This window comes from Leuresthes tenuis, unplaced genomic scaffold (genome assembly GCF_036924035.1).
Source record: "Leuresthes tenuis unplaced genomic scaffold, fLeuTen1.0.hap1 SCAF_4, whole genome shotgun sequence".
Lineage (NCBI taxonomy): Eukaryota > Metazoa > Chordata > Actinopteri > Atheriniformes > Atherinopsidae > Leuresthes > Leuresthes tenuis.
The window spans coordinates 19,622,436-19,693,576 of record NW_027325358.1 but is presented as its reverse complement, the minus strand read 5'-3'; the positions used below and the strand labels follow the sequence as shown (position 1 = coordinate 19,693,576).

Here is a 71,141-nt window from a genome sequence, read left to right as displayed (position 1 = left end):
GCGGAGCAAACAAACAGAAGCAAGACATAACTTCATTGACAGAAGTAACAATATTTGCGTCCCCATATTTTCACACAAACATGTTTGGGTCTTTGTTATCATTCCTAATAATATGATGGCAGTGTTTGAAATAAGGAAAAGGAATACAATCCTTAGTCTACGTAGAAATGTAATTATAGCTTTGTATGCTTTGGCTTTATTTACCTGATTTGTTGAGCCCATATACTCAGTCCGCCTCTTTGATCTTGTGATCAAGGCCTGTTATGTGTTCCCTGTTCCGAATTTACATCCTCGAGTGGCGAGGCTTTGAGGTTTTTGTTCCTCGACAGTGAAATAGCTTTCCTCATACAATCAGATCTACTGAATCTGTAGTCTGTTTCAAACAACTATTAACTACCTACCTTTAACAATCTCTGTCTTTATGAATATTGTCTGTCGGTTTTTATTTTCAATAAAAGTAATATGATTTACACTGACTTTTTAGTAGAAGTATGTATGTAAACTTGTATGTATAACATCATTCAAGGTGGTTTGAAAACACTCACAAATTCATTCATTCTTTTCCCTCTTCTGTATATGTACAGATCTCTGTTTCCAAAAAATGTGAAGTTTTCTTAAGTGCTACAACATCTTAAATGTATAATTAATCAGATTATGTTCACGAGCGTCCATAAGCCTTTTAGTTTGAGCACCATCAATTAGTTACGAAAAATACATCAACAAAATTGAAAAAGATGTAGCTCTTGCGACATCTGAATTGCATGATATTGTGAAACTTTCCAGGGTGTCTGGTGAAATCTTAGCGCACACAGGCCAAAGCTGGATACGACTGATATCCGTGACCTTCGAGTCTTTGGGAGGCACTGCATGAGTTATCAGTGTAGCCACGTGGCCTCAGGAGCACATTGAAAAACCAATGAAAAACCACTGCCCACCGCTGCATCCAGAAATGTAACGAGAAACTGGAAGGAGGAGGCCAAATGTTAACTCTGTGCAGACACGCAGCTGAGATCTTTGGGCACAAACTCATCTCAGATGGACAGAAGGACAATGGACACGTGTTTTGTGGTCAGATGTGTCCATGTTTCAGTTTGCTTTTGGGAAAAATGGACGCCAGGTTTTACTTGTCAAAGATGAGACAGACCATCCAGGCTGTTATCAGCTAAAGGGGCAGCAAAGGCCAGAGTTTGAAATGTTATGGAAATTCATCAGTGTCAAAGGCATGGATCACTTGCATGTGTGTAAAAGTGATATATGCTGAAATTTTTAAAAGATATATGCTTCTGTCAAGGCAACATCTTTTGCTGGAAAGTCCATGTTTATTTCTGCAGGAAAATATAAGATCTTGTTCAGCATAATTTACAACAACATGGCTTCTGTGAAAGAGTGCTTGACTGGCTTGCATACAGTCTGGAGCTGTCGCTTTTTGAAAATGTAGTGCACATCCTGAAGAGGAGAAGTATATGATGACCCCAACAGACTGTCGAGCAGCAGAAATCTTGCATTTAACAGGAATGAAAATTAATACTTCTGGCAAAATGGCAATAATTCATATACTCACCTTTTCTCACTGAAAAAAATCAATCTAACTTATTTTTTCTGAGGGGTTTCATAGAAATTAGTAACCTTTCTGGAAATTCTGGAAAAATTAATTTTATTCCAAGCTGTTTATTTTACCCTATTTGTGAAGCACTTTGAGTTTACATTGTAATTATTCACTGAAAGCAGTAACAAGAGACCACAGTACCAAAGTGTGATTTGTCCGCAGGCAAATTCAAACAAAGCCTTGATACCTTCCAAGTTGGAGTGCCAACTGACAACGAAACACTTGCAGCAGACAAGTCCATTCAAAGACTTTTTTGATATTGGAGTAAGCTCGGTAAGCAAATGGTTAACCTCAGAACAGTTTCCAAAAAAGCACAGAAGGCCCTTTTTTTGGTGGCTCAGCACATTGTACAAGGCAAGATGCCAGTTTTCAGTGGACAAAACACGTTGTGGTTAAGACATACTTAGTGTAAATGTGAGGAGGAGGACCCTTGAAAAAATCTTTCCCTTCCAGAGGTTATTGGTCTGAGAAAATTTCAGAACAACTGTTTCAGAGAGCATTTCCTTTCTGAGCTTCAGCAGCGTGGCAGTGGCACAGAGAACATTTTAAGGTATCTCTGAATTACAGCAACTAATTACTGTTTTAATGTATTCATAGGACCATGAGCACATTTGTGGGTATTGAAAAACTGTCATCTTAGCCAATAAATTCAGTAAACATTAAAACACATGCACTGAGTATCATGTACAGTGGATAGCTGAAGGACAACAAAAAGCAAAAAAATAGAAAAGGGAAAAAAGATACCAAAGCAAAGGAAATTAAACAACACTCTGCCTTCCCAGATCTAGTTACAGAAAAACCCTTAATAACCTGAGAGGTGTAACTTGTAGTTCCCTTAGTGAGAAGGTCAAAAACACAAGATGTTTTTTAATTCTTATTGCAGTTTTGAGCCATCGAAACAAAAGCAATTGGATGACTTTCTCAGACATCAGTGATTCATTGTTCCAACTGTGTCCATCCTCCATAATGAACCAGTCCTCCAGCTCGTTAGTGACACCACTTCAATCAAAAGTGTGGCATTGTTTTTTCAAAACTGCACATTCCAGGAAGATCAACTGAAGACTGCAGCAAGCGGTGGGCACAGCTTTGTTTGAAGGAAGACTTGTTGCTTGGCAGATGATTGTTCTATCCTCTCATTCCCCTGGAAGATGGATTGGGCCATTTCCGAAGGCTGAGGGTCAGGAACATGAATGCACCCACTTATTGTCTTTTAACTGACTCAGATTATTTAATCGATAACAGTGACCCCTCTCTGGCAGAATGCTGACCACATGAAAGCATGAAGCATTCTGGCACTCAAAGACCCAGAAGGCCATTACTGCCTCTAAATCAAACTATGCCCTCTTTGCCTTGGGCTGTGGGAAGTGGTGACACAAAGAAGTGCACTATTGCTGCTGCCGTTATTGAAAGCTCTAGAAGATGTGCCTCTTATAAGGACAACATTTCATGAGCCAATAGTGTTACAAAGATGTGCATCAAAAGACATTAAAGTACAGATACTACTCAAAACAATGTTTTTGTTCATAATTTCTCAATTCTAGTGTCACTGTGATATGACAAGGGATGTCAAAGGATCGAATATAGCTGTCCGTATGCAGGTTGGCATATTAAAAGCCTGTGTTTTCAACCTTTGGACAAGCATGAACCATGAATAACAAGCTCCAGGTAGACATTCAGCAGAGCTGGCAGCCTGTGGCCAACTCTCCAAACTGAGATTTATGATGTGCTTGACCGCTATAGGCTATAAATACCATGTTCTCATGATAAACTGTGATTTTCCAAATATTCCATTGAATCAATATGGTTAACCAGAAAATTAGATAATACCATCTGTGGGATTTTAATAGCATGCTTGGACCTAGGCGGTGCATGGACAGCACAGATAAATGTGAGCTTAATTATTGCAGCTGAGATCTCCAAGATGAGTGTTGATTAGATTTGACAGTAATAGTGTTTTAATTGAAGCCAGTCTCAGCCACATGCATGTGAGCCTGGTGGTATACATACTATGTCTGGCTCAAGCGTGCTTTCAGCAGTTTACCCTAAAGTGCTGCTTTAAAATGTCTGCGGTAATTACAGTCGCATACAGCTTTTGGCCTGTAAGTCCCAGACCTGTCTGTGAATGTCCAGTAACAGTGTTCTCTGGTTTTGTGTGTTTCATCATGTTAAACAACTTTTCAGCACAAAAGTTACACAATGTCTTATGGGTGTGGAAAATATACGCCGACGCATTTTAGCAACAGGAACAAAAAGAAATGTTAACGTCAAACCGATCAGTGAGTAAACATTTGAGGTTTAAAAACTGACATGCGATGTTTTTTCTGCCACATGAGAGGATTAGAACATACTGTATGTACATATCTAAAAACAAGAAAAAGGTTGTAACTTTGGTTTGGATTCTTACTCAGACTCACCTATTAATTGCTGAAGTATCAGAATTCACTTTAAATTCATCTTTTGTCTCAAGGACCAATATACTTATGCTCCACCCGTTTACTGAGCTCACATCACGGGAAAATATCCCTATACTTCTGTACGTTTCCGCACACAACCTCCACCAGAGCATCTTTCTGTATACGAGGTTAGTCACACATTAAATTAAAAAAGACCACAGATGTCATACAGGTGGGAGCTTCACCTAATTTATTAATCTTATTCACTCCACAGTGTCAGACATGAAAGCCACTCCCAACTGCAAAGCACATCAATAAGTTATGGTGCTGTCAATATCCAATTCTAATAAAACAATCTCAGCCTTAAAAAAATTCAATGCTGAAGTCGACATCAGGTCCACCTGGTATCAAAGTGTAAAGTGTCTTTATCCAAAACATCCCCCTTTGTGCGAGTTTCTTCAAAAGATCACCTCCTCCAGCTGGTGTTGTAACTCTCAATTCTACAAAATCTTCATGAGGAGGGCCAGCTACGGTTTGCTTCAGCATGTTTCTTTCAATTGCACGACACATATTGCCTATACAGACTGATGTTTTGTGCTCTTACATTTGTTGTTTTGATCATTTGGTTTGTCCAACATATGCTTAACCACAGGAACATGGAAACCAGTAGATTACATGGATTTGACCTACAGTTAATAAAGTTTCAAATAGTAATTTTCCTTCCAGTATGAGGATGATTAAATGATTTGGTATTGATTGTATTATTTCAAAACCAATACCATTATCACATCTGCACATACCTTATGCTGTTAGCCATGGGGCTTTTTGGAACATAATCATGTTTTTGATTGTGAGTGCTTTCTTGAACAAAAACATCAGTTGAAGCTTATATGATTAATTCAGAGATTGCTCTACTTGAAGTATTTGCCAGTTTCTCTTATTATTCATTTCATTTGTGATTATGTTCTGCAGAAAATCAAGCACGGCCTGATGTTTTTGTTCTGATTTGATAGGAGTTTTTAATGAAAGGAAGTCTCTGCCCAGGTATGACCTCCTGGATAAAATTTGAGGAATAATCTCTTTCTTTCCAGCTTTCCTGTAACTAGAAGTGTGGATCTATTCAGATGTACCCTTGTATTGTTGGTCACAGTCAAGTAATTTATTAGGTCATTGTAATCTTTTAGAAGAAAATGGGGGGAAAAAATTGAGATTTCACAAAATGTCATCATTATAAAATTTTGACCTATCTTTATCTTTGACTGACACATATTACTTTCAGGATCCTGTGATACTTCCCATTTTCCCACAACCAAACCAGCTACAGAAGGTGCCACTGCCGTCCACACTGCTGCTCCCACCTGTTGAAGGTACCAGCTGGAATCATATTGCACATAATTGCAACTCAGAACAAGATGTAACAGTTCCAACAAGATGTGTAAAGACATGCATATTTTCCACTTAAAATTGTATCTTTTCTCTTCTCATGGGATCATCACAATGATTCATTTTCTGCCACACACCACCCAACTACTAGAAACCTTCAAATCCACCGTACTCACTCATCTGCTCACCGTCCAATCATCAAGATTGATGCCCAGCCTCTCTCTTATTTTCATATTTGACTGTGTCACTGTAAGCATTATGCATATGTTTTTATACTAAAATCACTAAGTTGTTCGTCATTGGCAACTGCATTTGGATGCTTTAGATTGTCTTGCATCTTAGAGTCCATTGTTTTGGTTCTCCAGGGTTCAACTTTGTCCTTTTGTCTGCTAAAGGTCAGCTTCTTCATGCAGGTACAAACCTAAGTAGCGTTTCAGGCTGGAGGACTTATCGAGGTGGCATTGCTAGAACACTGTGGCCTACTGTTGCTCCTTAGAGTTTCAGTTCTAGTTCTTAGATGTTGAATTCTACACAATCCGTTTGTCAAAGTTGCTCGAAATGAACATTTAGACCAAAGAAGTCTTTGGTAGGGTATTAGTTTTTGATCAGCAGATTTGATGCTGACAGCTGAAAATTATTTTGAACCCTGACCCAGCTCATGTCAACTTCTTTGTTGTCTTTCTTTTTTTTGAGAAATTTCCCCTAAATGTCCTGTAATCAAAGTGTGTGTTGTTTGCTGCTTTTCAAACTCAAAGTTCCCTTCTGGCTTTAATTGACTTCACGTCTGCCCTTCCTAAAAGGTACTTCTTTGTTGTTTCTGCAAGCAGCTGTGGTGACATCATTTTTCTATGATCACTTGCTATCAGTGTTACTGTGTAGTACTGGATTGAATGACTGCAACACAATGCTCCATTGTCCCCGAACCTGTGATGATGGCACACAGGAAAGTCACCTCTTAGTACAGTGCAAGCATGGTTCTTTTTTCTGCTTTTTCACTCAGTCTCTCTGTCCATGTCTGCTTTGTTTCTGATGCTGTATTCAATTCAATAAATGTATATGAATGTCTTTTAAAGAAGTTCATATTAATCAGTGTGTTTCTTGCGAGTTTTTCTCTGAAGTGGTTCCCTGCTGGGCTGATTTGACAGCCCTGCTTGCTGACAGTCTGCAAGTTTCAGTTCCAGAGGTACATTACAAAGTATACTTCATGTTTTGGCTGACCATTTTCAAATTCATGTAAGTTTAAAGTTCTTTTATGTTTTTTCCAGCTGTTCAAACAATGACTTTACTTTCATTTGCACTTAGTAATCCATCACAGTGTTTATTATGATTTATAAAGCAACACCAAGATTGGAAGGAACACCCTTACACGGTTACAATACACAGAGACAAACTTTATTTAGGTCACACTGATAGTGTTATGCCAGTACATGTGATACTGGAATACAGTGTGCATTTACAGTGGAGCAATACAACCTGTTAACCCGTTTTACAGAAAAATGGTCAGCCATAATGTAAGGTTTCCCTGATTTATAGTACATGAATGAAAACACACAGAACCACAGATATGGCTCTGTAATAAGAGGAAGCTCCTGCAGGTTATGTCACAGTCTGTCCATGAAGTGTTGGTAGTATGAAAGAAGCACAAATCAATTCCAGAGAACCCTGGAGGTGTCAGAATGAAAAAGTAAAAACTCTTTTTCGATTCAGTATTCCTTATACCACAGTCACTGTAATACCACAAACATCTGTGACTTCTTCTGCTAATGTCAGATACTTTCTGGTTCAGTCATAGGTCATTCAGATGTGTTGGTTTAGTGTTGGAATATTTCTGGTTTGGAAGAGTGTGAATTTAATCAGTCAGAGCCCAAACACTCTGACCTTTGCACCACAAAGAGATTGCTCATGTAAGGCATCCAGGATTGTTGGTCGGAGATGGACAGACTGCCAGCCCTCAGTTGACACCAACTAACCACTCTTTCAAAGGGAAAAATATTTTAACACACATTCTTCTGGCTGCAACATCCTGCTCATTGACGCGCACAGATGTTTCGGATGCATAAGCCTTAAATCACTGAAATGTGAATCTCTGTTGGACCTCAAATTATGATATTCCCAAGCGCAAATTCAATGGGAAGAACATGTTTATGGATAATCTTGGCTGATTAAAACACTTTACAGCATTATTTTAGAAATGATATAAATCTGACAAAAAGAAGAGATTGTAATAAATATGATTTACTCTTCCAGATCACAAGTGCCAGAAAAGTAAAATCTCCTCAAAATGGCAAAAATTAAAGTCAAGACAGAAATGCAAAGAATTTTCCTTCTTGATATAAAAAAAAACACATCTTTGCTGCCTGGTGTGACACTGGGTTTCCATGTTTGCTGAGTGTTGCTGTACAAGTACAGGGGCGTGACAATGAATTGACTCTTACCTCTCCGGACACCCATTTCTCTTAATAAAACAATCCTGCTGGAGTTTTTCTTCAGCTGCGGGCCCCTCAAATTGTCAGAACCTTTCATCCTTCAAGCATCGGCAATATCCTTGAGGCTTAAGGATTAACCCTATGTTCAACCTCTGGACGCCTTCTAAGCTGTAGTGGGGTGTCCAACATCTATAAATCACTGAGCAACTAGGGGGCAAAAGTGTTTTTTATTACTGTTCTCCCAAGTCCTTGGTGTTTTTACTGGTTTGATATGATTGGACCAGATGTATGTAGGTGCTCATTTTGAACTGATGAAATTCATTCAGCCTTTATCCCATATTTTTTTAATGTAAAAAAAAAAAATTAAAGTCAGATAAAAGAGAAAGTACCTTCAAATGCTTTGTTTTCAGCTTCTCCACAGCAAAGTTTAACTAAGGAAACAAAAATGTGCTAACAGTAATTAACCTTGGCAACTTTTGAAAGAAAAGCTTCCTTTCAGTTCTCCTCCGCAAATTACTGCACACTGTAAATGCTACAAGACATTTCTGAGACAACAACAAGAGGATATCGCAGTCACTGAGCCAACCGCTGAATTATCTGAAGGCTTATCATGGCTGTGGATTAGTTCATCAGTCAGAAATGACACTTTGTCACGATGAGGCAGGGGGCATCCTCCTCCACTTACCATATGCAATCACTGGCTCCTTTGTTCTGGATTGACCAATGTACAACACATCCTGCCCACTTCTTTTACTCATCCCCTAACAACTAAGTATCAACTAAGTAACAGTGAAAGCTGTATTCATGTGAACAACTTGCAATATTTTCTTATTTCTGTAGCATTGACCACAAGCCTTAGATCAACAATACACTCAGCTGGTATGAATAAAAATGATAGACTTTCTTCCATAAAGGAAGCTGCTGATATGTGATTCTGTCACTGTTTGTCTGTTGTTGAGAGTTTACACATTATTGTCTTCTTTTTTGGTTTACCATAGGGAAATGTGCTATAGAGGACTAACCACAGCTGTTTCTATAAAATGTTCAAACTTACTTTTGTATATTTTTCGTCAGCTTTTAAGAGCAGTGAGGAGCACCACCAGTTTCTTCAGTAACACTGATTCACACGCTGTCTTGCTGTTCACTGCTGACTGTATGCAGCCATTTTTGGCTGATTAGGTTCCCCTTTATTGCTTTAAAAAATTAACATAAACTACAGCTAATAACTATGGATTATCTGTAAAAGGTTGACAATGGTCTAGAGATTAAGCTGTCGGAGTGCCTTATATTGGCAGTCTGACTACGGTCCAACAGGAAGAAAAAAGACTTGGTTACTAAAATCACTAACTCTCTTGCGTGATTTGCTATCTCAGCAAATGTTTTATAGAAATTTTAGGATCTCATAAGCTAGTTTCAAGCATTCTTCAATATCATATGAGGTGTATTATGTCAAATATAGTCCCATTTACTGTCAAACAAACAATAACACCAGGTGCACTTAAAGATAAGAATATTTCAACTCACATAACTTTTATGTAACAAAACTTCTTGGAGATAGTGAGATAGTGTAACAAACACTATCTCACACATCAATTTCCATGTATTCAGACAGTTGTTCTGAATGTCTGTAGTTGCCCTGATGATGTACTTTGTTTGACAGTACGGAACCGGATATTTAGTGTTTTCGTCACGACAGAGCTGGGAAGCACATACCATAGCGAGCTTGATCCATTGCCAGACTGGGCACAATAATGAGAAAGCTTGGTTTGGGAAATACAAAAATATTCTTTTTAAATTTTTAATGGACTGTGTAAAAAATGCACAAAGAGGTTTCTGTTTTCACTTGTGAAAGTCAAAGCCAAAGCTTGCGTTGCTTCCAGCAAGCCACTGGTTCCAAACAATGTGTCAATAACAAAAAGGACGTCCCGAAAAGCTAAATCCAAGTTAAAGATGAAAAAGCTATTGGTGCCGCCTTATTTAATAAGAAGCACGTGCAAGTGGGCAACCTGTAACAACAATGACTGTACAGGCTCTGTGATTCAGTGTGTTTATCTCAATGTCTGTGTATGAATCCAGCGTGCACTGTTATAGATGCCAGGTGTTGCCCACTCTCTTGCAAAAGAGCAAATAAATGCAGAAGACCTGACAGTTGACCAAGACAACAGAGACAAACTTGGACTAGTGAGGTTACACTGATGCAGGTTTGGTTAAAGATATATTGGTGAACTTCAGTAACTGCATGAAACAACACCACAACTTGTTGAGTGATGTGAGGTGGAGCCATGTTGAGCAAATATATTTGCATAACAGATGTTTGACTTCATGGAGGTCTGCTACTTGAAAAGACCATTGATTTACACTCTAAAAGCCCCAAGTCAAACCATATTAAGTGGCAATAGCTGGGTTGGCAGTGACGAGACAGCCCAGCCAAAGAGAATCAGTCCAAATATTCATTTTCAGAGAGAATGTCATGAACGCACCATAGTCTTATGCGATATTTGGTCAGCTTTCATTTGGCCTCCATTGTGGTGCAGGGCGACATTTGTCATGGTGGTTTTGACAACACTCAAATGCTTAAGAGGTCTTGAGGATTTCTGAAAGGCATGTTGACCAAGTTCTTCCCTGGAGAGAAATTGATGGCAGATGTGATGAATATTGGGCATGTTTTGTTCCTCATTCACTGTGCACATGCTGTGGACATTGATTGGAATTTGGCTTTGAGAAAGTGAACAAAGTGTCTGTGGTCAAGCACAAAGAGAAGAGCTATTCCTTGGGCAACAACGAGGGATAAAGTGTCCCCCTTTTCTTGCATGAGAATGACACTCAAATCCTTTCCCAGAATTTATGTTGTAGCAGAATGGCTCTGGGCCATGTGAAACAAGCACCGTTGAATTATTGCATTAAAATCTCTGACAAAAGTGCACAAACCATGACCACAATAAGCCACAGGCTAAAAGTACATTTGCAGCAGATATCAGAAAAAAAATTAACAACCACTCATAATCATCACTAACAGATGGATTGAAGCTTTAGAAATGTCCATTTGAAACAACGTTACGCAAATGCAGTTTTGTATTATTGAGAGAGTTGAGAGAGTAATTAAACAAAGCTTGTCAGTAAAAGCACACTAAGGGCTTAATATTAAAACTAGTTTAAAAAGAAAAGGAGAGCATGTGTTCGTGTTAAACTGAGGATGTTGCAGATAATTCTGTCTGACAAGATAAGATGTTTAGCTCAGAGGAATCAAACCCACACCACCACCAGCATGGCTTATGTTTTCAGACGGGCCAGCAAGTGACTAAGCTGTCATATCTAAATATTAAATTGCTATAATAGAAATACTAACAAACTTTAAATGCTGTTCAAGAATGATTGTCCAAGGTCTCAAGAGTACAGCACTCAGTAATTTTAATTTAATTAGCTTTATTCATTGACAGAACCACCGGTACAAAAATTTTAAAATGTTGAAAAAAAACTATCAGACCCATAACATATTGTATACTATGTGGACTTATGCGTACAGTAGTGTTATAACATTAGAGCAAAATTAAAAAATTAAAAAATAAAATCATTAGTTCAAAGGTTAGTTCACACTGAAAAAAACATTCATGTTCATCATTCAGCATTTCAGGTTCTTATATAATATGAACTAGTTTCATCTGACCACTGAATTATTCTCCTAATAAGGTAAATGGAGTGTTATGGAGCTTTTGAACAGATGTTTGCATATCTGTGCATTTATCTATTTTGATACTAAACATCAAGATACTCAAAATCGAACTATAAAACATATCTCTATCTATACATATATAGATAGAGATAACTTTTTCTCAGGTTCTGTCTTGCGGGTTTGGGAATGCTGTTACATGGTCCTACATGTCATTAGCAAAAGTCCCAATGCAGTGCCTTAAACAGTGACATTTAAAAATAAATAAACAGATTAAAAAAATTTTTTAAAGTGGTTTGGGTGTCCAAAGTGACTGCCAGCTTAAAAACTCAGATTAAACCTGTCCCTGTTAGGGGCCTCCCAAGTTCTTAACATTAACTGCTAAAAGCAAAAGAGGAATGGAGTGGCAGTGAAGCCCATGGAGCAGATATGTGATGGATGAATTAGGATATGTTTTTTTAGATTAAGTATCGAACTGTTATTCACCCTTTTTTTTTTTTTTCATCTCTGGCAGTGTGTCAAGAATGTATGAGTTCAACATGGCTAGTGACAATATTGTCCCTAAAAGAGGGATCTGTTCCAGCTGCCAGCCTCAGGTTAGATACTGTGAGCGCCCTTTAACAGTGGAAATGCTACAGGAGGGTTTGAAAATGCATTGTAACTCAAAGATGTAGGACCGATCTCAGTTCACGGTGATCGTTTTAGAAATAAAGATGTTTAAAAATTCAATTGGAAAAAAAGTAATATCTATGATTTTACATAAAAGTGCCCATGTACAATGTAGATGAGATATACAGCTCAAATCCTTTACTGTGTCACCATTTTGTACCACTAGATAGGACATGAGTGTCTCCTCTAGAACCATCGAAAGAAGAGGAGCAGTAGCATTCAAGCAAACTTACACAAACACAGAACTGAAATGGACAAAGAATTAGTGAAATGCACAGTAATTACTATAATAGCAGAGGCTTATGGAAAGTGAACATTACCTTTGCCAGCACTTCTACATAGAAACTGCATTCATCAGCAAAGACATTAAATCCATCCATCCATTTTCTATACCGACAGTCCGTTAATCGGGTAGCGGGTGGGCTGGAGCCTATCCCCAAAGACATTAAATTATTTACAAAATTGAAGATGAAAGAGTCAGAACAAGAGTAAATATCTTTTGTTTTTCTTAGCTGGAGACAGCTTTAGGGCAGTAAAGCAATGAAAATTGATGCAGAACTTGTAATGTTTCTTCTTAACTGGTAAGTGAACGCTTTTAATGTTACCATTGTGAATGCAGCTTTTGTTGTAGCTAAAACTTCTCTCAACTTATTCCAACAAACCGCTTTGATGCGTGTAAGCAGACATTGATGTGGTGCTTAGATGCCGCTATTTGACACATGCGAATTACCCAGATGTCTATTCTGCATCAACAAGGTTTGACCCATATATGAAAAAGGCTATAATGTTGCTATGTTTGCAATCATGTTTGTACTTGAAACCAAGCTAACAGTAAAATATAAACTGTGCACATCTAAAGGTAGCTCTGTTATTGTGACCGGATGCACATTGTCAGCAATAAGATCACAGCTTGTTGTTCTTTTTTCCAGACTTTCCAGTCAGTTATGGATGTTTTTTTAAGTTCAAATTAAGGAGCCAACTGTGAAGTGACAGAGCTGATGAAGAAAAAGTTCTCTCAATGTCATTGAGTAAGCTGAATAAAAAATAGCAACAATAAAGTGAATAGGAATGGAAACATACACTTCATCTGGTAAAACCCTGGCCCTTGTGCTGCAATTTGCCTTTAATGCCCATTTCCAGTTCTTTCTCTTAACCCTGCTACTTGGCCCTAACCCCCAAACTTTGCAGAAGTGCAGTGCCCCTTTTCTTTTGAGACCAATGACTAGTGGTCATCTTGTCCTTCAACTGGAAGATTGATTGCCATTTGCAAGGGGTCAGATAGTAAGGCCAAGGGAAGAAATTGGACTTGATAAACCTAAATAACACCCCCGCTGAAGAGAGGCAGGCTGTGGAGTTGAGTTCCTTACTCCATGGCCAAAAAACGAGCAGAAATGAAAATGAAGAATTATAATGCCTCTCAGTGGTATTTTGAACAAAGCGTGTCACAGATGTTTTCAATAAGATCTTAGAAAAGAGCATAATGTATGTCTATTCTGGCATTTTGCCAGAATTACTTTACATTTGGTGGAGTTAGCTTCAAAGAGTTTAGCCATGACAGGACAGCAAACTGTAAAAATAGATTACTGGACAGTTACAATGAATTTGCGTTGTATAGAATACTGACAGCTTCACCATATTGTCAACCTGGGTGGAGGTGTGGTGTGTGGCGTGATGGAAGTTAGGATCCAGATGCAAATATTTCAAAACTAAAACTTGATTTCAAAGAACAAAAAGCACAGCTGAGCCAGAGTACCAAATAAATCTAAACTATGGAAAAACCTGACAAATCCAAACCTGACTTGATATGAGTAGGGCTCTTCATCTGTGACAGTGAGGATCTAGCAGTGAACATGAGAAAAACAGGAGACTAAATACTGAGGGGAGGTGATTGGTAAGTAAGGGCAGCTGAGACAAAACACAGGTGAAGTATCTGCACAGTATCTTTTTAATTTATCTAAACTGTTGCTTGTTTTTAATAATTTTAATCTTATTTTGATTTTAATGCTTTTTCCACTCCCCGCTGCAGTGCTTTTATTTTATGCAAAGCACTTTGAATTATTTTGTACATGAAATGTGCTATACAAATAAATTTGACTTGACTAAACAGAAATCTAAAAGATGATAAACTTATAGACAAAACGTTTCATTTACAGCATATTATTTAGAAAAAGATTTGCGATTATCAAATGCTTAGTGATCAAAGTATTCTTAGATCACAGTAGTGATCCACAAATGCATACAATACAAAATAATCTAATATGTAGAACAGTTTGCTGCCCAACAAAAACACTGAACCACTGTGTTCCACTGTGTTTTCACTGATCACAAGTGATCAGTGAAAAAGCCCTTCTTTGTGTCTATTGGAGATATTGCTTTTGTTTGTTATTTAACATTGTAAATCCTCATGTTTTTGTGTCATTGAGGAGATTTATAAATTTAGGCAGGAAATATTTTCTGGGCGTGCACAGAAATGTCTTACTCACAAAGGATAATGTGAAAAACATATCCATGTCCAAAAATAAGTCCATTTGTCCTTATTTATGAAGAATTGACACTGTGGGCAATTTAAATCATCTCGTCAGTTGTATTTGATTACTGTGCTCACTGAATGTCTTCACTTAGAAGCAATAATTCATAAAGGATGTCAACAATTCCTTGTGGTGCCTGTAACTATCATACACAAAGATTTAAAGATTTACACGCTCATTTCAATATGTGCTTTGAATTGCAAGAGGCGGTTGTCAGATAACAGCTTAGTAAATTTGCTGTAGCATTAGAATCATATAAACACCGTAGACATGCATTTTTTCTATTTACATGTGTTTGATCCATTTTACTTTGATTTGAGCCACAGAGTTGATCTACACATTTTGTGTTTAGAAGAGTTTCACTTCACAGGAAATATGTACCATTTTCTGTGGATTTTCCTCTGAATATAATTTCAATAAAGACGCTAGCATAGTTTGCGAGAGTGGGCTTAATTTTCTTTTCATTTCATAAACAAGACGATATTTACCAAAAATGACCCATTAAAACCTATTAAGATCACGACTGCTGCACATTTTACAGGAGTAGTTTAATATTCCGTTTTAATTAGATGCTACAGCTAGCAGCTGTTTAGCTTTGCTTCGTATAAGGACTGGAAACAGAGCAAAAAACGTTAGCCTCTGCACAAAGGTTGGAATGACTGTCTGCCACCTCCTTAAAAGCTCCCTAACTTGACACACAAAAAAAGCAGAAAAAAAGGTTCTGTTGATACTTGCTGTATGATTTTAATGCACATGTATATTTATGTGACAACATGTATACATCAGCACACAACGTGAACATCAACAGTAAGGTCCTCATCCTCAGACTAATGTAAGCGGCCCATGGAGTCGTTCTTGGGAGGACAGTCTCAACAAGTTACTTCTTTGTGGAATTCAGTTGTGCCCTTGATTCTCAGTCACATCCACCACACACATGTCATGTCCAGTTAAAAAGAGCCAAGAAAACAACAGCCAACATGTTTAACTCACAGCATCCTGGGGCTTGGTGGGTTAACAGTCATACATGGTGTTTCACAGCTTCTTCTCCAGATTTAATTTCAAATCTGGCGATATAAACTGAATTCTCTCCCTCATTACTTGCAACAGACAAATACTGACCTGTGTGCTCAATATTAAATTCTGATCCTGGAAATATCATGACTATTTATGTGGATCACCAGTGTTTGGTTGCAGGAGACACAGTGCATCATGAGGTGTATTATCACATGCTGGCATCTGAACATAACACTGCATAAAGCTATGAATTCCCTCAGGACACACACGTGATACCCTTGGTGCATGCATATTTCCCTCTCAGTGCTTTGAAGATGTTTTCAAATAAGATATATTGTCAACAGAATCCAAGTGTTGCACAATTCACTGCAAGATTCGTAAAGGCTGATTCGTACAGAAAATCACATTCATTTTGATCTCAGTCAAAATGAGCTCTTTTGGAGGACCTGCCAAAGATTTATTCTGTCAACAGTTGTTTTATTTTTTGAAGCACTGCTTTTGGCCAATGTTTAGGGTTCCATGAACCTTTATTGGACTGTTGAAGTTTATTAGATCCTCCAACAGTCCAAAAAGCACTTTTCACTCTAGAAGCCAAGTTGAACATTTCAACTCAGGCTGATCCCTTTGGAATTTGGCTTTTAAATTCCTACAACGAACATTCCCTAGATTACCATTCCCAACTTTTGGCTCATATTTTTTACATTAGATCAGCAAATGCCCCAGTTTGTGGCTTTGTAGTAATTTTGTGAGAATATATGGGAAACAATTATGAGTTCACAGCATGCAGCAGCCAATGTCTTTCTCTGTGTATAGTTTTTTTATCAAGTTGTCATCACCTGTTAAAACATCCAATGAAGTTTCTCACTTTTCTTCCAGAACTGCTCTCATTAAAACTACAAAATATCGCCTCATACTCAAACTTCAACCTCTACCCAATTCCTCTCTCTTTTTTTAAACTTTTTTACTGTAAACTTTTATAATGTTTTACTTATTGTTGCATTTATTTTTCTTCATTTGTGCCAGTTATGGTCTACATAAACTTTGCATCATTAATCTTTAGTACAGCTGCAGATCTTTTTAGTCTGGGCTACAATACAAAACCAAATACCATCACAATACCCTCCTTAAGACCAAATATCAAAATCATACATCAATTTTATTTCAATTTTCAGGTTGAATTATGTTTTTAGTGGCACATGCTAGGAAGCTGCGGAAAACCACAGGAAGGATTAGATCTCACATCATTAAAAGTTTTATGATCAGAAATAGAGAATTTTTGGAATTTCTGTCACCATATTTTTGGATAACCACACTGAGATTCCACCGCGGCCAGATGTTTACTTCCCACAGACGGAGGTTCAATAGCTCCTAGGAAGATACAGTGTAGTTTGACAGGAATCATAATTACAAAACCATGTCACAGTATGCACGCAATGCTTTGGATACAAACATGTTTGTTTTCTGTTGAGAGGAAGCTACAAGAAGCATTTTTACATGGCCTTGTGATAAGTGGGGGGTTAATTGTATGGACCCTCTGCGATTCAGGGACCAAAATTGAGTCTTGCAGCCTGTTTTTGACTGTGATTGCTGCTGGTTTTCAGAGTCCATGATAAACAATTACTTGTAGTCACGTATCAGAAGTGACTCATTGATTTATGTGTGAGCAGGAATGTGAGGATACAAACCAAAGGAAGGTGTAGGAGGAGACAGAAAGCAATCTGGTTCTGTTTTAGAGTACCCTGATTCGTTAGCACATCCGGATTTCAGCAATCCACAGCTGAGTGGCTGCATACTAATAGCCGTGCAGTAAAAATATAAAATAAAGACAGCATTAACTGAGCCAGTTCATCCTCTCACTGGTGTTCCCAAAAAAAGATGTAGGCCTTTGTGTCTGTGTTTGCGTTTGCCGTGACTTCTCCTGTTCCACACATTGTTTCCAGAGGGGAAGGATAAGGCTCAAAGTAATTACTGCAATTTATGATCAAAGCTAGTATAATGTCCAAGACAAATAGAACTGTGGCATCGGATAGCAATACATCTAAAGATATGTGGGAACTTGAGATTGCCTGAATGAGCTGCGCCAAGGAGACGCTGAAACAGCATCACTGTATCTGATTTTTTTTTTTCATAGATTTTTTTTAATGCAAATCATTTGTAACTCATGGTATATTTGCATTGAATGATCCAGAAATAATTTTTCAGAGCATTTTGAGGGAATTTGATGTCTATTGTACAGAGCTGGCAATAGAGAAAAGGCGAGAGAGAAAGATTGGGACAACATGCAATAAAAGCAACGTTAACCCTTCTCGTCACTAAACTGTTATCCAAAAACACAGTTTTACAACTGAGAAGATGATCCTTGTAATGTTTTTTTGGCATAATTTTTTTTATATAACCCTCAATAAAAAAAAAGTTGAGATGATACAGAAAATATTCATTTAAAACAAATTGCAAAGAAAAGTGCAGTCGTTCCTCCATTTACTTCCACACCATATAAACCCAAGATATTTATGGTTTTACTTCTTTTCAACACGATTTAATTTGTTAATATGTATCTAGTTTTGCATTTCAAACCTGTAAAAAAAAATCCCCCCAAAAAAGTGAGGACGGGGGTAATTTAGAGCTTGTAATGCTATTGTGTTGTTTCAGGTTGGTGACATCAACAGGTGATTGTTATCAGGGTTTTTCTACAAAAGCCAGCTACACTAATGGTTGGGCCTTTGAACAACAAGATGGGGGAAATATCCCTAGTTTGCCAACAAAAAAAAAATCATGAAAATGTTTCAAAACAATGCTTCTCGATGAAAGATTGGAAGGAATTTGTTATTCCCTCCTCCATAGTGCATTCCTTCAACTATTTAAGAAATCTGAGGGAACATCAGTGCATAAAGGAGCACCAACCGTAACTGAACACATGAATTCTGATCCCTCAGACAACACTTCATCAACAGTCATTCATCTATCACTGATATAGCAACATGGGCAAGTGACAACTGTGGGAAACCTTTGTCAATCAGTACAATATGGAGTTACATAAACAAGTGCCATTTCGAAATCTACAGTGTAAAAAAAAAGTCTTATGTCTTAACAAACAAGAAAAAACATTTAGTTCAGTTGAGATGCTGATTAGTACTTTAGAAGTGCTACCATTGAAACGCGAGTAAATGATAAATAGATAATGATTTAATCAATAATACATCTAATTCTTTTTTTTTTTTACATGCTTATCGCCTCTCATCATATCCAAGCTGATTTACCGTATCTTGAAGTGGCAAAGTTGGATTTGGTATTTTATTGTGGTAATAAATCAAAAAACATGTAGATAATCAGCTGGTCATTTGTGCTTTTAGCACTATTTTTGTAAATATTCTCATAAGAAAAAAAAAAAGTACGGTTAAGACAGCCTGTTAGTTTTTGTGTCATGTTCTAATCCTGATTTAAAACTAATGATCTGATCTATGAGTGAGACAACAATGGTAATCTACTCATGGGTGTTTCCCTATGTGACAGTATGGCATCTAAATATTGGATATGTAACATTACAAGCAACACAGAGTGATGTTTTATGTTTAAAGTTGAATTGAGTTTGTGCAGCTGAGAAACACAGAATCCTGGGTTGACCTCTCCTGCATCAGCAGCATGAAACAACGTGGACACACTGAACCTGCTGTCGTGTCAACAGCGTTCGCTGCCAGGAGTGTGGTGGACAGGTTGTCAGCTTACATAACACAGTGTGAAACTGTCCACATTTCAACACTGGCAACTACAAAATATGAGGGAACCACAACATTAATGAGCCAAGTTTTGTGATTTTATGTCCCTCATCTTTGACCTAGAATCAATCAGTTTTCTTTATCTTTCCTCTTTAACAGCAAAGAAACTCGTTTCCATACAGTTAGCACAGTGCATTGAATTAATCCTTTACAACTTCAGTATTGGCTGAAGAAGTCTCTGTGAGCCTCAGTGGGTAGCGCAGCCCTCCCTTCAGTCTTTGAAGAAATCATCCACTCACTTTGAAGTCCAGATGGGGCAAACATCCCCTTAATAGCACTGTGATTTATATGCTAAGCTACTTTTTTCTGTTAGCAGTATAATACACTCAGAATGCATTAGTGCTGTCCAAAAATCCTCCACATGAATTAAATTAAGTAATTACCTCAGCACTGTAATTTAACTCTATTTAGAGTGTGGAGTCTCTGCTGTGTGCAAAGAGTGTTTTGTCCGTAGAGCTCAGCACAAGAATAGTGAGCAAAACATTTCCAACAATGTGACAGCAAATACTGTGCACAGAATGACAAACCACAACCAAATACATTGCTACTCAAAACTCAGTATATGTATATGGTATATACATAATGAATATACGGTTTAAGATGAGCTCAGTTCATTTCTCATACAGATGATCTGCTTTTTCCCTTCACAAGAATGAAATGTGTTCAACCTCTGGCTTTGCTCTGCTGTCTTAAGGCCCAGTGATCAGACTTGAGCTCTTTTTACACATCACGTTCAAGCCAGGACTGATGCGTCTTTGCTGAGCATCGGTGTCATGTGCGAAAGTAGGAGGTGGTGAAAGAGGCAAAACAGTCTACGTGTGTAAAGAAGAACTGGTATTGTACGACACGCAGGTCTAAGCAATGACGTTATCATCCCTCAGCTCGTTCCACAACAGTGTGCAGAGCTGAGCTTCCTCTGCTTGGTAAGTATGAATAACCAAAGACAACATGGGTGTGAAGGCTGTTACAGAGGTTCAGGCACTTTAAATTTCCAGTTCACAATCCCGTCTTACTCAGTGTTTATTGGAATTTAAACATCAACACCCAAAGACAGAAAACAGAGTGATTTTAATGCAATGCCAGTCTGTAACACAGTCAAGAGGCAAAACCTTCAGGTGTGTCATTAAACACGTAAATGTCAGGATTCAGAAATGTGACTGGAGTGCTTGCTCGTCATTTTGCTTAATATCTGTCATGGAACATGTATGATTCTGTGCTAATGTGTACCCCAGCATCTACAGTTCAGGTTCAACACATAAATCCCCCTGGAGATTGTTCTGATAGTATAATAACCAATACTTAAAGTATAATTCATCACCACAGTTGTATTTTTTGGCAGTCTTTACATAGTGTGATTCACAGTGATTTGTGTCTGAGCGCTGTGACAGTTGAGAACAATGAACCTCTTGTACATATGTATCAACAAATGTTAACAAGAATACACTGAAAACGTTTTCAGTTGCAAAATGTGTAGAAATAGAAATACAGTGTAGGAGCTACATCGTATTTCTATACGAAGAGATGGGCTGCTTTTCTGTCCCTGGAGCTTCTAAGGACAGATCTTAAGGCTGCGGTTGATCACTCTGCTCCAGTCTGAGCTGGTGTAAGTAATCAGCATAAAGCACTTTAGAAATGGACAGACCGTACGGCATTCCACTTCACTATTTGACGTGGGACCAAATTTTTCTAAAGATAACTAAATTTGTTAAAGATATCTTAAAAATCCTCCCTCAAGTCTTCCCTTGCCTTCTGCAATTTATATGTGAGATGTAGTGATAAGAGCTGTGTTTAAATGAGTATTAATGTTAGGGCAATACTGGACTTTTGATAGCTGAATAGAGCTGTTCCTCTTTAACTTTTAAGAATAACTTTGGCACGACATGGGATCAAAAATGTAAATACAAAAAACTCAGCTTGTAAATTCATTTGGGGTAAAAAGTTCAAAGTATCTTGTGGTTTTCATAGACTATTAAAGTGTTCATTGTGCAAAGGTTGTGCCCCACAGAATCAGCAGTTCATTGTAAGTAAACCTGTGACTATAACTGTACACTAATTTATTCTCTTTGTTGTGACAAGAAAAGAGATACTGTTTCCACTTTCTCTGTTACATTTTTTTGGGTGAGACGGGTTGTGAGGATGCGCCAGGCCTGCAGACATACTCCATGCTACACAGTTTATCTTCTGTGCCGTGCCAGGAATTCTTCTTTTTCCTCTAAGGTTGTGAAACAGATGCTTTCCTTTGATGTGTTCACGACTCATCATTTGATGCATGATCTCCCTCCATCTGTGTGATCTCTTCATTCTGGGCCTTTGGCTCCTGAGGTAATGTTCCAAAGCCTGTCCAGCCTCATCCTGACATGATGCCTTGACGGAATCGTAATGCAAAATGATTTATAAGACCCTGGTAATGTTGGAGTAATGAGCGTTGCCTGGAACCTTCTGTATTTCTGCATGTGGGAGGTAGTAGAACAAAAGCTGTGTGTAGAGGTAGGTAAGTTTTTGACATTTTGCCATGTTTTTAACTCATCTTCAAACTGATTCATTGATTGTTTTTCTTTCGTTTTTTCTTTAACATCAGATTACACACAGTTCTCCGCAATGACACAGCTGCAACTGTTTTTTGGAGTACTTTCCTCACTTATTAAAAATGAGACCCTGCTACGGTTCTTCCAGCTGAGCTCAAGCGCGCCCTACTTCCATCAGTGAGTAATTGTAACTGTAGTATTTATACAACAAAATACAACACCTGTCAAGTCAAATCAAGTTGAAAATAATTGGATAAAATAGATAATCCTGTCAATATGAGGTCTTACACTCGATGGTACTAAGTTTCATCCGTGAGACGAGCCTGAAACATACAATATGGAAAACTTTTTGGTAACATTGCTAATGATTTATGGTTACTTTCTGGCTGCCATCTTGCTCTGTACATAAACATCACCAACACTTATTTTGACATACATTTATTCCTCTGAGCCTCTGAAAACTGCAGTTATATGTCCGGTAGACAGTATTTTATGTCAGCTGCAAACACTAAAGCCTTGAGCTCAAAATAAATAAATCACCTTTTGGTTTTGCCGAAAAGGGCTCAAATAAATTATGTGGAAGCTGTCTCATAATAACAGCTTAGTCCCATGTTTTTTTTTAATCAAATTACATTTGACTCAGAGAAATGAAAAGTTGTAAAGCACGTAAAACGCCACCAGTGCACCATCATAGGTGCATGCGTCACATACGCAGTGACATCATCGCTGTCACGTCCCATACCAACCGAGAGGTTCTGTTTTCACATGGACTATAGCTGCATTTATCTCCAATTTCCTTCCATCTGGTTTGAGTTCCAGTCAAAGCCAGTGGTGATAAAAACAGGCTTTACTTTGAAATGTGAAATGACAGAGGGCATGGCGACTATTCAAGGAGAGTCGTGCGTCTCGGTGATGTCTTTGAGCCTTTGTGTGCAGAGTCTGTGCTCATTAACAGCAAAGTTGTTGGCGAAACCATTTTTGACTGTGCTGATGACACCAGGAAGAGCTGCCTCGCAGCTGCTTTTAGGAAGTTCTGGCATATGGTCCATATATTATTGTTATGGTCCCAAGGGCCATCTTATTTCTGGATATTCTTGTCATGCTGCTCGTAAATGCTAGGTTAGATTAGATCGTATTTTATATACTTTAGTTTGAATACATTTGGATGACTGGTTGTTTCAAAACAGGGAAATTTCATTAAATAGTCTTCAAGCTTTATTAAACCCAGCTCACAGACACGTTCTTTATTTTCAAAATCCAATTTATGGTCAGTAGTTGCTGGACACCTGAAATATGGTAATTATTTTACACACCACCCATGGTATGGTAGCTTTTTATACTTTTAATTTGGCAGTTGTTGAATTAGAGCTTGAGGCCTAATGACTGAAAACAGGCGCAGAGATTGAAATCTGTAAATATTGTGGGGGAGTGAGAAATTTTAAATCAGGTTCAAATGAAACGCTTTGCATGAAGACTGTAGCACTCAAAGGGTCATTTATCACATAAAAAATCTCATATGAATACCACTTATTTTACAATATTAAGATTGTCTTTAGAATGTTCTATTCGCTGTTTATTTACAAGGTGTTCAAAAAGCATATTTTGGAACATTAAAAAAAAAAAAAACATACCAAAGTCATTATCGCACTTTAAACGACGACCCTGTGTTTCACTGAGCTGTGAACTGTGGAAAAAGCACGACCCAGTTAAATGTGCACATATTTCACAGCTCGTCGTTGATAAACTGTTGTCAAGCAAACGTGTGTATTTTGGACTGTGTACAGAAGACATGTTTGGTGGTAAATTAGCCAAAATAAAATAAAAAAAAAATTAATATGAATACTTTAACAAATGCTTTCCAAAAAAGGCGCTTTGGTGACAGCACCACTAGCAAGAATAAAATGAAATACATCAGTCTAAAGGACTACTATGAGGGCTGTTTAAGGCTGCCTAAATTCTCTACAACCGATCACTATGAGCCGAGGCAGTGCCAAATTCTCCAAGCACCTTCAAGCTTTCTTTCTTCTTGGCTGGTTGCCACATAGTAACACGCCCTCAGAGGGAGGGAAATTTTCAAAGAAAGATCTGATTATGGGGCAAACAAGCTGAAAATTGACCCAGAACTAAAACAGACATGTGCATGCTCCAACTGAGATACCATCAGGAGGTTATGGATACGCGCTGTAACAGACACCTGCATTACCCAGAGAGCACTGATCTCATCCAGACAGTTAAAAGGGCAACAGAATTCATAACGCACACCTCTCCAAAATCATTTGATCACTCGCTGCTCGTTTGAAGTTGAACTGAGGTCCCAGCGAGATTAACATTTGAGATTGTACAAGATCCAGCTAAAGGCATAGAAAGGGGGAGGGAGGCGGGCTGCTGGCTGGTCTCTTCTTAGCAATTTGTGAATTGGATTAGATGGAAGTATCCAGGGTATTTCTGACTTCTCTGCCTAGATTTTCCACTTCTGCGACATATGGGAGCCAGCTGCAGCACTTTGTATTCACCGTGCAAGTGTTTAAGTTTGATTGGGGTTACTAGAAGGTCTGTCTCATTCAATGTATAGCTGATCGACCGGTTGGGAAGTCACCACAGTTCCAACGGGATGGGCTTACAAAACTGGAGAAAAGACATCTTGAAAATTGTAAATGCTCATCTCCAGATGAAGCGGATTGGTCACAAAGACAAAAAGCTTTAAAGAAAAACGTAACCAGTGGAACGTTAACTGTTACTAAAACATCCCAGAGGGCAGACATCCTAAAAGTATGCCATGAATTTAAGCGGCTTTGGTGCGTTTAAAAGAAAAATAATTGCAACTTGTGCAAAGATTAGATAAAGGAAAAGTAGAGAATTTGTTCTTTGTTAAAAATGATTTATTAGACAAGGAAGATTACAAATCTGATCTCTTTGTAACCCTCAACCATCTGATTATATGGGCCCAACTTCTAAAAACAAATGACCACATGGAAAATATTAGCAACTCATAGGAGGGAAAAAAAAAACAAGTGACGAAAATGTAACAAAATACCAAAATGTCTGAAGCAACACATACATGCACAACACTGTTAAAATGACACGGTCACATTAGGACAGAATAAATAGTCTAAACAAGAAAGCAAGTTTTCTAGAAGTTAAGGAAAGTTAAGGATCACATCTCACAACTACCGAACCATTTCAGTGTAATGATACAACAAGTGGAACAAAGATCTTGTTAGTGTCCTAATTCATACAGGACATCGTGTGAACTGACCGTCAAGACCAAGGCACTCAACTTTTACTACAAACACTGGTGCACAGCAGATTTTGGGGAACAGCCACAGCCACTCGCACACATACAGTACAGAGTACATGGTTCAGGGTGCAGGGGTGCAACAAGTGGACTCCAGCCGGTGCAGTAACTTTAAATTTGGACATCACAAACGCTCAACTCTCACTCCTGACCATTCAAGTACTGCTCAACAGTATTTCTCCACACAGGTCATTACGAGCCTTCTTGGTCTTCAGATTAGTAAAAACTTTCTTTCTTTTTTTTTTTTTTTAAACCAGTTAACAGAATATACATTTGTAAAGTGGGTGAGAAACGCAAACATCTACTTTGATAAAAATGTTCATTCTCTTGAAATGTCAAGGCTCCAGAGTGCGACTTCGACTGTACTTCAGAGCAACTTTAAGTGAATGATGTGAATGCTGCTAAAATGTAACGACACAAAAAAAGCAACTGAAACCAGTTCCATGACCTACAGTTAAGCATAAATCTAACACTGATTTTTAAGTGAAGTGAGGGGTCCCCGCGTTTATCCTTTCAGACAACAGCAGGGCCCTCTGTGTTCCCGTGTTTTTGTTTAACCGCTGACTCCACCTTTTAGGCCTTCTCCAGTGACTTATAGTACTCTTTCAACACAGCCCAGGCCTTCAGTGCCATGAAGCCATCGGGTGGGTTCTCTCCCTCTCGAGCCATCTTCCGCATGCGAGTGCCTGAGATGAAATCATAATCTTGATGGCTGCAGTTAAAAGAAAAACAGGATTGAGAGACTTATTTCAAATTGATGAAAAGATAACAATGAACAGCGCAGCCAGGAGGAGGCGAAGGGGGCCAGATGTTGTTTAAGAATTAGCTGGATCAAGAAGCAGGCCGGTTAACATTTAAGAGATAAAACCAAAAAAAAGCAAAACACACCAGGGGAGGCTTCAACATATCCAGTGCATCTTTAGCTGATGTGTTATCAAAGTTAGTTCCAAATATTTAAGTCAGTAACAAGCTTTACACTAATCAGTCTCTGTTTCAGGCTACGTAAACAGAGTCGGACAGCGATTCTCACGCTGTCAACTCACAGATGTCTTTTTCTTTGACTTTTTCCATCTTCTAACAGAATCAGATGGTCAGGAGGCAGTGATTTTACATGTGCTGATCTCTTATCTCGACACCTAACCTGCTACAGACCAGATTAGGTTTCCAGCATAGGTTGCCATGGTGATACGCCCCTGTATGAGGTGAACAGGCTTTGTGATACTGAAAATTCAGAGCTGAACCTGAAGTTACCTTCCTAAGCCACTAATCCTGTTTCTTAGGACAGGCCTACGGGTGCCTTTTCTATTTAAGAGATGAGAGAAAAATAAGAGGCAAATCTTCAGGAGCTCTTTTGGCTACAAATGACCCTGAATCTACCATAGAGGCAGAAACAGTTGCCTCGTCACATCAGTTTGTTTGCTACATCACTACTGATACTATTTATTGACACTCTAATTTCTAATTTGATGTCGCTGCCTTTGGGGCAAATAAGAAGTGTTTCTATGCAAATTCTCCCGGCGTCAAAAAGGAAACGGCTGGCTCTAATATGTTCCATTAAGCTTTAAAGAAAGACTGAGGGGTGTTGTGATTAAACTGGTCATCCGTTTTCCCCTGAAAATTTGGCAAGGCCAGCAAGAGAAAATGGGATCCCATAAATCTAACCGACTGACGGCTGCACACAGAAAATCCAGTAGTCTTTGCTTCCTGTTAGAATTTCCTCCCTTGAAGTGACTTATAACATGGAATTACCAAAGAAAAGAGGGCGCATTTTGCATCCATTGTGAAATGGGAGAGATATTTTCACTGAGGCCAGTGAGATTTTTCTTGTTCTACCATATGCTTCCACATTTTCTTTTCTTTCCACAGGTCTAAATGAGTGCGTTTCACTTGATTTCACGGCAACACTGCCTGAGTATCAAGAAGTTAAAACTGTGACTCGACTAAATTTTAGGACTGACGGTTACCAATCTTTTTGTAATTTCCTTTATGTATTAACAACTATTGATATTGTTCCACAATAACACCTTATCTGAATTATTTGCTCTCCCTTCATGAACATGATAAATAAACCAGTAGGCATTTAACACTTTTTCTCACGTGATTTCAATGCCGAGAAAAGCTGAAAACAAAAACTGAAATCATTCAAGTAACACCATCACTTCTTCTCACAGAGGAGCTAAATCTCACGGATCAACAGTTCGCGATGGACTTTATATCCCAAATATGCATCATGGAAAGCAAAGCCAATCTTTTGATTAGTCTGAACACTTCTGGCTGAACACAGCTAGAGTTGCATAATCTGATGGAGGCCGCTCCATCAGACCTGGAGGAAAAGCAAAGCAATTGCATGATTTTTGTTAGTCATCGTGTGCAGTGTCCATATACAGACTTTAATCAATGGCAGGTCTCTGTAATTTTTAGCAACATCAAAGGTCATGCTAATCCCCAAAAACCTTCTAACTGTACAAGGAAGGAAAAACAATTGCTGTTATTCTTGGCTCGGCATTTCACTGCAGATAGCGAAGAGGAAAGAAAGAAAATGGATGACAGGGTTCATTTTGTAAACAAAACAAGCTTAATGAGAAATTAATTTACAGAATAAAATGTCTGTTTAGGCTGCATGGGCTAATTGGCCTAAATGTGAGGTATTACTCTGGGACTAGAACTATAAATAAGCTCTTAAATACAGTGTGACTGAACCCTGCCTGTAAACCTTTGCTGTATCACATGACCATAAGAAATAAACATAGGGACCACAGGACACAAAATGTTACTTGCTTTGATTAAGGAATACGTACTTTTTCGGGTCATAAAAGTCCATTGCTCCTTTGGCCTTGTTGTAAGCAGCAACCTTAAAGGGTACAATCTCAAGAGTGATGAGGCCTGGAGCCATGGTGAGGACCTTGGCTCCATGAGAGGGCTCATAAAGGTCCTTTCCTGTTTCAGGGTGGGGCATGCCTGCAGGGTCTCGACCTACAATATAGAAATTGGCACCAGCCACCATGCGTGCTCTGCAGTGCCACTGAACCTGTGGACAAGGAGCAAATAGAAAACTAAGTATGGAAATTAGGAGGTTTTTTTCCCCCAATATGTCTTGTATTTCTACGCTGTGGTAAGTGTAAATATAACAACTTGCATCAAATTGCATCACATTCTTTCCCTCCTTCTCATTATCAATAATTGCTAAATCTACACATTAAATTCTGCCATCATGTCTGTGCACAATTTGTTTTTTATATTTTCGGGTCAATGGTTTTTTTAAATCAAACTTACAGGGAAAGTGGTTTCAGCTTGACGTTTTTAGTGTGTTGCCTAAAGAGCAATCATGTGAACACTTAAGAGGAAGTTCTGTTATTTGAATGGCATCGAGGCCAAGGGTAAGCGGTTTTAAATGGGAAAACAAGGGCAGAGATTTAATACTGAGGCTGGGACTGTGTCGGGCTCTAAAAACATCCAATTCGCAATTTAAAAAGGACTAAATTCACAGCCTACCATCCACCAGCCCACAGTCTGTTCTCAATAATTTGCACCATAGCTGTTTCATTATCATAAGTGAATGATTAAAAGATTCCCAGCTACACAACTACGCTCAGTCACATGGAGGTTTGTGTATGGCATGGAAACACTCAACACAGCGCCTCAAGATGATTGTAAATCCCCTTTCCTGTCATTTGTCACTTTCAGAAATTTTTGCAAGAAAATATGCGACAGTCGTCCTCTGGGCCGTCATGATTCACGGCTGCAGCCGCATTTTTGTTCTGTCACTTGAAGAAAACACGATGCATGTGTTTGAAGAAACCTCAAACATGCAAACAAAAAAAATTCAACATCTCACATTTTCATTACCTCAGTTGGCCCGGCATACATCATGGGTGAGGGGAAAATGGCAACAATGGTGGAGTCTGGGTTCAGCACCCCCTCTTCCAGCACAGCAGCGTGCTGTTTCATCCTCCATGGCAGCGGCACGTCGTCGTCTTTGGTCCAGCCGCCCAGTGGGTGAAGCAGCAGAACGGGCCGGCGGTAGCCGCGCTCAATGAGGCGCTTGTGAGTGTCTTGCATCAGAAGAGCGTGGCCGTTGTGGACCGGGTTACGCAGCTGGAAAGCGAACACGGCATCTAAACGTAGAGAAAGGAGAAGAGCGGGCTGCTAAATTACAACCAAACACATCTGTAGACCTCTAAACAAGACAAACAACAGACCACAATGTATCACAATGTAGAATAATCATATTGCTAGGAGCCTAACCTCTGCAACCGCTGATAAATAACCTGCATCATACCACAGGCTTTTCTCCTGGGACACAAGTTTCTTTTCCCAAGACAAAGTGTTAAACGGAGCAAAATGACAAATGTTATTCTCTGTTTCTGAAGAAAAAAAAAGCAGGCAGTTTATAAACATTGTGGCAGTATAGTTTCTCTCCTCGTCTCTAGATTTAATTTGTTATAATTCAGTTAGACAGATAATGAAATACCCAAACCTGTCCCCATACCTGCATTCATTTCTTTAAACTTTTGCTTAAGCTCAGTGGGCGTCAGTCGGTAGTGGTCAAGCCCGTCATTCCAATAAACCCTGTCCAGAACCTGCAGGTCTCCACCAACCAGCCAGTCTCCACTCTCCATCACCATCTGAAATAAGAGCCACGATGATCAGGACAATGAATGCAGCTGAAACCAAATCCAGACTTAAGTCAGTGTGATTCCTCCACATATTCTCTGCTCTAAAATCAGGCGATTAGATGACATAGCACCATAGGTTTGTCACAACGTGTCGTTAAACAGCAAACAAAACTGATGTGCGTATGCTTCTGTATTTGGTCACAATGGCTAAACTTGGCCAATTATTATATATAAAGAAACCTTCTGAACATAAAGCATTTTCTGGAAAACTTTTTTTTTTAAATTTTAGCTTCTGAAAAAAGGTTATACCTTTAACTTTTAATGTAAAATACTGACTTTGCCTTTAGGTATTTTTTAAATTTTTGTTCTCATTCCTTTTTACATTCCAATGACAATAACTACAATGCTGTTGTATGAAGAAAATTAAAAAAGACAAAAAAAAGAAAGAGGAAGAGAAAACAATGCCCGTACAGATAGGAGTGAAAAAGTTTTTTGGCAAACCCACTGTTGTTATGAAAGTTAATACGTTCTACTGAGTAATTGGGGTTTTTGCGTCACACTTCAGGATAAAAAAAAAAAAAAATGGTAAAGTTCTAAACGAGTTCATTTAATCGACAAAGCAAAATAAATCAAACATTACACCACATTAAAAAGCTGCTTAACGTCCTCAAAGGAGAGAAGAATTTCCCTTCGTGAGATTCATCAAACAATGTCACAGAAGCGCTCAGGATCCAGGAACAGACTGCTATTGTTTCAAGCAACCTTTTGCCTGCCTCCTGTGGTGCTTATGAGACCACAGCTAGAGTTACTGAAAACCCTCGGCTGTGCGATTTTAATGTGATCCAAAGTGACAAATTCGTACGTGGAAAGATCCATCTTTGCATCTTGTTTCGCTGACGCATCATTCGTCATGTGAACGCTCTTTGATATTCATACTTTAAAAACACACTGCTACCTCTTTGATCTCGCAAACTGTACGCAACTCAGATTGTTGTCTGCAGCGGAGGTGTCCAAGTGATGTGATCAGAAACAACTCGCCCGCATTTGTTGAAAGAAATCTTTAAGATCCCGCTGCGATATGTTTTCCACAGTCTAATTGGCCCAATTTGTCCAGCGCCGGCCTGATACGACTCATGAAAGATATAATGCGTTTGCACATGCACATGGGCTCTGTTTAACCGTTGTAAATGCCTCAGATATTCACACGTGAAAAGGGACCTAACCAAATAAACAGCCTCTGCACCATAGCTTCCGGTGAAAGGGGGCTCTGTCTGACAGACGGGTAAACAGGAAAAAGTGGATTAACAACATGTTATGTGGAGCAGCTATAGTGGTGGAGCGGTGCTGACAGACTGGCTCCGGTGCAGGGAGTTAAACATACACTTATGTATACATACATGGACTTTAGGGAGTGAGACCCTAATCAAGACAGGCTGAACACACATGTTAGGTTAGAGTGGATTAAAAAAAAAAAAAAAAAAAAAAATCTTAGTTGTGGAAGCGGAGCATGCCGCATGTGTGTAATGGCTGCACTGTGGCATCAGGTGTTGACAGTGGCGAGCCCAGATTTCATTATGAACAAGGCGAGGACTACCACTAACTGCCACTTGTGCTGAAATATTGAGACAGCTGCTGTTAGGTGCCTCAACTTTGAAGCCAGCCTTTTTAGCCACAAAGGACATTAAAATAAGCAAGCAGTAGGCCACTTACAGTAAGTACGACCCCAGGGAGTGAAATCACCAAATGCCACGAGGGTTAGTATTATTTCTGTTTTGAACCTTCGTCCGTTCCAAGTGGAAAAACAAATGCACTAATCTCCAAAACAATGAGAATATAAAATTAGCCAGACTGGCAACTTATAAAAAGAACACTGTATTATTACCTCACAATGACGGGTCTATACAAAGGTTAACTATTTTTAGTAACAGTTCCATGTGTCTACAGCAACACTGTCCGCAGGGGAAGTGGGAGGATTTCAGGGCATCGCCGGCCCACGGTGTCAACCTGAGCCCCACACCGACTGCTACCTGAGCAGTCAATATGAGACAGACAGGGAAACGAAAGCCTGGATATATTCGGAGAGCTAAAAGGTGGAAGCTGCAATCTCAAATGGACTTTTTCAGCGCAGGCCGGGGCAAGAGACTCAGCATCCAAATATAACGCCTGCAAAATGAGGGTGGACCGAAAAGATCAAGTGATTAGACAGGGCGTCGTGACAGGCTACGGGAAAAGTTCCATCCCTCCACATACTCAGTCTTTCCATTGGCAATATGAAAAGTCCAGCTGGGATCTGTGTTCTATCTGTGCAGAATCCAGAGAGGCCGTCTGCTTCCACATTCTCTCAGGCAGACAGTCTGGAGCTTTACAGATTTATTTCGGTAACAGTAGATCGATCTTTACATTTGTGCAACACGTGTTTACAGTCTTTCTTCCTTTAAAGCTTCACGATGTGAGGCAGGCGCGTTCAAAAAGTGATCAACGTCCAATCAGGTGAAGCACCTTGTACTTGCAGGCCTTAAATAATTCCAAGTAGTGTAGTTCTTCTGCTCTAGAAAACAGCAGGTTGCTAATATTGATGAAGCGAGTCGTGGGCATTTCAAACTAGTTTAGTGTAAAATACAAAAAAAAAAAAAAAAAAAAAAAGCACTTTAAAACCGTCCAAAACAATAACAAAAATAATTTTTTTTTAAAAGTCACTTATTCTGTTGACATCTAATTTAGCATGTGAAATGCATGTTTTTGCTGTCCGGAACTTTTGCTAACAGGCTGATTACAGTTTGTTCTGGCCGGCTTCATGTAAAACTTTGTCAGCAGCAGAGGTGTCTGCGTGATGTGATCAGTGACCTCTTGGCTCCCCCGTAAAAGGTTTTCAAGATTGTGTTGTGATTTGTTTTCCACACTCTAATTAATCCAACCTGCCGGACTTTCCGTACATACTTTGAGTCTATGGGAATCACGCTCTGTCAGTGGATAAATCAACCGAAAAGAGCACATGCGTGCTTAAGCGTTATTTGAAAAAAGCACCGTGACTTTACACGTGTGAAGGAGCCTTGCTGTTGGTGGGGGACTCCAACGAGCTCTGGAAAGGAGAATGTGACATATCAAGCGCTGACCTTGATGTATGGGTGGTCTTTGCAGGTGGTGCCCCATTGCCGAGCACAGCGCTCTTCTTTTCTGTGCACATAAAACTCTGGGTTACGAAGGATGGCCACTCGTCTGCCCTCGTAGACCAAAGCCACGGCGGTTACACCATCCAAACGCTCTTTATCTCCAGCTGATACTGGCAGCACCACAGGCACTGAGAGATTTATCACACCACCTGGGGGAGTAGAGGGTCCATCAATTAAACAAAAACAATTTTTTTCCCCTAAATAATCAGTATTAATCTACAACAAAAAGAATTTAAAGAATATGCCTTTTTATAAAAAAAAAAAAGCTTTGCCCGTTTCCTGTGGTGAGTCGCACCATCTGGGGGTAAACGGACGTCTAATTTAATCTGAATCAAACGCACGAGAAACTCGCATGAGAGATAACTTCCCTCCTCAAAAAAAGTCATTCAAAAAGTCTACTTCATTTCCTGGAGCTAACTTAACATGTGGCCAAAGGAAAAAAGGTTACAACCAACCTTGCAATCTTCTGACAAACCGCTGCCTAAAACTAGATAAATACCAAAGTAGAATGAATGAATCGGTTTCTGCGGAAATCATTAAACATTTTAGTCAAACAGTTCTAAAAACTCCCAAATTAACACTGGCATATTACAACCTATGTGTTCTTCACACTTTTGAGAGCTTGAAAACAAACAACAGCCTAAAGACAAGTGCAAGTAACTATAAAACTTTCTCTTCATCCCAGATGGCAAAGAAATAGGAATTTTTCTTTCCTCCTTGTATATCCTCCAACCTCCTAAACCTGGCTCAGTTTACCCCACAGCATTTGGCTCACATAGCTGTTAGCTATATATATTACATACCTCACATATACTCCATAGCTATTTAGCCATTTAGGTATTTTGGATAAAAACCTACATAGCTTATAAATCCAGGACAAATTAAGCTCAATTACTGCACTTTTTTCTTATTATTATTTTAAAAGTTGACAAATTCCCAGCACGCAACACAAATACCTTTGGATAAATTGGAATCGATGTAGCAGCCATCACTTCTCATGTGTCAAAGTTTGACTTTGACGAGCCAAAAACCTTAGATCGGTGCACGGTCACACAACAATAATAAAAAAAAAAAGTGCATGGTTGCAAAGACATAGAGGGCGGGCCAACTTACCCCACGCTCTCCTACTCAGCTAATAAAGACAAAGTGAAAATTGACTTTATGAACAGGTTCAAGAGGAAAATCGAAAACTTTAATCACTCATCAATACAGACCCCATGCTGTGTAGAACTTCAAAATATGGTGCCTCCTGTTTTTTTCAGACCGAGTGCACTCCTACAGCTAAATGGATGCTTCTGATCAGATCAGAGACTCCTGCCTGTCCAACCTACTACAAACTATAGAATGACCTTCATTCGTCTAATGTTTAGTCATTTATAGCAGTCACTTTGTCTCTTAAGCATAAAAAAAAAATGGATGATTTGGTATACGCAACAAAATAGTCCAACCACTGTTGCAAAGAGCCATGTTGTATGCCTGCAGGCTCAATGTGGAATATGCATTTGAAGCTCAAGCTACAGAGAGTTCTTAAAGCTGATATTTAAGGTGCTCAAGAGAAATGTTCTTATCCAACACTGGAGCTTTGCCCTCTTTCGTGCCAGGATTTGATCTCTGTGCTGACAGCACCCTTTTGGCTTATTATCCCCCTCCATCCAGGTTAATATAAATGTCAAGACCCACACGCTTTTCACATCATATCAGATCCAAAATAATGGAGACAAGAGGAGAGGCTGGTTGTTGGTGCCCCTGCCTCCTGCTGGACCACCCTCTGGTCCTCTCTGTCACAGTGAAGAGCTCGCAGCTGGTTGCAATAAAATGTACACACACGACTTCCAAATGTCCGAATGGGAGAGATACAAGCTTGACTTTGGATTTCTGTTTATCTTTGCTGACTTCTTGTTTAGCGAAACCCACAGTTTATGCCTCTCAACCGGTTATAATATTATACTGTGTGTAATCAATCCATTCACTGTCAAATCCATGGAAGGAAGTGAAAATGAACAAATGGCGGTGTGCGGTGTCAATCAATAGAAAGCTTCTTCCTCCGTGTCCTTCACCCTTAGGACTAACAGGAAAGTGAATCATGACCTCACATCTAAATATATACTTATAACCCTGTCTAAGACTTCCAGATGTGAGAGTGTTATGGTTTCATTCTTAACTTGTTAAAAACCTGTCAAAATGCGGAGCCTAAAAGCCAGTTTTGGGCAATTTCACTTCATTTTATTGTTTGCATATCTCATTTTAGAGTGCGCGTTGCCACCAGAATGTTTAACATTGCAACACAGAACAACAGTTCGTGTAGAAGCCTGTGTGGTAACAGTAAAGTGCTTTTCATTTCCTCTCCTTTGAAATAATAACATGGAGATTTGACGTTGTCAGATGGACAAAACAGACACTTAGAGCTCTGGGATTATTTTCTATATTCTTATAAATCATATTCCTTTGGGGGTGTTTAAAGACATCTTTTGTACCTCCTGTCACAATTCAGAGGTTTCTGAAGCTCACTATAGCCACTGACGAGCACCAAAATAGTTTGAAAAAGCACAAACAAGCAACCGAGCTACATCTACTACTTTCACTATGTCATCTCGTATCTATGTACGTTGCTGTGTCTGTAGCACCAGAAACTAATGTACAAATGCAAAAACTGCACCAAAGTATCAGAGCTCATAGAGCAAATTCCAAACAGAAAGCTATAGTCTGTTTTGGCTAACCCAATCTGTAAAGACGAGTTCATTTCCTCTCACAGGACACAATATGACTTTTTTTCCTATTAAAACGGCAGGGTTCTCTGTTTTTTTTAAACAACAACTTACCATCCAGGAGACAATCAAAATGAAGACACTGTAAATATTCCCTCTCTCTCATGAAGCCATTCAGAGGAGTGGCCCAGCCTTCAGCCAGCACCTGCACCCACTGCATGTCCACCTGAGGATTACAGTCACATACAGAGGGTTAACTTATCATACGTGCAGTTCACATTATGGCTTAACGTGTCAGTAAAACGGACAAATCTAAAAAAAAGATTAAGTACAGCAAATATAAACATTTTCAGTAGTTATTTAGCTTTATTAAGAATAACGTTAATAAAAAAAACATCATAATAACCTTTCCGATCTGCACAGCAGGCAGCGTCTCTGCGTCAGCCTTAGCCAAGTCCAACTTATTCTCCTGAACATACAGCTCTTTGACTTCATAGGAAGCATCAACAGGAACAATATCCTGCGGAAAAAAAAAACATCAAAAACCCTAATTAATTTCTGTCAATAAACTGTGATTAAACTGCAAACATAATAAAGGCTTTGATCGAGTTTTACAATTCGCTAAAGGACTATTGAGTCATATGATAAAAATGTAGATGCATTAGCATCAAAATCAATGCAAAAAATGATGCTCCCCTGCTCCCTGGTGGCCAACAAATGAAGTTGCAACACAGTTTTATTCATCAGGGCAGAACTTTAAGGCGGCCACTTTGTCTGTAAAGGCAGAGTTAAAGAGAAGACAACTCAAGAAAATATGACTGCTCCTCACCCGCTCCTGAAGCAGGTCAATGAGCTGCTGAATGCACTCATTCACATTGCAGGAGTCGGTCTTCAACACCAGCTCTGGAGCCTCTGGCTTCTCATACTCCGAGTCAATGCCGGTGAAACCTGATAAAACACATGTATAGTTTTTGATCTCCGATTTATTCGACATATCCAACTAATCAATATTTTGAGAAAGTTCACTTCCATTATTGTATAGATCCTGAATAAACAGTCTGAAACATTTGGTGTTACGGTGCTTGTAAACAAACTCACTTTGTGCCCTTTAATTCTAAATTGCTTATGTTGCCGTTATTTATCACAACATCATCTGCTCTACACAAAAACGCAAGAACCATGTGAGTTACAGGCAGAAATTCGCCACCGATTACGAGACTTCCATTACTTATAATAATACAAAATTCAGGACATACAGCAGAACATCAGAGCACAAATCACCACTCAATTCCATCTCATTAACAATCAAGATCATCTGCAGTTAGTTCCAGATTGTGTCTGGGACGTGAGGTAGGAAGTTTAACCCCTCGTGGCTCGGCAGGCAGAAAACCACTGAATCAGAGTATGGCAAGAATTCAGTCAGTGGCTCACGACAATATAACCGTACACGTATCAGAGTGTACAGTAAAGAAGCTGCACGAGGCTTCGTGCTATGACTTCTATAGCAAATAGCAAAGGATGAAAATAGTAAACATTTGCTTTCACTGTAATCTCTTTCTAGCTTTGATGTCACGCTTTCAAAAATGTCAATATTCAATATAATTACCACTTTTTATGGTAAAAGATATTTCCAAGCGGCATTTTTCTGTCTGAAGCTATGCAAGGCTCCACACTTGCCATCTTTCTAACAACTAAACAATAATGTTATCCAGACACGTCAGTGAGACAAATGACCTGAAGGTAGCAGTGTGATCGGGAGTGAGCGGAGGCGGGGATATGTTGGTACTGAGGTGTTTGTCTACCCACTGTAGGAGGGGAAAACAGCAAAAATGCACAGCAGAGGAGATTTGTATTGAACTGTGGCAGCGGAGTTGGAATGTTTTTAAAAGTCGAGGCAATGCGTGAGTTTGAGAGCAATGATGTTCGTCAATGTCTGCAAAAAAGGACAAATTCACAGAAATGAGGGTACATATAAATAGAATAGCCAGTAAAGGACATATTCATTTTTTGACTTGCCCTTCTACAGCAACCGTTCGGTAACCACTACAGTTATTGTTAATACTTTGTAATGGGGCATTATGATAACAGTCCCATCATAAGTTGTTAGGCTGGATAGCCTTAAAAAAGGTAGTATTGCAGTACTCGAAACTGCTGTCAGTCTTGAGACCACTTTTCAGTTCTGGGACCAATTGTGCTTATGATAAACTAAATGTTGCAAATGTTTTTAAAAAAAAAAAACAGTTAACATCAAGATTAGGTAGCGTCAAGTCTAACTGCTCTCACGCTGGTGTTGACATGTCCTCGACATTCCAACTCACAAGACTTTCTGGTCTTGGTCTTGACTACAACACTGATTTAGGGGATCGAGGCTGTAGGCTTTCCCTTAAATGTGTAGCATAACTGTACAGGTGACATACAACTGAGCGCAAGTAGAAGTCGAGCTATCAACATGTTTTGTATGTCTGCTGAGCTACAGAGTAGGAAAAACAAACAGTGGTATCAAACTTGTCTAACTGGACCATTTCACTGCTTTGTCTTAGCAACAGCGTGTCACGGGGAAGTACATTTCTGACTCAACCTCTTTAAAGGCGAAATGTGTTGAGGAACGTACAACAGATGCCATTTTCATTCATCTAATGTGAAGAGTTTAAATCAAACAGTGCGTATAGAATCCCGGCCTTTCGTTAGGTCGAGAAAATTCCCTTAAATAGAACAAAGTTATACCCCACCTCTTATCTCCCCTGCTCTGGCTCTCTTGTACAGGCCCTTCACGTCCCTCTGCTCACATACATCCAGTGGGGCGTCCACAAACACCTCGAAGAACGGCAGCCCTGCTGCCTCGTGGATCTTCCTGGCGTTGAGACGATCCTGTCGAAGAAAAAAAAAAAGAGAAACAAATTAGATATATTTAACAGAGCTAAACTTACGATGTGCTTCGCTCATTCTATTACTGATGCTGTCTTTACTCACCCTGCTGTAAGGAGAAATGAAACTGGCAATGCAGACCAGTCCTGCATCGGCAAAAAGCCGAGCCACCTCAGCAATGCGCCTAATGTTCTCCTCACGGTCCTGTGGGCTGAAACCCAGGTTTTTGTTCAGACCCTGACGAATATTGTCCCCATCCAGTGTGTAGCAGGGGATACCATGGCACACAAGGTACTCCTCCAGAGCCATGCTCACTGTGGTTTTCCCTGCACCGGACAAACCTTTGGAAGGAAAGCACAGGATTATTTATTATAAGTAATTAAGGACACCCTTGGAATTTGCTTCAGTAAAATCTTGCATCCCACCAGTCAGCCAAACGGTGCATCCCCTGAATCCTCCTCTTGTGCCCACAACCTGCCCGCGCTTGTTTCGGCTCACGTGATGAGCTTGATAGGTAACATTGGTTGCACGTTGCATTCCCTGGAAAGATAAAAGATTTTGTGCCATTTCATCCCACTTGAAGCCCAGTGGCCGCAGTTTATGAAAACAAATCATATCAGTTTGATTACGCATGAGAGCATCTTCAAAGCTGCCTTAAAATAGAATTCCTCTGAAATCAGAAAGCTGTTCTATATTGTGAGAAGACCTCACATGTATGCAGGTCTGCAAGTTATGAAATAGAATCCTTCTAACACTGATTCTAATACGATTCAACCAACGTTACAAAATACATCTAAATGATTTTGCATTCAAAATTATGAGGACTGATTATCAAATTTGAACATTTAAGCAAACAAGACCATTTAAACTCTGAATTAAACTAGAATAAAGCATGCAATAGTTAGTTAAACAACAGTTTTGTTGACTCTGTAGCTGGAGTAAGCAAAGGTAATGTGGTTACAGATGCTTTTGCGTTAAACAAGTAGTTAAAAATGGAGTTTTTGCAATAAATGCATTAACTGCTGGAACTTCATTCGCCAATTTTTAGTGAAAGCGCTGTTGGCAACTAATGTTTTATAGGCAGAGATAGCTTTAGTGTATAGCAGTGTAGCTAATGGTAACTACGCTACGTGACTAGCTAACTGGCCGGCTAGCGTCTTCGCTCTTTTATCGTTGATTCGCGGAGGTGGGGGGACGTAATGGAATGTGTTGCATTGCCACAACTTAAAAAGAAAACTCACCCAGCTCTCGGCGGCGTTGCCTAGCTTCTGCTTTTTGTGCGAGTTGCCATGCGTCTCCATGGCCGACAGCGGTGAGCGGCTAATGTGACGGACTACGTCTAAAAACACACGCACGAGGACAAAACAGCGGACTCTGATTACTTTGCGCAGGTATGTGCTGCTGTTGGGCACAGGTATGTCCTGTGGATGGAGGAGCCCGGAGCCGGGGAACCTGGCACGACAACCGGGACGACTTCGCCAACGGCCACGTCACCGACAAAGAAGTGACGCATTTCCTCCGTCCACGGTTGGCTCGGAAAAAAAAACGATCCGAAGTCAGTTTAGCTTTATCGTCACCCCCCCACACCCCGACCCAGTGGCTGTTTGAGGAAACTCAGCTGATTTGCAACCGTAAAGGGTCACAGTTGAAAGGAAAATTCCAGTTGAATAAGTAACGTTATTCAGAATATTTTAAAAAGGCGTTATCACTGACATTAGTGTATGTAAAACATTTAAACCGGCAAACATGAAAAAAAAGCAAAAACATCAACATTTAACGTTTTTTTCTGACTCTAAAATAGCAACGAAAAAAAAAAGATGATAAATAAATAAATTTAAAAAAATAATAATAATAATAATTCTCCTATCTATGATAACTGCGTAGCAGCTCACGGAATGCCGCACAGCTGGAAATGTTCAGTAAGAACAACTATATTAATTAAGCGCAGTTACCGGGGGATCCATGCGGTGATTACAGGGCAGTTTGACTCTTAGATTAAAGGGGACGTGAAGCGGGAGGCTGGTTCTGCACCGAGTCAGGGGTCTGGGCTGGGTCTGAGAAAATGTGGGGCTGCAGGGAGGAGCGCCTCATCAAACGCGAGCGGCAGTGTCGTGCTATGTAAGAGCCCAGTCTGTGAGGTGCAGACAGCAGACCGGGTACAGCAGCATCGGGGATTCAAGGAGCTGCAACTCCAGGAAGAGCAGCGAGGAGGCCCGAGCAAGGCAGGTAGGATGCTACATTCTGTGCAACATGTGATCTAAATGCTTCTATCTTGTCATCTCGAGGCCTATAAGTCGTATTACAAATGGTGAAAACTACAGCTGTGGCAGTGACGTCAGATGCTTAATAGAATCGTGAAAACGACCTGACTGTTTTTGAACTTTTTCATCAGTCATGCTGACAAACACAGAAATACGCTATAGATGGGGAATTGTGGTAAACATCTGTGAATGCTACTGTGCGGTGTGGAGTTGATGTGTGAAGTTTCATGCTCTTGTTCCTTATGGTTGAGTTGTTTGTTTATGATGGGATGGGGACAACGATGGGGCTGTTGCAATGCAAAAGCTGAGCTTTATTTCTTAATGAAATATACTAAGAAAGGAGACCATGCATGCTGGTGGAACACAAGAATCTTGCTTTAATGCAATTAAGACGACAGTTGGCAGTTAATAGCTGTGATGGAAATTAAAGGGCTTTAATGATAGGACATGTAATGACCTGTTGCCCCACCCTGTTGCCTCAAATATGGAACCTACTGTTTAACACAGTGTGGGGCCATCGTGCTACACCCCAAAAGTAAACTTCAAAACTGGCTGTGGTGCACGCATCACATGTGTCAGACTGCCGCCCTATAATATAAAGAGGCATCCAGCCCTGAGTCTGAGTTAACTTGCCAGTTTCCACCCCACATGTGGTTAAGGAACCCAGAAAAGTAGGGCTGGGTCCAGGCACAGCGAGACTATTTTTACTTGTGCTGTTTGAAATTGATGTCTTTGACGATTAGAGCACACACACAAAACTTTGACCTTACAGTAAAAGATTTGTTGTTATGAAAAGCTTCAGATGTTAAACTAACGTTTTGTCTTGAATTTAGCAGGGAACATGAACTCAGCAAAGTTTCTTTAGCAACCTGCACACAGGCAACGATTCCCCACTGGGCTTTCTCTTTGTAGCTGTGTCATTTATTGCTGTCCTGGTGATGGACCCATGATCATTAATAATAACCAATGTGTGAAAAGCGCTTTAGTTTTTTCAAAGTTACTGTGTTCCTTTGTGACCTTGCAGACTTAAACACACCTTGCGGTAACAGTGTTCTTTAATTTCCTTCGTTTGTACTCAGACTGTCTGAATGTGGATTGATGGAGTCCATACTTTCCCTCCAATGTGTTGTGAACCTCAAATTTGAACAGATCCCATTTTTGCATACAAAGCAGGGTGCCTATTTTCACACTATTGTCGTCTGCTTGACCGAGAATCCCCAACTGTAATTTCCCCTTTAAATGAACTACTAATCTCAGAGATTCACATGCTTTTGTAACTCACAGATGTGAAATATTGGTCCAATATCTTTATCTTCTTTTAGGAACTTTAAGTCATATGTATGCAGAAATATAGAAAGTTCTCAAGAGTTCTCAAAAAAACCTCTTGATTTCCACTGCAACTAACTTACTCGTGTTTTGGTTGGTTTGTCTTTCTTTATGTTTAGTCAAAATGATCCTTAATTACACCATATTTAGACACGTAAAGGTATTTATTTTCACTCAGGAAATAAAAATTACCTCAGACCCAATGAGTCCTAGGAGCTTATTGTATTTTTTTCATATCAAACAAACATCAAAAAGTTTGTTTCACAGGAACCAGGTACAACAAAGCACTGCCCACGCATGAATTTATTATTATAATGAACTATTCATCCGTATAAGATACACACTGTATAACAATAAACAGCAGTTGTTTTTTTTTTACTGACGCTTAAAGATATACTCTTGAAGTACCTATATACTTATGTTTTTTCCGAGCCCAGTCTTGACGCTTTTACTTCAGTACAGCATTGAATCCTCATCTACCGGCCCCAGTGCAACTACTATATTATCCATCCATCCATCCATCCTCTATACCCGCTTAATCCGTCGGTCGGGTCACAGGGGGGCTGGAGCCTATCCCAGCGGTCATCGGGCGAGAGGCAGGGTACACCCAGGACAGGTCGCCAGTCCTACTATATTATTGTAGTACAATTATTATCATTAGTAGTAGTAGCCGTAGTAGAAGTACTAACACATTATATTCACGTCTGCGTTATTAAAAGCCATAGAATGTTGTGTACAAGTATGCAAAGTATGCAATATGCAATTATATATACAAGTATACAGTGTGTGTATACAATGAATACAAGTATATAATTATTATCATTAGTAGTATTAGTAGTAGGTAGTAGAATAAATATTGTTATGAACACCTTCTATATACATTATTTTTATTAAAAGCCTTCAGATGTTGTTTACAAGTATACAAACTCATGTTAACTTCCTCTTTGGTGAAGTTTGCAATTTTATCATAAATAAAAAATTTAGAGTCATAAGAAAAAAACCCACAAACGCACAAAACCAACACCACAAAAGAAGATGAAATTCCAGAAAAGAGTATAGTGTCATCTTTGGCTGTTATAGTTAGAGGCCAGGGCCACTTCGAATGGGACTTATTTTTAAACCCTCCCTTTGATGAAGACATGATGCAAAGATGAAAATGAAGGGCCAATAAGGGCAGCATGTTATTATGAAAGCCCCAAAGTGGAGTGAAAACCCTCGCTCTTCGAGAGTAAAATACAGCCCTGAAAGTAGCTGGTGGACTGTCTCTCGAAATAGCCTGGATGAGTGGAGGTAGCCAAGTTATCCATTACAACAGTCTGTCACCATGTTGAATAGGGCTTTTCTGCCAGTTTTCCATCACCACCCATCCCTTCAGAAGGCTCGGTGCTCCGTTAGGTGGGAAAATCCTGCGTACTGTACACTAGGGAGGAGGGTACTAAAAAGCTAGTCTGATGGAGGCACTCTGCTAACCTCCCACAGAATTGTATATATGGTATATATGTATATATATATCGCAATGAACATTCTCATCTTCTTCCTTCTGAATCCTTCACTAATCTATCACAGTGTGGACCATTAATAGGGAATATCGAACACGAATAAGAGTGGAACTTGTTCTAAAACTTAAAATCAGAGCATTAAAAAATGAAAGAGACAGTAATCAGAGAGCAGACTGCCGTACTCATAACTAACATTCTAAATACTATGTTTCCATTTTCTAACCAGTGTCCTCATGTAGCTGGTTTAATAAAAGATGGTGAGCATATACTGTAGTATAAGCACTTGATCTTGACACCAGAAATGGCTGTATTTCACACGCACAAAGCAAACTCCATTGTAGAGCAGCAACAGTGACTATCCTTTTGAGTATGCTTGACATTTACAACTTGCAGTGTAACTCACCACAGAGATGCAACAGAGACCCACTGAGACATGGCATTGTAATTGGCTTATACGGTTTACGTGCTCTTGCTGATCTAATTAGCCATCATGGTCAGTATTAACATACATTATGATCTCTTTCTGTCACTGTCAGACTTTGTGTTCTGCACCCATCTATCAGTTGCATAACAGAAACTGAATCAGCTGAGAGTTAGTCAGAGTGCATTCTACTTGGATTATATCTACGCTGTTATATTTTCCCCAAAGAAAATCCATTCAGCAGCTTTCTTGCATCCAGACATGCCCCATTTTTATGTTTTATCTTGCCGCTAGGTTGCTCTGCGAGTAAACAGCATTCTGTGCGAGTCCCAGAGGACATTTATTGTGATGCATTTCAGTGTTGATATCAGTATCCATCATTCCATTAATGGAGCTGTTAAAGGTACTAAAGTACTTTGTGATGTGAAACAATAGAAATTTTCATTGCTATTGTGCACTCTAGTGTCATTAACTGACAATAGTTCAACAACAAACATTTCACATGCTCATGTTCGACTCTTCTTTATGCCATTAGGACCCTCAGCTTCCAACAATAGTTTCATAGATTGGTTTACAGATATCGTTTGGCCATGGAAACAGCATAAGTGCCTATCTGCAGCTGCTGTCCAAAAATAATGTCCTATAAAAGGATAAAAGTAAATTTCACAGCATTCATTTATACAACCCCATCCAAAACAGCTGGGTGCTGTAAACACAGAAATAACTTTTTAGTTCTGAGTGGGCACCTTGGCCATTATTGCATCAACAAAAACTCAAAATCTTGAGTTGCTTTTCCCTAAAATAGAGTGGAAGCAAAGTAAAAATAAACCATAGTTAATCTTCTCCTTGTTTCTCATTATGGCAATTTGACATCTTCAATGCAACCAAGTCACGTGCATGTCTTTTCCACACTCTAAGAGTGTCTGTTTCAACCTCTTTTTTTTCTCTCTCTTGACAGCTAAAATTTTTCACTGCTGTGGGTGGACAGTGCAGGCACCCATGGCTTCACAGGAGCTTGTGAACGCCAGAGAATCTGCCGCTGATAATCAGAACCCTGGGATGGAGGGCAGCGCTGTGCCCAGTGCCAGTAAATCCTGTCCGGTCCACACTCCAGGCGGTGAGGATACGAAAAGGGGTTTTCGGAAAGGCATAAGCAGGCATAATGACTATGTGAAGATCCCTGTGCCAGAGTCCAAAGTCAACCGTCTGCCCACGGAGTGGTGGAAGACAGTGATTGCTTTATTTTATGCTGCCTTCAACTTGGTCCTTACAACGGTCGTCATCACAATTGTGCATGAGAGGGTCCCTCCCAAAGAGAACAGCCCGCCTCTTCCTGATAAGTTTTTTGACTATATTGACAGGGTCCAGTGGGCGTTTACAGTAACGGAGATCAATGGCATGGTGCTGCTGGTCATTTGGATGATCCAGTTGTTCTTCTTTAGATACAAGTAAGAGCAATCTGTACTGTCTGGTGCATGCTGGTTTTCTGTCAGCTTTCAAGATAGGTCTAGCGGTATTCTGTGATTTTTGTGGTAGGAATAGCCTGGTTTTCATGGCTGTATTTGAGTCACATTTGTAAGTTTACAGTAGGAAACGATTGATGTTATGGTCAAAACAAAAAATGCCTCCACTCAATGTGCAAAAGTTTTTCATGTTTGGTTGAGGTGGCTTTTGCCTGTTTGGAAGAAGACCTGATGCACATTAGTGGGAATGGACATAACTTTGGAAATTTGTGTTTGATCTGCTGAAGATGAAGCTGACGTGACTCACCAGCTATTTCCGGTCTGAACTGGCAAACGATAAAATCCCCTGACTGACCAGCGTGACTGTCTGACATCTTCCCAGATATAAAACTCCAAAGATATTCCCAGAGATTTAAGTAATTCATGAATAATAGCTCTTTCTGTTTTGCCCTTGTGGACGTCCGCCGCAGTTTTTTTGTCTCCAGTTTGGTCAACTTTTGAATTACAACCACTAGCAACATAGAATATACTTTCACCTTGTGGCAACACTCTACAGTCTTGTTTATTCGCTTCAAACCAGTCAAAGTAAACGGGACTGATTCACATTTATATTTTGTGGCTTTTGTAGAGATATCTCTCCAGGTTCACTTTGCTGGTGAATGGAACGCTGGCTAGTTAATAACTTATTATTGTATGCATGATGTATGTGTCATAGACCTGTCAATGCTCTGCTTGTCCTTTCAGATAAGTTGAATATATTCAATGCATTCATTCAACTAGTTATTTAGCAGTCAGTGATGAAATTGTTCTCTCTTCTCTACACAGAGTCTTGCAGAGAGGTCTTAACAGAAAAGTCTGCACAGGCAACTTCTCTGTATGACTATTCAACAAAAAACTTCTAGAGAGTAGATTGTACTCTTTAGACCCAATGATAAAATCAGACACACACCATTTTAATATAGCTGGAAAATGATTTTTCTTTTCAACTGTTGTCATAAAGTCTTCCACATCTGGTCATTCTCAAGTCGAGTGTGATTTTGTTACAGCATGCTACAAGGGATTTGTCATTCTCAACGTGTGATTTGATAAATAAAACCTAATTTGGTGAACTGGCTGAAATTTGGCAACACGTTGAGCAAGTGCATCTCTTTGTAGATTCGAGATGATGTTTGCCCTTTGTGTAGATGGAGTATACCTTATAAACCACAATGGAAATCTGCCATATTAGGGCGATGTGATGTAAAGATTATAGAATTACTCAAGAGGCTGCATTAACAGCACATTTGTTACTCCATAGTGACCGTGTCCTTCCAATCTGCAGGTCTATAGCATGCAGACGTTTCCTCTTCCTCATCGGAACCCTGTACTTGTACCGATGTGTCACTATGTACATCACCACTTTGCCTGTGCCTGGAATGCACATGACGTGCGCTCCTAAGGTGAGTGGCAACAAAACATCAGAGGAGCACTATCTTTCAGTTTCCAGGAATTGTTGGGCACAGCCACGCAAAAGAAGTATCTGTTTAGGAAAAAAAAAAGAAGCCATGTCAGCTTTCAGTGCCTGGGGTGCAGCAGTGATATTGATGTACAACAGGGTCTGATGAAAACATGTGTTCCTGGCAGCTGTTTGCTGGGCTGAGTCCAGATCAAAAGGATGAGGGTTTCAGATGGTTCAATAACAAGATTTTATCGCTGCTTTTTTTTTTACAATTTTATAGTATACATTTGAAGATGCTGTTGAAGCCTTTGTTGTCCACTAATTTCCTGCTGTCATGTCAGCACTATGAGTAACCAGTGGAGTAGGGAATGTCAAGCATCTGCTTCACTAGGCAATTGTTTTGATAATCAAATACCCAACTCCTCTCATCCATCAGCTTTATGGAGACTCCCAGGCAAAAATCCAGCGAATTCTGCGGCTGATTTCAGGCGGAGGCCTTTCCATGACAAACTCCCATCTGCTGTGCGGAGACTTCCTCTACAGTGGACATACAGTGATGCTCACCCTCACCTACCTATTCATCAAGGAGTGTGAGTACTCAAAAGAGCACTTGTTTGTTTGATTGTGTGGAATAATTCATGAAATTCTCCCATGAACAATTCATGAAGTACGCTGTGTGCTCCCAATGCCATTCGATATGACCCTCATTATGAAGCCACAAACAATAAAATGTTATGCTTATTTTCACTTTTCTTTTCAAATGGAAGATGTGGAAGAACAAACCACAAAAAAAGATGTTATAAAAACTGACAGCTCTCTTGTCTTTCCATCCCTCCTCCTCAAGACTCGCCGCGGTCGTTTTGGTGGTACCATCTCATGTGTTGGCTGCTGAGTGCTGTGGGTGTGGTCTGCATCTTGGTGGCACATGAGCACTACAGTGTGGACGTGGTCGTGGCCTATTTCATCACTTCCCGCCTGTTCTGGTGGTACCATACTATGGCCAACTTACAGGTCAGGAAACCGAGTGGAGCACTTGGTGGCTGCTATATGGTCTGTTTGTGTGTATGTTGGTAAATGAGAGTATGCAGAGCTGAAGACTCACAGTTATGTACTGTATATGAATAATTATGCATGAAGGACAAACTCTGTTTGCCTACAGACACATGGTTAATTTAATCTAGGGGTTTAAATCTAAAAGGGAGTTTATATATTCTACTAGTTTGAAATAAAGTGTACCAGAAAATTACATGCGTTTATTACCATTCATTTTTAAAGGCAAATGTTTTATAAATGCCTGAGATTACGTACTAAATTTGTAGGACTAATTGCCTGTCATTGCCATCAAAATGTTGAATTGCCCCCTCTAGTGGGCATATTATAAATAGACAGTTTATATGGGACTGCACCACGTTGAAATCTAAGGTTACAGTCGGAAAATATGAAAATATCCACATCCAGTTGACCTGTGATGTCAGCGTTATGTGCTTTCTTTTTCCTTTTTATTCCCGCCGAAAGAATACATGCTTATTTTGAATTTGATGCCACCAACATTCAGGGCATTTTTTTAAAACAACACTGAAAACCTTTGAGAAGTGAGGAAACCAGTTGTAGTGATATGTGCAACATGTGGTTTGATAAGCATTGCCTTCCCTAAAAAAGATGTCTTAATAAAAGTAGACTGTAACACCATGTGCACTAATGCACCCCCATAGGAAACCAGGACCCAGGTTCCTGCTCTCCCTCCTGAGCTACAGCCGCCCAAGTCCCATTCAGATTCATAGAGTTTTTCAACCTTGGCCCTAGCATCCCAAAATTCTTTGCAACACCACACTAAGTACATTATCCTTGAATTGCTGAAATATTTTTCCTTAGCTTTACACAGAGTGATGAACCCATCCCTATCCTTGCGGCTGAAAGACTCCAAATGCTTATTAAAACATGCATTACCTAATTAGTTGTGAGATCCTCAGGTCTGTTTTATCTGGGGTTTTTTTTATCCCGCTCCCAATGTTTTTTAAACTTGCTGTTGGCATTAAATTGAAAAGATTTTTCAGTCAAATGCTCTGAAAGATCACACAGTTTTAACATTTACTAGGTTGTGTTTGTACTATCTTCGTTTTCAGTTCAAGGATTCTACTCTTAAGGAGATCTTTTGTTGTCTTGACAGACCCTGAAATGTTCGCCCAATAACTACCTCACCAATACCTGGTGGAACCCTCTGTTCAACTTCTTGGAGAGGAATGTTCAAACCTCTGTGCCGTGCTCGTACAGTTTTCCCATCACCTGGCCTCCTGCCTGCCTGAAAAGCCCCTGCAAGAAGTACGCCATGGTACAAAGCACAAGAGAGGAGTGACGTGACCCCGAGGCTTCAGCAGTGCTGCTGGACAATCCTCTGTAGTGGTATTCATTCATTCGGTATTGTCCCCTGGGCAGGAACCAAAAGCATACCAAATGCATAGTTGTGAAAGGAAATGTTTTAGCAAAACTAGGATAATCATTATGTCTCTGTATTTTGCCACTGTGATTTATTTATGAAAAGAAGTATTTCAAGCTGTCACTTTTTTTGTGAATGAAACTTGTACGTGACACTAGTGAGTTCCTCCCTTGATGGATAGAATTTTTTCACCCTCTTATTTGTTTTGTAGAATACTTGCAGGTTTGTTGCAGTACCTGACATTGATTTTGGATGTGCGTCCATAACTCCTTCATACTATGTGTTCTGATGATGTTTCCTCGATTTGATATCAGTGTACTTAAGTCACAAGGTGCCTTAGTGTGTTAAACATCTGTAGGTTTACCAAAGCTGCCATTATCAGTCGTAGTGTATTTTTATATGTGCTTTATTATCAATCATCATTTTGTATTCATTTTCGTAGCTGTGAGTCTGTATACCCAAGCTGTAGTCTGAACATTGTACCGCTGTATTAAACTTTAGCCATACAAGGTTGAAGTGTGCCACTTTAATTCAATTTATTTATTAATCAGACCAAATTGTTGTGTTATAAACTCACTTACCCATTGAATACATTTTAATTTAAATTTAAGTCAGAGCTGCATATATTGAAGTACCATTACAGTAGAAATAGCAATGCAGAATGCTGTGTAATCTAGTTAAATGCTTAATGTGCATGTACATGCAGTCATGTTCAGGCTGTAATAGAAAGGTATGCACATTTCTCAATTTTAGGGACATTTTTAAGTAGCTTTGTGTGAAATACTTATGTATAGCCACATTTATAAAGCATTAAAACAAATCATTGTGTTAGTTTGATAAAAAAAACTTTGAAATACATGTATAGTCGGCCTGAAATATTATGAAACAAAGCTTCTACAAAATGGACTGACACATCCAGATAATGAGGTCAGATGGTCAAGGCAAGCTGTAACCGTAGCCTGACTCTTCCATGCATGTAGGCATGCTGAGTAAGTCACCTGCAGATTGTATTCAGAGCGCTCGCAGCTTGGAGAAACAGGAATTCTCACTGGGAAGTTAAGCTTGAAGCTACTCAAAATTGGGACCAGGAAAAAAGCAAACATTTACTATCTGAAACTTAAACTTCTTAAAATCGTAGCAACAGTGCAATGTTGTGGATTTTTACACAGCTAACATTGGCCTTTGATATGCATTTACAATGCAAATGCACCCAAAGAGCACCAGTGTTGCATCAGTATTGTGCTGCTACTGTAAAATCATGTCCGTGCTCTACCTGCACAACGGGTAATCCTCAGTTGAGAAAACACTGTGCCAAAGCAAAACAACCATCTGAGCAAGTTAAACGGTGTAAACATTTACAATACGGACTTTGCTGAAATCATAAATTTTTTTGGTTTGTTCGATTAGCTTAGCCCCTACATCAGAACCCCCCCCCTAAGAGCACTCTGACTGCTAACTGCAGGTGACACACTGACTGCTTTTAAGTATGCTGGCCCTGAAGTGCAAAACACAGCCACATTTCATGAATGATAACCACAAAAGACAGAAAGAAAAAAAAGAAAGATAAAAGGCCACAATAAAGGAAACACGACCACAAAAGAGAAAGCAAAACTACATTTTGTTGTTTTGCACTTCAGGGTCACTGTACTGTACGTACTTCTCACAACCTCACTTGAAATAGATTTATAGATAAACAACTATCCCTTTAAAAAATATGCACAGTTGATGTTTATACTAGCTATCCTGTTAACATTGGCAGGTGGAAAAAAGAAAACTATCCAAATACCAAAATGATCATATTTTTAAGATAAAAAGGTTTCATTCTGTAGTTTGAATAAAGAATCATTTGCATCGTATCATCGTTTTTTCCCAAAAAACTTTTGGAAACAGCATGGCCCTGTGTTTTTCTTCTCATATAAAGTTAGAAATATGGTTTGGTTTCAGTAGCATGTTTCCAACTTTGAGTCATTATCAAAAGTTACTTTCCTGCAGTTTTAAACATTGGAAAATATCACAGGTTGTGCCACGTTCATATAAACTTTATTAAATAATTTGTCCAGATATTCTGGATCTATTTACCAGAAAGGATAAAATATTAGATTGCTTCTCTCATGACATGACATTACATATATTTAGCAGCTGCTTTTTTCTTCTTTTTTTTTTGGAGTAGAAAGCAAGGAAAACATTTAGGGCCAATCTACACCTTGGTGTCTTCTTCAAGGACACTTCAACATGTGAACTGTGGAGGTTAGGGATTGATTCTTGTGATAGATAGACAGCCATTCTACCTCCTGTGCTACAGCAGCCTCAGTTCTGTTTAATCAAAAACAGACGTGGTCTGCAGACAGATAGCCAGAAGGGAGTAGTTATATTTAGTGCATGAAAGCCTCGCTGAAAAGACCAACAAGAGTCATAATAGAGGATGACTTTATCAAATCTGGCAACCCAAAAGTTGTTAACTAATCTGTTAAGTATTTGTAAATAATGAGCTGACCACCAATAAATCAATTTATTAAAGTTCATTTTAAAAAAATCATGGTGCCTTTTCACTCATGTCTCTCAATTCAGTTTACCTTTTACACTTTAGCAAATGCAGAGAGATGTAGCCTGCAAGACAAAAATGAGGGTGCTAAATGTGAACGGCTCCTTGGCTAAGCGCACCAATCACAGCAGAGTAGAGCACCGTCAGCCAATAGGAAGCCAGTAACGGATATAACGTTGACTATTGCCGTTTCACAACAACACAGGAAGAGCGTGAATTCGGCTCTGAAACATAATGTCAACTAGTGCTGTCGTGTTGGCGTAGACCGAGAGATGTGTTTTCAATTCTAGCACCTGACTGAGCTCTATTTAGTTTAACTCTGGCGATATGATTTCACTGTCATGGTTGGGACATCTGAGCAGCTTTGTACTGTCACCTTCAAACATAGTGCCTTTAATTGTGTTTTTCTTGGTGTATCATTTGGTTCTGTTTTATCAGAAGCAGCGGGACATATATAAGAATATCCCTCCAGGTCCGAGGCCATGGCCAATATTCGGCAACTTCGGCGGCTTTCTCATCCCTTCTTTTATTAGGAGGAGATTCGGAGAGCAGTCACACAACACCAACATAAGCGTCATGGATGCGCTAATGTTTCAAGCCAAAGTCTACGGTAACATGTACAGTCTCTTCGTTGGGAGTCAGTTGCTTGTGGTGCTCAATGGCTATGAAGTGGTAAAAGATGCCCTCTCAAACCATCCCGAGGTATTCTCAGACAGACCAGATATCCCTGCCATCAGTATAATGACTAAACGGAAAGGTAAGCAGCTGTTTTGGAAGTGTTATTTTTAAACTCTTAAATTCTACAAGAGGGGAGCAGACAAGCATACAGACGCATAGGTCTGCTCAGTTTTCTCTTCATTGCGGACGCATAGATTAAGCTTTTACCATCTGTGAAAGAAAACTTCAGAAGGACAAACACGACAGTTCGTGGCCTGTGGGAAGTTTAGCTGAAATGAAAGATTTTAAACGGAATGAAGGAATTACACTGACAAAAAAAAACAATGCTTCAATCCAAATGTGGACAACTGAATTTTGATTTAGGACACATTTTTTTCAGATGTGGGGTGTCCTGTCCTAATAATTTATAGGGCAAAACTTAGTACTTTTGTGAAACTTTGTGGTCTTCAGGTTTGCTGTAACAGTTTGTGGTAATAATCGGGTTGTTACCATAAACTGACGCATGCGCATGTTGTGATGGCTCTGCGGAGGGGAGATTTTTCTTTTAATGGTGAGGTTTACAGAAAATGCACGGCAGCTAACACAAATAACACTTATTAATGAAGACACTGTTCCAACATTATGCATTTGATAGTGGCAGAAGTATGTGGTCGCAGCTCGGAGGAACTTTCCTCTGTTCGTCTGCACGGCACATCTGAGATGTTCCTCGCATACAATCTTCAATCCAGTTCCTTCTAAACATTTTCGATTAGCATTAAGGCCAGAACGTTTCAGTGACCATTTCAAAACAATAACTTTAGTCTTCCTTGAACATCCGGGGGTAAATTGGGCATTTTCTCTTGTTGCTTAAACCTTTTTTCTCTCTAGATTTGGTCCACAGACAGAAGCTCTGAAATTTTCTTTCAGTATCTGCTGGTATGATTCAGAATCCATTGTTCTATCAATGATGGCAAGCTCTTCCAGCCCATATGCAGCAAACCAGGTCAAAACCTTGATACTACCACTGCGTGTTTCACAGATAGATCAAGGTTGATGATATGACAATGATAAACAAATAAAATTCTATACTTCTTTGTTTAAGTTGTGTAGTGAACACTGTATCAAATATTTGGAGATTGGGCAGTCTGGGACAGTAAAGGTAGCTTTGTCACAAGTCTAGTGTGCGTATATGCATATGAGTAAGGTACAGTGTGACTGATAATAAGCTTGAAAACGGCCTGATGTCGTAGGTCCACTCTCTGGCAGAATGACTGACCTGAGCCATCCTTCCTTTTTGTTTCTGGTTTAACTTCAGGGATAGTCTTTGCACCGTATGGACCAGTATGGAGGAAGCAGCGCAAGTTCTGCCACTTCACTCTCCGAAACTTTGGCCTGGGAAAGTTGAGTTTGGAGCCCTGCGTCCATCAAGGCCTGGCCACCATCAAAGCCGAGCTGCTGCGACTGAATAAGGAGCGCGGCGGTGCCGGTGTGGACCTGACGCCGCTGATCAGCAACGCCGTGTCAAATGTCATCTGCTCGCTGATCCTGGGTCAGCGCTTCCATCACGAGGACCGCGAGTTCCGCACCATGCTGGACCTGATGGCGCGGGGGCTGGAGATCAGCGTGAACAGTGCCGCCGTCCTCATCAATGTCATTCCACTACTCTACTATTTGCCTTTTGGGGTCTTCAGGGAGTTGCGGCAGGTGGAGAGAGACATCACGGTGTTCCTCAAGAGATTTATTGCAGATCACCGTGAGACACTAGATCCTGACAATCCGAGGGATCTTGCAGACATGTACTTGATGGAGATGTTGGCCCAGCAGGCTGCAGGGGAGCAGGACAGCAGCTTCACAGAGGATTATCTCTTTTATATAATAGGGGACCTGTTCATTGCAGGCACTGACACCACGACTAATTCAGTTTTATGGATTCTGCTCTATATGGTTTTACACCCCGAAATCCAAGGTAAAAACAGCAGCAGTCCATTTTTTTTTCATTTTCTTTGCCGATGGGTTACATGCTCTTGTGAAACCTATATTTTTTATTGCCCTTCCTTGGACAGGGTTCCAGGTGACTAAATAAGATAACAACCAATGATATCCATTCCCAGTAGTATTTATTTTTCAACTGTATCATTTCTGATGATATAATTGTAAGTTTTCAACGTTTCAGAGCTTCTAAGTTTATTGTTGAGATGCTGGCAGAGGAAACGTGCAAATGTAGAGGTGATTGCGAAACATTTTTTGGCTCACGGACAGTTTTCTGGATTATTGAAAACCGTAATTGTGAAAAAAGGAATTGGGAATCTGCTGTGGGAACCCGTGTCTCATATACTTCCTAGTTTTTAAGGCTTGCCCACGTCTGGCTCGCCTTTATGTTTAACTTTTGCTTGGCAACCACAGAAACTGGCACATCAAAGTATGCACTTATTATTGCATTTTAAGACGTTATGATTCCTTTTCATTTAAATGTGATTTGCTGCGTGTTCCCCTGGAACCACCATGAATGTTGGTTGTGTGTGATAAGAAACAGGACTTCATGTCAGGTGTCACAAAACGGCAGACAAGAACCCAACAGCACGACACAGAAAACAGTTCAGGTGAAGAAACAGTCTTTAATAACCAGCAGAGGTCAAACCAGGTAGCAACCCATGTAGCAAACAAATCCAGTAGGAGCAGGCAGAAGGGAAGGTCCAAAGTCCAAAAGGGAAGGTCAATACACAAACAGGCAGGATCAGAATCAGAATCAGAATGACAGGTTGCTGGATAGCTAGGGAAACACATGAGACAATCTGGTAAAGAACTGAGGGAAATGGACTGGTGCATATACTGTACACTGAGGGGCTGATTAGCTGATGAGGGGTAGGTGAGTATGGAAGTGGGGCAGGCCAGGTGAATGGAATCAGCAAGTAATGCAGAGCAGGAGAGTGTGGCAGAGTCTGAAATGACATGAGAGTTAGTGTGGCAAAACAGGAGACAGACAGATGAAAAACTAAAGCCTGGCTGAAGTTGTGACACTTCATCATATGAGAACGATGCATCTAATGACGCTTTTCTCCAACTACTTTTTTTCATTCCAGACAAAGTCCAATCGGAAATTGATGAGGTAGTGGGAGGACATCGGGCTCCATCTATGACTGATAAAGGACGTTTGCCCTTTACCGAAGCCACCATCATGGAGGTGCAGAGGCTAACTGTGGTGGTTCCCCTGGCGATTCCTCACATGGCCTCAGAGACGATAGGTAGCCAAAAACTCCCCTCTCCCACTCCACAAACCAGCACACATCTGAATCATCTTAGGGAAATGAAACATCCATAATGGCTTTGTTAAGCACCTATGGTGGTAATGTAAAGCCCTGCTTTTTCTTTTTCAGAGTTTAGAGGCTACACTATTCCTAAGGGAACAGTTATCTTTCCCAACCTGTGGTCTGTACATAGAGATCCCACCATGTGGGAGGATGCAGACACTTTCAACCCGGCGCGGTTCTTGGACGATGAGGGAAGGTTGGTCAGGAAAGAGTGCTTCATACCATTTGGGATTGGTAGGCCGCTTCTTACTTACATGAGCAATTATACTGAATCATTATTGTATGAATTCATTTACCCCGGTGCATTGAGTGATTGCACTTGTGTGTGCGTCAGGTCGCAGGGTGTGCATGGGCGAGCAGCTGGCAAAGATGGAGCTGTTCCTGACGGTCGCCAGCTTACTGCAGGCCTTCACATTCAGACTCCCAGAAGGACAGCCCCCCCCTCCCATGCAAGGCCGTTTCGGCCTGACACTGGCGCCCTGCCCCTACACTGTGTGTGTGAGCCCTCGCAGCGGTGATGGTGCAACAGATTCGACGTAAACTGGGTGCTCCGATGTTAAGGAGCGCAAAATAATCCAAAGATGGATCTCCCAGAGAGAAACTAACAGAACAAATAAATATATTTTTGACCAGAGTTCTGCTGTATGGGTTAGATTTCATCATTTGTGAAGTCATTCTTTGATTATTCAAGAACTTACTGACGATAAAAAAATGATGAGTTTCAAGTGAGATCTTAACGTTTTCAATTTTTTTTTTTCATATTTGATTATATAATAATTTATTCAACTTTCACATTTCTCTTGGTTTTGTTTTTGTTAATCATTCAGTTGATTGCCATGGTCAGTATTATGTGAGATGGCCTCTGATTCATTTCACAATTTTATGACTTGATTTACTGTATAAAAAAGAGGAAATATATCTGTGAAGATAATTGTGGAAGTAAAGCTTATATTTTTCTGCACAGTACTGTTTAAATGTATTTCCCTAAATGCATCCAGCTTTTAATGAAAAGAGATCATTGTAATAAGGATTACCTTCAGTCATGTAGTGTATGTTTTTAGCTTTTGTTTTTGCTTTATTATTTTAGAACCATTTTCAATCTTTAGGAAACGATTGGTGCAGCTCTGCTAAGAATTTAAAGAGATAATAACGAGGACATTGGAAGAAACACTTAACCCAGTTCAAGAAACTTTGTAATGGACACAAATGTACTTTGCAACCGCTGCTGATAAATGTTTAGTCTGTGAAACAGAATCTCAGTTATGGTTTATGAGCAAAGCCAGTGTGAGACTGAGACACTGTTACAGAACACGAATAAAGGTTGGATTTTTAAATCCTATGGCCTGATTCTCATTTTGAGGAAATGCACACACCGCAGAGACGTGCTAGTTTTCACCAGCAGGGTACATTGTTGTGTTGGCCTTAAAGCGCTAAACCTGCAGGTTTAGCTCTTTCTGAGGCAGTTTGTTGTCGTCAGCAAGTTTTACTCATCAACAGCGGAACCAGAAACCAACAACTTTGGCCCTAAGAAAAAATATTGTGCTATTTAGTTTGGTTGTAATAAGCAGTTATACACTGCCAGGTAGACTTTAATATTACTCTGCTTAATTACGGTTGACAGTCACTCATCCTTCCATCTTCTGATGTATGATCAGAAAAACAAAAACTTTCATTAGATCAAACAAATATTTTACTTATTGACAATGATTGGTGGAGTCAACCTAGAGGGTTCTTTTACACAACGTAATGTTAATTCACCTTTATTTGGTTATTTTTTATCATTCTGCTTTATATGTATTATTCATGCTGCACCCTTCTCTCATATTCTCAGTGCCGGTCAGCTTCACTGCAATTGATACAAATATGTGATCAATTACTAAAATATCCTCAATTCATGTACACCGTACATCCCAATATACTTTCTATTAATCAGGTGCTGCTTCAGTTTCACCTTTAAACTTTAAAGGGTGATTCTGTTGCACATTGAATACTTAGTCCTGACATTTAGTCAGATTCAGCAGGAGATTATCTCTCATAATGTACTTGTAGTCGAAAAAAATGGCTTTACATGGAACGCCTGCCATGCATTTTTAAGAGTAAAACAATAAGCTATGACCAGCACCTCTCTTTATCTTTCTCCCTAAAAAGTGCCCAAAAACCATAAGACCTAAAAACATGAAATATCACCATATGCTCCCTTGTACCCCCTGCTACTCGCAATTAAAATACTTCTGGTTATGCTCCCATAGGTGTAATAATGAACTTACATGTTGACTATGCAAAATCATTTAACTGTTTTAATTTCTCAATTTGAATTCATCACATCTTCAGTCTTTTCTTAAAAAGCCTAATTTCGACATAAATTACACAAAACTTCGAAAAAATATATAAATCATGAATAACAAAATAACAAGAAACCCTTTTAAAAAACTCTCAGAAGCCGTCAGGGGTCCTAAACGAACAGTAGGTGGCGGTAACGCACCAACAAGCTGGACGCCAACAGCACTAAAACGAAGAAGAGGAAGAAATGGGGGGTCACGTGACCGCTCACCCCGTTCAGCGTGTCCTTCACTGTGTTGGGGGATCTGCAGACCATGGCTTTCTACACTCAGCAACTCTGCAGAGGTTTCTCGTCCTCGGCTGTCAGAAATGTCGTCATTAAACACATTACCATCATCGGAAGCGGACAGATGGGTGCAGGAATTGCCCAAGTAAGCGAGCAAAGTCACTCAGAAGTTCTCGTCATTTTGGAACAGCAAAGTTTTCCGCAGGTTCAGAGGGTTGGTGCTGTAAGCTGCGCCATTCCCACCACAGCGGTTGCAGTGGTGGTCCAGAACTAGTGCCTAACCTAGAACCAGACACCGAGGGTGATATTGGTTGGAGGGGTGTGAGGTGAAGAAGTCGAATATGTTTGGAGTTAATTTAAGTTTGACATTAATCTTGCCTGTTGTAATATTGTTGTTGAGAGAAAACTTGCAGCCCTCTATACACAGTAGTTTAATTTCACTAAAATGATATTAGGAAAAAAAAGTAATAATAAGTCACTTAATTAGACGCAATTTGTTACACCTGTGGCAAGTAAGACTCTCCAAAGTGAGTAGGTTTGCAGTTTATGTAGCTACTGTTAAAAAAAAAGTACATTTGTGTTTGATATTGAGTTAAATGGTGTATTTGGCTACTCTATCCAGCAAAAAATTAAAAACAAATAAATTGTTCTTCTATTTTTTCCCCATGCTATTGCCACACATATAGGGGGCAGCATTCAACCAAAGTGTCAGCGACGCAAACGTGAAGTCTGCGGTGAAGCCGTAGGATTGTACTCAGTTTCAAAGGGGGTCTTCCCTAAAGTGTGTAAATGACCTAAACGTGTGCACATACGAATACAAGCTAGCTTGTCCAAGGTTGTATTGATTTGACGCATTTCCTGCAGCCTGTATTGCATGTTTTTTAAGCTTATACCACCACTTTCACAGATAGTGTGTTGAGACCATGCAATTCACAGATGAAATTGTTAGTGTAGGCAAAACCGTGTGTAGTTTAGGATCCGAGTCTCTTGTCAATAATCTGTAAATCCATTTTCAAAGTGGGTAAGTCGTAAGTCCTTTTGAACTTATTTGCATCTGGTAGGTTGCTGCGTCGACCGGACACACGGTGACACTGGTGGACATGTCCGATGACATCCTAAAGAAGTCCGTCAAAGGAATTGAAGGAAGCCTCAAGAGGGTGGTGAAGAAGAAGTTTGCTGATAAGCCAGAGGTGAGATGCTGTACATTTGCTGAGGAGAAACAAACAACCAAATCAGCAGTGGTGAAAATGTGTCAATGGAGAATGTTCTTTGTTTTTTTTTTTTACAGGCAGGTGAAGAATTCATCCAGAAAGTCCTGCAGAATGTGGCGACCTCGACAGACGCCGACATTGCAGTTCAGACTTCAGATCTTGTGTTGGAAGCCATTGTGGAAAATGTGAAAATCAAGCAGGATCTCTTTGGTCGGCTTGACAAGCTTGCACCAGCGTAAGCAGTGCTTCTGTCGTGTAGAATTCCCTTTAGTGGTTGCTTCCTATGTGTTTCATACCAAGCAGGCGCTACTGTGATAGAAAGTTGTGCTTTAAAGTAAGCAAACACTTTGGAGTTTTCCATATATCTTCATAAATATGACCTGAAACTTCATCAGATTTCCAGACAAATCCTAAAATAATTTAATTGAATCTCTAGAGGAGCCCGTGCACGATATCTACCAAAGAATGGTTAAAGAAGTGTCAAATTGATGTTCAGCAAAAGTCGAGTCAAAGTCCTGACCCTAATCATCCAGAACTGTTGAAGGAGCCAGCGGTGAACATGTGGATACACAGCGACGTTCCAGAGTGTCCTGCACTGAGGTCTAAAGATTCTCCAACTTCAAACATCAAGTTACAAGTGATTTCTGCACAAGAGAGTAGCAGCTGAGAGCAAAGGGTCACATACTATCATTTATTTAGCACCAGTAAAGGAGCCAGTATTAAATGCTATCTTTAGCTTTTATTGGGTTCTTTAGGACTGTGTAAATCTGATGTTTATACAGCAGTAAAACCTTTCTAAAAGGTTTGTCCAGCACAACTTTATTATATTTACCAGTGTCCTGAATGGGTATTCTTAATTATTCACTTTTATCTCTTATTTACACACTCTCTGTTCATTCTGTTGTAGACACACCATCTTTGCCAGCAACACATCCTCCCTGCCTATCGCTGACATCGCCAGCTCCAGCAGCAGGCTGGACAGATTTGGTGGCCTTCACTTCTTCAACCCCGTCCCTATGATGAAGCTGGTGGAGGTGAGGCAGAAACCTCAACACAGGTCAAACTGACCATGTATATCCAATTATATGCATTTACCTTTGTATGTGCTGTACATGACTGCATAATACTTGTAAAAAAAAGTTGAGCTAGGCTGATTAAAGACTGAGTTATCTGTGTGTTGATCGTAAGATATCTTTCTTAAATGGAGTGGCTAAAAGCTTCTGCTCTGCATGCAATTATTGAAAGTGAAGATCCAAACAGACGCAGCATCCTGTATGTGAGAATTTGTTTGGTTTTGCAGCCAATCGTGTGTTAATCCTTTTTTCTCAGATTTTTCTCGTCTTAGTTAGAGGCAGGATTGTTTCATGTGGTACATATATTTGTTAGAAAGTACAAAATGTCTCCAAATTTAGGCTGAGTGTTAAGGTAAAAGGTTCAACCTTCAGCTTTATTGCAAATCATTGACTTTGGCCTTGTGTTTATACAAAAAAAAAAAACTTTTGAAAATTTCATCGCATCTGCCTTGAAAGGTAAAACTTACCCATATGTTGCTTTGAGTTTGAACGATTTAGCTGTTTGAGGAATAGTGACTGAATTATGAATCCTCCACAGGTCGTCAGAACCCCTGCAACAAGCCAGGAGACTTTTGATTCCCTCCTGAACTTCAGCAAAGCACTTGGAAAAACACCTGTGTCCTGCAAGGTAAAATCCCAGTGTAGCTGAACTCCTTCCAAAATACACAAATGAGCCACAGCGGTATGACCAGTTGCAGTTAAATGTGGGAGAAAGAGTCAGGTGTAAGGAGTGAACAGCTTTGATTCAGCTTTGGGGCTGAATTTTTATGGCTTTAAGGACCTTGTCGGAGCAAGTTGGAAGTCTTGACATTAGAGTCGACGGAGCAGCTTAAACAGTCTGCTCAGAGCCCTTCATTTGATTCGTGAAAGAAAAAGGCTTTTCACATGGTGTCATCACTGTTTTACTAACGGTGTCCGACCTCTTTATTCAGGATACACCTGGATTCATTGTAAATCGTCTGCTTGTTCCCTACATGGCAGAAGCGCTCCGGTTGTACGAGAGAGGTGTGTACACCTTATATTTTAACAGCCCCTGTTCTAGTTTTTTTTAAATATTATTTGCATTGGATTGCATTGTCTTTTTCCTTCGGCCTCAGGTCATGGATCCAAAGAAGACATTGATATTGCTATGAAACTCGGTGCTGGTTATCCCATGGGACCCTTTGAGCTCTCCGATTATGTAGGACTGGACACAATGAAGTTCATTATAGATGGTGAGTAAAGCCGCAGTGGAAGTGTGAACAGAAACGGAACAACTGTGAGTGAAGTGTAAATACCCTCTCTCTGTATCTTTAGGTTGGAGTGCAACAGAACCTGAAAATCCTCTGTTTGCCCCAAGTGAACTGCTGAACAAGCTGGTTGCAGAGGGCAAATATGGCAAAAAGACAGGAGAGGGATTCTATAAGTACAAGTAACCACGAGATCAGCCAGAGCTCAAGTAACCAAGCTTTCCAACAAGAACTGAAAAGAAAAAAAGTCAGTAAAGTGCCTTTCATTGACTTTTTCCCTGTTTTCTTACGTCCATTTAATCCATCCATTAATACACACCGAATGACACTAATCAAATGTCATTAAACAGATTTTACAAAAGCTGGTGTCTCGTGCTCATTGCTGATGATCTATCCTGATACAGGACAGTGCTGTGGAGTAAACTGTACACTTTGCCTTTAACATCCCAACAAAATGATTGTGCAGCTGACAATTGTGGAATATTTTGTTTTATTCAAACACTTAATTCAACTTGGTCATATTTTCACATAAAGATGGGCCATGTAATATAAAAACAATGATCTTTGTTGTTTTTTCTCCATCTGTGTATGGGCAGAAAGTGCTGCACACTAAATGATGTTTGTCTGAGGGCAGTAAGCCTGTTTAAGAATGAGTTAGCTGGTAAGCTGCGGTTTACCAGAGTAAAAGCAACCAGGAGGGGAAAAAAACATTCACAACTCGAGTAGAGAAATATATATGGCTGTGCTTGTAGTAGCTTCTCTTCTGGAGTTATGTTTGTTAACTGCGGTGCATTCAAATGTTTTAGGTTTTAACTGCTCAGAAATGATAGTTCTAGCTACAATGAACACTGTGATGATGATTTAACAGCCAAGATAACTCAAGAAACTGCTGGACTCACAGCTTTTGTCTGTTTAGTACTGAGAAAGGTACAAAATAACCCAAAAAACTTCTCCATTTACTTCAAGAATTCAGATGGGACGACAGTTTTGCTTTACATGCGTAGGGTCTCTGCAGTAAAAAAAAGTGCGTTCAGTCAGAGGCTTCCTCAGCTTCACAGCAAACACCGCTTGCAATGACGAGTCATGACTGTTCGTTTCATACTGCTGCAACAGAAGGATTTCCCATGAAGGAATAAATGTCGTTTTCCTCCTTTCATGCCTTCTGTTTTCCAGGTTCCAATCAGTCTTTCTAAAAATTTCCCAGACTACAGCCACTCCTTCAAACTTACTCTATAAATATTTTCCATTGCAGAAGTAAAACTTTTAGGCACCTTGTGGCAATTCTCTGTTTCAGCTGTATTTTGGGACTATGATAGCGTCCCAATAAGCTGTTTAATCAGTGTCCAAATTTTAAACTCAGTCCTCGAAACTTTGCCCTCTGGCAGAGCTGCTCAAGTCCTCTGTGGCTCAGACACAAGTCAGCCTTCATTCTTGCTACTTCTGTTAACAATTTAACGGTTGTTTTGTGAGCTTGAGCCAAACCGGGTCAGAATCACACAGTTAAATGCTCTGATGACACCTTTTTGGTTTTGAAAATTGACACGAACGATCGGATGAAACTGAATCCTTTACTTTGGGACCGTTAACCCAACATGAACACAAGGTGGTGCTGTTTTATCAGCAATGACACAATGCAGAACTCAGAGAGGTGATTCAGATCTTCCCAGAGTTTTTACTTCTAACAGATGGACCTTTAATCAGCACGTTGTTTAACTGAAAGCGTAATTATTACCTCGTGGGTTCAATTTTGTGTTTGGGACAGAATAGAAAGATCTCAAATGGTTTTAGATCTCCAGTGTGGCAAGTTTGTCTTTATGTTATCACAGAAGTGCCGTGTCGAGACTTGTTATGCGTTTTTAGGTGTAAACTAGCTGCGAGTGCCTTTAGGCTCTTTGAATTCTCTACAAAGATAGCGTTACATCACCACCCGTCACTGCTGCCGACAGATACCCAACCACATTCTCCAAGGATGACACGCAGGCTTTTACAACTGGCACATCGAGCTCAGGTCTTTCCATCGTTACAAGCAATCAAATGAGCCAATGGTGCCTTTTTATTTTTCTTTAAAAAAACAAAACATGTCGAAACCATTCAAATATGACCACTTGGGAGGCAAAATGCCAACACACCCAAGATGACAGTGACCCAAAATATGATAATTAAAAAAAAACAAAAAGGAATTCATCAAGTAATACTAAAATAGAGCATTAAAATCAAAATGTTACAGAGATGTTTGCATGGAATAAACAACATGGCTAAAGACCACACTATTAGCTACCAGAGAGAAAAGACAAAGGTCCGTTGCAATAAAAGAAAGACTGTCAAGTGCTGGGGTAAATATATATATCTGCTTCATTTGTCATGTTTGAGAACAATAAAATATAGGCCTCTGAGCTGTCACTCGCGCCTTTGTCCTAATGTAGCCTGCAAAAATACCAAGAAAAATTGACAAATCCTGACAGTTTTTAAAAAGTACACATACAGAGCATTATTTTACATCTGAGCAAGACTCGAGGTCACTATTTGTTACAAATAGTTATCAAAAGAAGCCTTAAGTTTCGATTTTCTGCAAGACGCTTCAACAAGAAAAATGGCTTTCCTGTGTCCAAAGCTTATTTTTCATATATACCACTATATTTAAAAAAAAAAAAGACAAAAAAACAAACAAAAAACCCCCCCGATATTTAAAAAAAAAAAAAAAAATACATCAAGAAGTCAAAACGAGGGTTCAAGGTACAAAAAGAAACAAAACAAAAAGGAAGGCAAAATAATATTCAGTCTAAGAGTGAAAGCAAATCAAAAATGTTGATCCTTTTTTTTTTTTTTTTTGCACCAACTTGGTCAGCAACAAATCAAAAATGGCGTCTTGAGGACGTTTCTTAGACAAGATGAGATCCCTCCGTCTTCCTTAGTGCAGTCTAAAAAGAGAGGTGTTTGGTCGGTCGGGTGAAACCCCAGGTGGTCTCAAAAATCCAGTGAGCGAAAGAGAAGGGGGGGGTGGTGGTGGTGGTGGTGGTGTTGAGGGAGTGAATGTCGACCTAATGGACTATACAAAAGGAACAGGTGACAAATAACTTAGAATAACTTAGTGACAGGTGTCGGGGGTGTTTGGGCGGTGCGGGGAAGAAGTTTGTGCGCACATCACAATTGCTGCTGTTTTTCAGTGCAGTGCCTCCGATCGCAGTAAAGCTGACATTTAAAAGGAAACTGACAAAAAATACAGATGCTGAACTGACGTTTTCTGGGCGGAGAGGGCATGGTCACGTGAGGGTGCTCCTAGTAATCATGATTGTCTTGTTCAGTTCAGTGTCAGAGTCAGAGAGGGAAGTGTTTTTTTTTTTTTTTGGCGATGGGGGGGGGGGGTGGCATATGACTGTGTTGAGGGGAAAAGGAGTAAGGTTAGGTAGGTTAGGGTGAGGAGGTGAGGGGGGAAGTGGGGTCCTCTGAGAACTGGAGGCTTCAGTTTGGAGATTTAAGGGTCTTCATGGAATCTAACAGGCCTCCATCTCTAGCAGAGGGCCCGTAGCTGCTGCCTTTGCTTTGCATGTGGAGAAACTGTTCCGTTTTCCTCCTGAGGAGAAAGAGAAAAAAAGGAAGAAAACGCTCAATCACACAAAACGGAAGTAAACACACATTTGCCCGCGACGAAAAACTGCTGCACTTTAAACGGCACACACTGGAACATTCTCTGCATTCGTTTAAACCAAGAAGCAGACACACGTCGGTGACTCAGAGTGACGGCGAGGTGTCTCACCACGCAGGCGTGCTGCTCTGCTCCACAGAGACACAGATTATCTGTCATTACCATCTACGCAATCAATCATTAGCTTTCCTTTTTTTTTTTTTGTTCTTCATCTTCCAGCTGATTGAAGAGAAGCCTTTGCAGCAGCACTGAACTACAGCGGGGTTACAGGTCAGCGACAGGATGTGGGCCGGCCGGGCTTTGATGTGCTCCAACATGGGGGTTGCTGTGACCCAGCTGGCAGCGCTGCTCCCTTCTCGGCTCATTCCTCCTCTCACTCTCTCACCCAATTGCGTAGCTTCTGGTTGACATTTAAGCTTGTGATGCAGGTGGGCGACGTGAAAACGAAAAAAAAAAAAAGAATAGGAAATTCTGGGTTCGTCCAAATACCCACAATTTTTCCATCTTGAGCACTTAAGTGTGCAGTTCAGAGGGGTGTAGGTGGTGGAAAAGAAAAGTCCCACGTAGGAAAATGCCAACATAAAGCATGCTTGACCCACACTTGTTACACTCACTAAGATACTGCTTCAGAGCAGAGTTTAAGGGTAAGTGCATCCCACAGCTCACTATAGTGGTACCCGAAAAGGCTGGCTTCACAACTGACACCAACCGTGAGCATAAAGGAGCGTCTTTAGCCGACAGAGCACCATCTAGAGTCTTAGAAAGGTGAGGTCAGGCAGCCCGGATTTCCCACGTAGGGGATTGGTGGAACAAACCCCCGACTACTTGCTGGGTGGAGCTTTGCAGCTAATTTGCATACGATTAAATGATTCGAGAATTGAGAAGCTCCCGCAAGCTACGAGGAGGCGGTAGTCAGGGGCCGGGTGGAGTGACCACCCGCTAGCCACTGCAGGAACGGTGGAGATGTGGGTGGAGCAGATAAGCATACGAATGACCTCAATTCACTGAATGAGGGAAAAGGTGTAGCGTCAACACAAGTCGTTTCAACAATAAGATGGGTTTTTAGGGGATTAATAACTGCCTGCGTGAGGACTTTAAAGGCGCACTCTGAATCCTATGCTTTGTCAGAGCTCGACAGGATCGTCGGCATCAATGAAAACCTTTATTGCTCTCAATAAAAACACACGAGAGAGCTTAAAGCTCTGGTTTTTATCATGAATATATAGCCTTTTCCCCAAAGTTAATCAGCATTAAAATAAAAACATTTAAAAAAGACGGAATTCACCATAATGTCACACGTCCTGAAAGCTATGACACAGAAAAACACCTACATAAGGCTATCAGTCTTCTTTTCAGGCCGAGACTGACTTTGTGAAATGAAGTAAAAACATCTGTGTTTGTTGACAACTTTAATCAATGTCTTCCGCTTATATTCCTCCTTGCAACAAACTATACGAGCGTGGACAATTTGTAACTTCAAGAGAGAGCAGATGCCCTTTGTAACCCACATACGTGCCAAAGAACTCTGATAAATCTCTAAAAAAAAATAAAACAATTAAAAACTAGCTGAGTTCGGGTAGCCGGGTAGGTTCTGTTGCAGTTTGGGTTCAGGGTGACACCAAAGTGGACAGTTTTGTCCGAATCCACCTCAGAGGACATCCGTGAAACTGGCCCTGCTCCCTCTCAGGGATATCGTTTGTCTAACTGTTCTTTTTCCTCCCGTGATCTGAAGCTTGAGCTAACATAACAGAGTTAGCTGCAGTTATCGACAAGCCACGGAGAGCTATTTTAGACCCGAACAACATCAAATAGAATCTGTGATCAAAGTGGAGAGGCAGAGACGGAGGTGGGTAGATGCCTCCTGCGACTGAAAAAGATGGATGTTTTGTGAGGGCTAAAAAGGAAAAAAGAAAGAAAAAAACAACAGAAAAAAAGAAAGAAAGAAAAAGAAAGAAACCGTATTAGTTTGCTTCCTCCTTGTGGCAAAGCCAAGTGTGTTTTTGTGGGAGAGAAGTCAGTTGAGCCCTGCTGCTCGCTGCATCTTAACTCCTGAAAGACTTACCACACACATAAACACACCACCCGGCAGACTGCTTTACCACATGTGGATAAAAGGGATGGGGACAGAGGTCACCTTTCCCGAGGAGAGCTGACCCCCAGAACAGCACGGAGCAGATCCAGAAAGGAACCCGGCGCTCGGAGAAAAAGAGGGAGCCCCTGTCGCTTTTATTTACCTCCGCCGCCTTCCCTCTTTTCATCCCGGTATCTCAAAGAAGGCCCGCACGCCCAGCCCTGCACCCAGTTTCCTGGGGAGCATTTTTCCTTCCCCCACCACAGACATGAAAAGCACCGGGCCTTCCTGCCTGGGGAAGAGTCCTGAGGGGCTGCGGGCGAGTGTGAATGTGAGCCTGAGTTTGTGTGTACGTAAGCTTTAAAAAGAAAAAAAAAAGAAAAAAAAGAGAAGGTGGTTGGTTGTAGGGGGCAGAAGGCCAGCGCTTCACAAGGTCCAGCCGACACAAACACAGGGATTCAGAAGCAACTTGACCCCCCCCCCCACACCTCCCTCCATCCCCTCCTCAGCCTCCTTCTACATTTGAGCTCAGGAATGCTGGCTGGATTTTTTTTTTTGCAGGAAATGAAACGCTCCTCTGTTCAGAGGGTGAGCAAAGGTTTAGTCTCCCCTCCTTTCTCGCTCCCCCAATTCCTTTGCCTCTACATGACGGTGGGAGGGAGGGAGGAAGGAGTCGGACGAGCTCTCACCCAGCTTTTGAAGTGTGGGAGGTTAAGATAACTGGCACAGCCTCGCGCCTCAATCACCGCTTTCACCTCCCAGGACAAATCAAAGCGCCCGCAGCTGGGGCCCCCGCACGCCTTCAAGCCCTCTAACCTCCATCCCAGCAACCCATCCACCTCCTCAGTTCCCCTCACTCCCTTCTTGGAGCGCTGTTTTTTTTCTTTTTCTTTTTTTTTTTTGTGCCATTAAAAAGCAAAACACTGCTGACAAATTACACTAAAAATAAGCCAAGTGGTGCTTGAGGCAGAGGGTGAGGTGCAGACTTTACCATGGCAGAGAGATGAGGGGAGATTTTTGGAAGAGAAACCGGTTAGACTGAATGGCTGAGGGAGTAAAATGCAAGCAAAGCAGTGTGTCTTATAAAGGAGGATTCTGCTTTACAAGAACCCGGGTCGCACTTGAAATAGCAACAACATAAATACGCAGGTGAGATCGTAAAAATGTTTGGTACTTCTTGCTTTTAAAATCATTCAAAAAAATGCCGCGAATCTTCCCCGATCAATGTCTGCCCAGCAACTATTACCAATCAACATCGTTCGGTTCAGTTAGAAAAAGAACCAACATTTCTGTCGGCGTCTTTCTGATCTATTCAAGACAAACGCCTGAACTGTTTCCCTCCTTTATCCCAACTGGACTTCCAGCAGAAATACCAGGTTTCCCATCAGCTGAGCTCATATTCTGTCTGGCTCAGACGAAGAGAGTAGCCGGGTCTTTAGTGTCCAGCTGGCTTTGGTGACACCTTCTCAAAGAAGGAGCCGCTCTATAAAACCGTGGCAGTGCCGCTCATCGGAACAAAAGGGAAAATAAAACGGACACATAAAGAGGAGACGCACCTGGAGGAAACAGCGATGCTTTAAACACAAGCACTGTCAGCATTTTCTGGAGCTCTGGGACTCGCAACATAAAAGAAAATGCTTTGATTTTTTTTTCCCCCCGTTTTACCTCCAATCAAAAGGAAGACTCAAGGGATGTATGTTTTCTGCAGGGGCTATCAGAAACTAAGAAGTGAGTCAGGGAGGGCTGAGACTGAGAGAGAAAGCAGAGTGGGAAAAAAGTGTCTGTGCTAACTGCCGGAGAGTGAGGAAGGGTGGGGTCTGGTTGTGGTAAGAAAAAAATAATAATAAAAGGGGGGGAATGGGGCTGGGTAAGTCACCCAAAGCCCAAACCTCAGGCATGTGTGGGTGAGACCAGGGGGGGAGAATAGGAGAGTGCGGGGAGAGCTGTCGCCCACATCTGAGGCAGCGTCGCTGGGGGCCCGGGCAGCTGAAGTCTGGCCCCGTGCCCCCGCACAGCTCAGTCTGAGCCACTGCAGGCTGGAGGATGTCAGGAGGGAGGAGTGCGGCACATTCAAAGAAGCCGGCACAATGACTGTTCCCTCTGCTGCGGTCCCGCTTCAAAAGGCCTCCGCTGCCACTCATATTCGCCACCGGGACAGGGGAGCTGGGCAGGAAAAGGAGCAGCGAGGAAAAACTGGGAGCAAAGAGGCAGAAAGTGAGTGGAAGAAGAGCTGAGCTTCAAGTTTAGCCTCTCTCAACAATGGCCTGGCTGACTAGAGTAGCAGAGAAATAAAATAAACAGCCCTTCCCTCAGCCCCACTGTCATCTTCCTGCCTGCGCTGGGTTACCTGGAGGGCTTTTATTCAGAGATAAGCATCTCAGGAGGGGAGCGTTTTATAAGGTCACGAATCTCCGCCTCTTCCGAAAAACTGCAGCGCCTCAAGGAACCTCAGGGGTGAAGGGAGGGGAGGGGGGGGGCTACTGAGTGAAAGACAGGAAGTAGAGAAGACATCACAAAAAGCCACGAGACTGGACCCTCATACTGTTACTGCAGCTGGTCAAACCACAACACAATAGGCCCATGACTCAATCAAAATAGAGTTCTCGCCCCAGTCTAAACAACTGGCTTCATTTTCTCCCGTGCAAACACAGACCTGTAAGAGGGTTATAACCCCCCCCTTGTTCTGTCTTTAAAAGTGTGAAATACGGTTGCAAAGCCAGAGACAAACATGTCACTATGAGAGATTTGGAGTACTTCGAAATCAAAGCTATGAACAAGTACTTTAATTCCAGGTCCTTAAACTAAGTGCTGACTGGGTCGTTTTTCCCTCACAGAGCAAGCTTTGTGGAGGTCAGGGGAGGGGGAGAACATTTCCGATTCCATTTCCTACCTCCAGTAACATTAGCCAAGGCGTAGCTCCGCTTTAAGCCCAAACTTCTCTCCTCCACATCCTACCCCTATTTTTTCCCCGCTTTTAGCACAGTTTTAAAAACATCCTCTCATCTCCCGTGTGCCGCTCAGAGCAAGGACCGCATTACCCCCCCCCCCCCCCCTTATTCCTTCCCCAATTATCTAAGGTCACTAACAAGGCAGGGTGTGGAGGCAGTGGCCTGTGCCGCGGTGGCCTAGAGCCTCAGAGCCAAATTGAAACGACTCGGGAAACGGAGGCAGACGCTGAATCTTGCCTAATTGCAGCCAGGGTGTGTGGCTGGCTGCTCCGATGTGTGTGCGCCAGGCTGAAATGCGTCGAGAGCGACGATGTCCTGAGAGAGAAGGGATGAGAAGCAATAAATAAAGACGGTGGGGGGGGAGGGGTAGGAACAGGGAATGGAAACAGAAGTACGAGCGGGACTTAGTAAAGTCA

General features: G+C 40.5%; 5 protein-coding genes across 12 annotated transcripts in view; 3 read left to right on the top strand and 2 right to left on the bottom strand.

Annotated features, from left to right (window-relative positions):
• Nucleotides 1-24,841: 24,841 nt before the first annotated feature.
• On the bottom strand, nt 24,842-40,149 carry papss1 (3'-phosphoadenosine 5'-phosphosulfate synthase 1). Its single transcript, XM_072384983.1, has 12 exons — nt 39,877-40,149; nt 39,061-39,175; nt 38,741-38,976; nt 38,500-38,638; nt 36,600-36,718; nt 36,177-36,290; nt 35,885-35,996; nt 33,009-33,214; nt 29,769-29,904; nt 29,126-29,394; nt 28,078-28,307; nt 24,842-25,991 (listed from the first exon to the last, which is right to left on the bottom strand). Exons 1-12 carry the CDS (start codon nt 39,934-39,936, stop codon nt 25,853-25,855), a joined length of 1,875 nt encoding a protein of 624 aa, XP_072241084.1. The 5' UTR covers nt 39,937-40,149; the 3' UTR covers nt 24,842-25,852.
• A 394-nt stretch (nt 40,150-40,543) lies between these two features.
• Nucleotides 40,544-49,993, top strand: sgms2a (sphingomyelin synthase 2a). The gene is made up of 6 exons (XM_072384984.1): nt 40,544-40,861; nt 45,101-45,590; nt 46,927-47,044; nt 47,480-47,633; nt 47,888-48,054; nt 49,211-49,993. Exons 2-6 carry the CDS (start codon nt 45,142-45,144, stop codon nt 49,394-49,396), a joined length of 1,074 nt encoding a protein of 357 aa, XP_072241085.1. The 5' UTR covers nt 40,544-40,861; nt 45,101-45,141; the 3' UTR covers nt 49,397-49,993.
• Nucleotides 49,994-52,211: 2,218 nt separating this feature from the next.
• Nucleotides 52,212-57,305, top strand: cyp2u1 (cytochrome P450, family 2, subfamily U, polypeptide 1). Its single transcript, XM_072384973.1, has 5 exons — nt 52,212-52,776; nt 53,992-54,642; nt 55,757-55,918; nt 56,051-56,218; nt 56,319-57,305. Exons 1-5 carry the CDS (start codon nt 52,347-52,349, stop codon nt 56,522-56,524), a joined length of 1,617 nt encoding a protein of 538 aa, XP_072241074.1. The 5' UTR covers nt 52,212-52,346; the 3' UTR covers nt 56,525-57,305.
• Nucleotides 57,306-58,523: 1,218 nt separating this feature from the next.
• hadh (hydroxyacyl-CoA dehydrogenase) lies at nt 58,524-62,424 on the top strand. Its single transcript, XM_072384982.1, has 8 exons — nt 58,524-58,695; nt 59,612-59,740; nt 59,839-59,996; nt 60,669-60,795; nt 61,373-61,462; nt 61,767-61,839; nt 61,932-62,048; nt 62,131-62,424. Exons 1-8 carry the CDS (start codon nt 58,579-58,581, stop codon nt 62,247-62,249), a joined length of 930 nt encoding a protein of 309 aa, XP_072241083.1. The 5' UTR covers nt 58,524-58,578; the 3' UTR covers nt 62,250-62,424.
• A 1,621-nt stretch (nt 62,425-64,045) lies between these two features.
• lef1 (lymphoid enhancer-binding factor 1) overlaps nt 64,046-71,141 on the bottom strand; it is a 40,933-nt gene continuing 33,837 nt past the window's right edge. For 4 of the 8 annotated variants that reach the window (XM_072384976.1, XM_072384974.1, XM_072384975.1 and 1 more), the window contains exon 10: nt 64,046-65,634. In XM_072384976.1, coding sequence (XP_072241077.1) covers nt 65,555-65,634 — 80 coding nt within the window. In that variant the 3' untranslated portion in view covers nt 64,046-65,554. The remainder of the gene's footprint in view (nt 65,635-71,141) is intronic. The other 4 variants (XM_072384978.1, XM_072384979.1, XM_072384980.1 and 1 more) reach the window with 1 other exon arrangement.

Coding starts and splice junctions, on each gene's coding strand:
- cyp2u1 (XM_072384973.1), top strand. CDS start 52,347: ATGATTTCACTGTCATGGTTGGGACATCTGAGCAGCTTTGTACTGTCA. Junction 55,919..56,050: donor CATGGCCTCAGAGACGATAG/GTAGCCAAAAAC, acceptor TTTCTTTTTCAG/AGTTTAGAGGCTACACTATT. Junction 56,219..56,318: donor CTTCATACCATTTGGGATTG/GTAGGCCGCTTC, acceptor TGTGTGCGTCAG/GTCGCAGGGTGTGCATGGGC.
- sgms2a (XM_072384984.1), top strand. CDS start 45,142: ATGGCTTCACAGGAGCTTGTGAACGCCAGAGAATCTGCCGCTGATAAT. Junction 45,591..46,926: donor TTGTTCTTCTTTAGATACAA/GTAAGAGCAATC, acceptor TCCAATCTGCAG/GTCTATAGCATGCAGACGTT. Junction 47,634..47,887: donor CTACCTATTCATCAAGGAGT/GTGAGTACTCAA, acceptor CTCCTCCTCAAG/ACTCGCCGCGGTCGTTTTGG.
- papss1 (XM_072384983.1), bottom strand. CDS start 39,936: ATGGAGACGCATGGCAACTCGCACAAAAAGCAGAAGCTAGGCAACGCC. Junction 39,176..39,876: donor GCAACGCCGCCGAGAGCTGG/GTGAGTTTTCTT, acceptor TTATCTTTCCAG/GGAATGCAACGTGCAACCAA. Junction 33,215..35,884: donor TTTTGATTGTCTCCTGGATG/GTAAGTTGTTGT, acceptor CTACTCCCCCAG/GTGGTGTGATAAATCTCTCA.
- hadh (XM_072384982.1), top strand. CDS start 58,579: ATGGCTTTCTACACTCAGCAACTCTGCAGAGGTTTCTCGTCCTCGGCT. Junction 59,741..59,838: donor AGTTTGCTGATAAGCCAGAG/GTGAGATGCTGT, acceptor TTTTTTTTACAG/GCAGGTGAAGAATTCATCCA. Junction 62,049..62,130: donor AATGAAGTTCATTATAGATG/GTGAGTAAAGCC, acceptor CTGTATCTTTAG/GTTGGAGTGCAACAGAACCT.